The sequence below is a fragment of the Amblyomma mixtum genome, chromosome 3, assembly GCF_055824585.1.
Source record: "Amblyomma mixtum isolate Tamu chromosome 3, ASM5582458v1, whole genome shotgun sequence".
Classification (NCBI taxonomy): Eukaryota; Metazoa; Arthropoda; class Arachnida; order Ixodida; family Ixodidae; genus Amblyomma; species Amblyomma mixtum.
Genome location: NC_143014.1, coordinates 42992774 through 43064390, shown reverse-complemented (window position 1 = coordinate 43064390; position 71617 = coordinate 42992774). Strand labels below are relative to the sequence as shown.

General features: G+C 46.2%; 2 protein-coding genes across 5 annotated transcripts; one reads left to right on the top strand and one right to left on the bottom strand.

Moving 5' to 3' along the window:
• Window positions 1-15960: 15960 nt before the first annotated feature.
• Window positions 15961-29546, bottom strand: LOC149349938 (uncharacterized). The gene is made up of 7 exons (XM_089578917.1): window positions 29312-29546; window positions 28000-28454; window positions 24486-24985; window positions 20167-20288; window positions 20023-20081; window positions 19858-19944; window positions 15961-19205 (listed from the first exon to the last, which is right to left on the bottom strand). Exons 2-7 carry the CDS (start codon window positions 28439-28441, stop codon window positions 19090-19092), a joined length of 1326 nt encoding a protein of 441 aa, XP_089435043.1. The 5' UTR covers window positions 28442-28454; window positions 29312-29546; the 3' UTR covers window positions 15961-19089.
• A 65-nt stretch (window positions 29547-29611) lies between these two features.
• On the top strand, window positions 29612-71314 carry Sil1 (Sil1 nucleotide exchange factor). Of its 4 annotated transcripts, none has more exons than XM_089578914.1 (8): window positions 29612-29696; window positions 31312-31552; window positions 33519-33694; window positions 38227-38400; window positions 45440-45561; window positions 51713-51977; window positions 64479-64516; window positions 70893-71314. In XM_089578914.1, the coding sequence occupies exons 2-8, from the start codon at window positions 31354-31356 to the stop codon at window positions 71212-71214; spliced, it is 1296 nt and encodes a 431-aa protein (XP_089435040.1). In that variant the 5' UTR covers window positions 29612-29696; window positions 31312-31353; the 3' UTR covers window positions 71215-71314. The 4 variants fall into 4 exon arrangements, with proteins under 4 accessions (XP_089435040.1, XP_089435041.1, XP_089435042.1 ...); XM_089578915.1 differs by having other exon boundaries at window positions 29632-29705; XM_089578916.1 differs by having other exon boundaries at window positions 29676-29814; window positions 70911-71314.
• The last annotated feature ends 303 nt before the right edge of the window (window positions 71315-71617 follow it).

Below are 71617 nucleotides of genomic sequence, written 5' to 3'. Positions count from 1 at the left end.
GACCCTATGTTTTTATTATGTAGAGACAGTGATCGACTGAAGGCACATTGGTGTTCGCTGCAGGGACCACGAAATATAGAAACGTGCACAAGTCAGAAATGTTAATGTTAACGTTTCTGACATGGTTATTGTGTTTTCTTGAGCGTTATGTCGTCAGTTCAAGTGATTTATTCAAATATATGTGAAAGGTGTAGCTGGCGCCACTGTCAGGCACCAACCTTTGTTGTCATGCCAAAATAAATAAAATAAACATGTAGACTCTTTCAAAAAACTTCCGCCAAAGACGGTGTCAGCGCTCCCTCTACCATTCTCACTCAAAGCGAAATGTCGCTTCATTCCCCAAACCTGACAGGTCGGTTGACGGAGGCTTTCAAGCTTTTCATCAGCTTCCCATGTTTTAATATGCTTGTTGCTTATGTCTTTCTTGCTTAGAACGGCATTACAATATGTTATTTTTTTATTTGTCTTTCTTGCTTAGAACAGTTTCATGAATTTACTTTACTGTTTTTTTTCGTGCTTCCTTGCACTCTTTCTCGTACCTTTCCTTCTTCTCCCACACCCTTTCTTTTCAGCTCCATCGCTGCTGCTTTTCTCTTCCCGAGGGATTTTACGACCTCCACCCTCTACTCATTTTTTTTTCGCCCGCCCTTCACTCTTCCCCTCGAGCCCCGCTACAGTGCTCTCTCTCTTCTAATAGACTCGGAGTGATCAGTGCAGGAATTACGGCGACATGTAGCCAGCTGTCGTAAGTTTTCAGGCTCTTCGTCAGCTTCTCATATTTTCCTTTTACTTATCCTTTTCAGCTCCCTCTCCATTCGTACCCTTTCGGCCTCTTTCACGGTGCGTTCTTTCCTTTTTCTTTTCACTCTCTGAGCGTTGTTTTTTTTTATAATTATTTTTCATCTCTTTTTCTTATTCACTCCCCTTACATTGTTTCGTTTTGCTTCTCGCTCTTGGCCACCGTTCGCCTTTTGTCGTCTTCTCTGCTTCTGGTGCTTTGCTGCTTGGAAATAAACGCCCAGCATACAGCCAGGGATCTTCCGTGTCTCCCTGTCTTGTATCTTGTTGTTCCGCACTGTTTATCCATCGCTATATCTCTACAGATAGTCGAAACTACCACCATCTCGCTGCAGCAATATCGAAAACTTTCCCACGGCCGCCCCGATCGGGCGCGTGTGCCCCACCCAGGCGGCCTGTTGCTCACCGCGAGCACTTACCTCGAGAACACTTTACCACGAGTTTTCCAGTGACCGCGAGTGCTGCCCCCTAGGTTCCTGCATGGTGCCCTAATCCATGGAGGAAAAAAAAAACTGAGGAGGGAGCGGCCGGCGACAACCTTGAAGCCTAGTCTTAACAAGTAAAGATATAGTAAAAAAAAAGAGTGTGTGTGTCCCCGTGATCACACCACGTGATAGCGTGCGGTAAAATCTAGCCTCGCTGCGTGCGCGCATGCGCAGATTAGCGCGACAGACTGACTGTAGATCAACTTCCTTGCTGTAGACGCCCGCGCCGCGGGTCGCACATACGCGCGCACTAAAACATACCAGAATCAAAACATAAAGGACAGACTCGGAGAGTGAAAAACTGAGGGAGAAAACGGCTTCGTAAACACTCGGCTTGCGAACGCTGGCCGCGTGACGTCACGCTCCTTCCTTAGTTTTTTTTCCTCCATGCCCTAAACCACCGTCCTCGGAATCGAAACCAATTGCCGAAAAAGACTGCTCGATTCTTGGCGCATCCAAACCCCTTCAAACAATGTCAAACGCACAGGGTGGGGGACAGCGCTACGCAGAAGAAAAAACGCCAGCCGCGATCCCCGCACAGCCCGGAAACCAGCCTCAAGTCGATGCCCCCCGACCCCTCCTGCGTCCTTCACAACGACACACTCCTTTCCAATGACACCTGTCACCCCTCAAGAAGGAGCCGGCTTCGAATGTCAAGATTTTTAAATTCAATAGCTTTGCTTGGAGATGTCTAACCCCCAAACAAAATATGTTTAGGTTAGAGCCGGTCGTGACCCACGACCGGCTTTGGTCGTGGTTTAGGTACTGGACCTTACAAACTTCCCAGCAGCGGTCCTCCCCTGCCGCACCGGTCGACGGCCGGGATGCGGGATCCCAGAACGGCCCCATCTTTTTAGCGACGTTCCGGGAAAAAGCGAGGACAGTTCCATGGAAACGAGGTGAAAGAAACCTGCACTTCTGTTGCGGGAGGAGCCCGGAGGCTAGGGTATACGGTGGCTAGCGAGGGTAGAGCCACTGGAAATGCTAGGGATAAGCATGACACCGCCAACCGCCGGAACCTGCGCCGGAGCCGAGGGAGAAAGCTTTATTTTCTGCTAGGCAGAACAAAGGCGGGAGCCCGTGCGGTCGCGCCTTGCAGGGCGCGCCACGAGAGTTGACTCGCTCCTATCGAGCTTATGGAAACACACAGGGTTGACCTTGCTCCGATCGATCGATCTCCTGACTCGACCCGCCGCTGTCAGGTTCATGTAAACGAGACTTGGATATGGTACATGTACACAGCAGTGGCATAGCCAGCAATTTTGTTCGGGGGGGGGGGGGGGGGGGGGGGGGGGGGGCTGATGTTGCAGCGCGGCCTCCTCATAGAATTCGTGGAGGGATCAAACGCAAGAACAATAACTGCATTGCCATTGATAATGCCATTGTTTGTTACCGCTACTAACTGTCTAGACAAGTGAAATATGTATTTTTTAAATAAAAGAATGTATTCGTATGTCTTACAAATCGTGGCACACATAACTGATACCAATGCTTCCATGCTTTTGCGTATTTAATAAGTAACGAAAATGTCACATGAAGTCTAGAAGAGTCCGAAACCAGCAAAGCAGTGCTTGCCGCTAATATGAAAAACGTAAAGGCGTGAAGTTAGCATGTAGAGGACAAATATTTTAATGAATCTTTGTCGTTCAAGAACCTTTACATTTTTGTACATATGCAACGGCCAGGGAAAAATCTCAACGACGCAGTCCTTCGTTCCAGTGTACTGCGCAGCAGCAGCTCTAACCGGTCATGTATTGCCGAGTAATTACACCGAATTTTTAGTCGCAACAGCGAGCACATGTATAAATGAGGAGTTCTGCAAAATATACATGAGAAGTGCGAAGATAAAATGAAGTATTAGAAATGCGAAGATACAATTTGACAAAGGACAAAAAGCGTCAATGGAAACAAAGTCGCTGTATGTATACACAAAACCTCGCAACAAGATATTTAAATACACGTATGTCTCCATTAAATCTGCGTATCTAAGCAAAAGTCACTCTATATAATGCGGCAAACAAGGCAAATAAAAATCTTGCGCATTCAGAGATAGTGAACTTTACACACGGAAAGAGAGACGATCCAGCCCAGAACAAAACTATGATAGCAGAAGCCGCGATATGTATTCGTACCATGCTACGGTCGCGACAGCACTATATGGTTAGAGTAATAGAAGAACAATGCTGAAATAAATACGAAAGTATGTAATTTATAACTACCTACACGACGACAATTATTCTGCACCCATAATTACATAAGGGTATTCTTTTGGTTCGAAAAAAAAAAAGCAAAAGCAGTTAGCTAAAAAGGAAAGAGAAGGACAAACGAAAGCCACGAATGATGCTGCAAGTTGAAATAACCGATATCCGAGTGTGTATGTTGGAAAACGCCGCGTGGGCAGGGCTTTCAATAAGCAAGGTCAATCTAGATCGGTTATTGATGTCCTCAAAATTTTCGTATTCGTATGGTAATTTTGATCATGATGCTAACTGATGCTTGCGTTACGTGACTCCAGGTGCATGGGTGTTGCCCCGAAATCCAACCAGAGTTAGCAATGCTCGTGCCAAAATGTCTTTTCTAGTCTGAAAAAGACATTTTAGGTGACAAAATCCAGAATGACTTCCGGCGCCGGTGGTTGTTTTGGGCAGCGGTGCGTGACAGCTCGAAAAAATTTCGGGGGGGGGGGGGGGGGGGGGGCTGAAGACCCATAAGCACCCCCCCTCCCCCCCCACGGCTACGCCCCTGGTACACAGTGATGCGCCGGCTCCGCGAGGTATGCTGGCAAATACGATGCGCCATTGTCGTATTCACGTAAACGCGGCTCGAGTCTCTAACTATGCATCCAATCATAAGCGGAATACTACGTTAAAAACAATCTTTGAAGCCCACTCATTTAGACAGACTATCTCTATATAATTTATAGACACGTTTTGCCAAGTTTTACAACTGCGTGGTAATTCTGGCAGAAGCTATCTCTGCGTATTCTGAGTGATGTATTAGGAATAGCCGCAAACTGGTGCTGCGCTGTCACTTTCCTACGTTTCAAACACAGAGTCTTTGTAAAAATGACAACGTTTGAACAGGGGTGGTGCCTTGTTCTCTATGGCCTCTGAAAAAAAAAAAAAAAGGCCAAAACTACAACACCAGCTTAACCGCATCGGCTACTTCTAATTCGTAGACGACATTTTCCGGGTGAAAAGATACACATTCAAAGCTGAGGCTGTCAATACACCTCCAAGGAGGATGACGAAGCAACGCGCGGTGGCGGGTAAAAATGCTTGATTGGTCGTACGTCGAAGTCTGCGCTAACCACAGCTCGGAATTCGTTTTTAGTGCGAAAGCGCTACTTCACTATAGCAAACCTGAAAAACTGGAAGTATGCGTGAAGCCTCAACCTTTGACCTTGATCTCGAATGCGGTTGCATTTGAGACGGTGTTGCCTGAAATGCTTTCGCACGTCCTGCTCGGTTTAACTACCTTCATACCCAACAATTCTGGAAAATGCACTTTTTAGCGGGAAATCGTCTATGAACGCAATTTTTTTATAAAATGTAAGATTTCACTATAACAATCAAAATACCCGCAGATCACCCGACGGCAGTCTTACATTTTTTTCTATTAACGTTTTTGCTATCGTCAAAAGCGTTCCCCACTGGTTTTCTATGGCAGTCTTAACTGCTCGATGCGGTCTATGGAAACACTTTAAAGGAAAGATTTTGCTACATATTAGAAGAATTGACCATTACCTTCAATATTTCTGAAACAGTACTTTACAATTTCCCAATTTTAAGAATTTTTATCCGAAAATATTGGACATGAAAACCCTATCATTTTTTTCTAGCTACTGAAGCCTCGCTACTTCTAAAATTTCATGTTCGCCCTTGAGATTTCATGTTGGTGCTCTTGACAAAAGAGAGCATATGCATTAGAAAGAGCGAAGATTAAGACCGACCTTTCAAACGCGGTCCCACACACCGCACATATATTCCGCGCCCCGCACTTCGAAAACAATATTCGGAGCTTGTTTTCCAGGATTTGAAGCCGCATGCTTTGATCGCATGCAGATTGATCATTATTTCTCGCTTTCTGGAGCACATATAGAAACAAATTTCCAGTTAGGTGAATTGTAAGCCCAGGTGGTGTCGCTAAAGTGGTGTCGCGTATTTCCACCAGGGGAGAAATATAGCGCTAGCGTCGCGAATCAAACTCCAGCTTGGGTACAGAGCTTGGGTTATATATGCTTGTGCCAGCGCCAGCGTCCTCATTCGTTGTATCCGCCAGATCGATCTCACATGGAATGCGTGACCCTACAGGGAAGCAAATGAAATGAAAAACAAATGCTTGCGCCGAGACGCCGATAACAGGCTAGGATTCTAAGTGGACATGTCACATGTGCACACCACGTTATCGCTGCTGCCGTGTGGGTGCTTACAAGCGAAAAGAGTGCAGAAAGCTTTCTTTAGTTACAACCTTCCTTGTGTATGCATGAGATCAAAACATTTAACAGCACCCATGCATTCCTGTAGTGGAGTATCTATATAGGCATTGCACGGATTAGAATTTCTTCTAAACACCGTTCACCTACCACCCCATCTGAGCGATGCGTTCGAGGTGAGAGGGATGTGGTTGTTCAATTTGGGGCGGGGGGTACAGATGCACTGGTTAAAGATGAAATGTAAATAAAAAATAGAAATGATAATGAGAACAATCACCTATAGTGGTATGTGCGCTCAGGTTGCGGTAACTTGAGCTACATGCGAGCAACGTTAGTCCCCCATAGAAACAATGGCCTGCAACTGAACCACACAAGCAGTGCAACGAGAACAATGCTACCGTTGCTTGGAGCACGGCGTATACGTAGGACGCTTTTAACTCGATCGTGTCACGCATACGTGCAGGCGCAACATATAGCGACACTTGGACTTTACATACACGGTCATACCTTGTAGCTACGTTTAGCTGGAACACTATACGCATAAATGGCTATCAAGTAAAGAACTGCGCGTAATAATATAGATGGATGTGCAAATTGCCTTGAACCTCTCTTTCCTACCCCAGTCAGAAAACAACCACTGGAACCAACTGGACAATCACACTGGTTCCAATTGGATTTCCCAATTAGTTCCAATTGTGTTTTTCGATTTCACAAAGCCTACTGCGCATGCGCGTGTTTACCGGAAATAGCCAGCTGCCATCTTGGTTGTAGTTCTTCGTGACGTCGTCTGCACAACAGCCAACTTCGCTTTGCGCCTTGATTGGCATTATACCCGGCTACAGTAGCTTTCCGCCGTTTCGTTTTTTTGTGTTGAGCTCTATAAAGGAAACAGAGGCCCTATGACGGAGTTTCGAGGGGTGCAATGCTAATCGCGGTAGCAGCAGCGCAGAGAGCGTGGCCAGTTGCCGCCTGGAGTGGAGTGACCGCGGGGGCGACGCTGCGCTTGTTGCTGAAACCTTGTTTTGGAAAATGCTGCAGGTGACGATGGAAACGCGCTTGACCGCCACTTTAGTTAATTTGTCAGCTGAACATTTCAACGCATAGCGATGCTCGCGGTTTTTAGTCTTCAGACAGTGTTTACATTTCTTGCCGCCTCATTTTGCTGTTTCACTATTCGCTGTATTCATCTAGGCATTCGCTATAGACGTGTAACACAGCGTTTGTTGTCTTTATTTTTTTCATCATAGCCCTTGTTCAAAACTGGCCATGCGATAGTTTTTTTTTAATTCACGTAAACACATAAATGTATTGACGTCGTGCTCGGCGGGTCACCAGCAGGAAAGGTGAGCGGTTCGAGCGAGCTATTCCGTTTTTCTAAATAGAGTTGTGACATACATGGTCTGTTCTGAAAGTAGTAGGACTGATATTTTTAAACAAAATTTATTCAAGAGAATACTACAAACGATTACCTACACGCTGCTGCCTATGAGTGTTAAATTTTTTGTACGCCTCCAGGAACGCCTGGACCGGAATGCTGTTTAGCTCCCTCGTCACGGCCTGTTGAACCACCTCTACCGATCCGTGATGTTTCCCCTCGAGCGTCGATTTTATTCTCGGGAATAGAAAAAAGTCTGGCGGGGCCGAGGCTGTAGTCGAGGCTGTAGGGGGGCTGAGGCAGCGTTGCCGCCTTGTGCTGGGCAAAAAATCGGGGTCCTCATTCACATGATGAAGAAGATCCTACCGGTTGGCCTTTTCCTCCTCTGACAACACTCCCGGCTAGAGATGTAAAATTTCAGGAAAATTTGAATGGCGTGAAAAAAAAACGTTTTTTTTCAGGGTTTTTTTCATGAAAAATTGGAAATTTTGCAAAACATGACAAAAACAGATCTATTTGCAATAGCACAACAATCAATAATAATGCTTCGAAGTTCAGTCGAATATGCAGTTATAGACGTCATATTGTGAAACGAACTTCTGGTTCTATTGCACCGAGAAGATAAATAATGATTTGCACTTCATGCGAATATGGAGGTATAAATATCATATTTGTGGAACGAACTTCTTGTTCTATTGCACCGAGAAAGGGAGCATGAAAACTGATCTATAAGTCACTCCATATGGGACTCAGAATCACTGTCGCTGGATGTGGCACTACGCGCAGCAGCATGGATTGAAGCTGCGTCCACAGCTAGGTTCGACTGCACATACACAAGCTTTCGAACGCGTTCCCCTGAAATCCTGTTGTGAATCCTTGTATGGACATTCCCGAAACGTGACCAGTTTGTTCGCAGCTGGCGGATGATGGTGGTATCTGCAACAGAAGTCGGCAAGCCAGACGAGTTAGCGACTGGTTGGGGTAAAGGCCTTGCCACCAGGTAGATAGGGTCACGTGCTTCGCTGAAGACCCCTGTCCTGTACCAAATTCCTGCGAATGTTCTGTACTCTGCTATGTTGGAAATCAAGAAGCTAGGCTTGTATTTGGCTAAAATCGCTTACATGCACAACAGCCTATGTTATTTATGCCGTGTGTGTAGCGCTGTAGAATTTGCAGCCGTTTTGTTCTACTTCAGCCGTGAGTTCAAGTATTAGTGTGTTTTTAAGTCAAGCCTGGATCTTATATGTGACCTGGCCTTCAACCCGCGTACTCGTAGCACGAACGTTTTAAAAAGCACTACCTGGCACCGGCGATGACGACTGCCCTCCAATCGTTCAAAGATGCACGCTGTAATTGTTTTCAACGCAAAAACAAAAACCTAAACTAAAAGCAAGCAATCGTAAAACCTTGAAATTGCATTGTGAAATTTTCAATGTTTTTTTCCATTTTCCCTCGTCTGAAAAAAACGAAAAAAACCGTTTTTTTTTTTCCAAAATTGCAGTGTTTTTTTCAGGCCTTCACATCTCTACTCCCGGCACCAACTTCGCGCACGCTTTCCTCATGGATAAGTTTTCTGTCACGATCTCAAAAACTTGGGTTTGAGGAATGCTGAAGTCATCAGCAATTCTCTGATACTCATTTTACGATCACTGTTAAGTAAATGTTTCACACGCTACACATTTTCGTTGGTCTTGCTGGTCGAAGGGCGTCTGGAGCGCTTGTCTTCCTCCACTCTTTCTTTACCTTCCCGGAACAGCTTGTGCCACTCAAAAAACACCTGATCTACCCATGGAAGCGTCACCGTAGGCCTCCTTAATCATGTTGTGAGTCTCTTTGCCCGTTTTACTAAGATTTACTCAAAATTTGATCGCGTATCGTTGATCGAGCAAACGCTCGACTATTCTGCGTGACGAGACGTTTCGACAGGGGTTCACAGTACAAGCGACCTCCTCTCTTCAGCGGCCGAGATCCTACTGTCGATTTTCCCCAGCATTCCCAATATCCCCCTTCAACAATCCTCCACGCGCAGACCAGCTCTCTTCCGCCCGTTCGCCCAGGAAAAAACAAGTCCTACTACTTTCAGAACAGACCCTGTATGCTTGTGTTCAGTGCAAAATGAGAAAAGGAGAAGCCAGTCGGGGAGGTTTTGAGTACGCCAAATTAGGGTTTAGGGGTTTTTAATTTCGTGGCCAATAGTTTTAGTTTGATTATTGCTGCACTAATTTTTTGATTTCGGCCAATATAATCTTCTGCCAGGGCGTCTCCCGTACGACTCGATCTCGCTATTTTCGCAGCACGAGTCTGAACACGTTGACTGATGGGTAAACACTAGATCGGCTTTTTTTCCGAAAACAACGAGCAAAATGTGGGTGTATCCTGGTATAAATGGCATGTGGCTGAAACTGGAATACCACGTATGCTCAACAACCAGTGTGCAACAAAACGTTGGAAATTATTCCACATTTCCACGGTTTTATAGCCTCACTTTCTCATTCCGTGAAATAGAGAAAGCAGTATCGCTAGTAAGGCCGCACGAGATATCAGCAGTGAATGCGCGCATCAAACATACATTGTGAATTCCTGTATATAATAATAAAACTGAGCACACTTGTTCCCTTACAACCTTACACCGGGCAGAAATCACAGCAAAGACGGCTTGACGACGCAGCACGCAGGTGAATCCGATAGCCTTATTTTTAACAATTTAAGGGACTGCCTCAGAGCTGAGCGGCGCGTAAAAGGCATTTCATACAGCTTCAGAACTTGAAAATTTGCCATTTGTCAATAGGGATAATACTGCTAAATGTACTGAGCAGGACTTCTTTGGCTCCCTCTCGTGAACAGCTTCTACGCAATGTCTTGGGGACTTTTTCTCGTCTGTAAAACGGGAAATCCTAGACCCTCTGCTTCGCACAGTTGTCGGAGCTCATGGCACCCCTCAGGTGAACACACTTGTCCCAGAAATCCAGCGTTCATGCAGAGAGACATCGTGTGGCGACGCAAACAGGACTGCTTCTTGCGCGTGCGTCACGCACCACACCGATGCGGCCGCCGGCCGGAGTACAACTCCCAGAGTGCATCGCGGCGGCGGTGGCGCAGCGCAACTGCTTGTGAAATCGGTCTATTGGATCCAACCGGGCTAGCCAATAGGACCCATCAGGCCAGGTAGTTATTTCACCTAGAAAGTATTCACAAAATATGCTATGTTCATTGAGAAAGGTTGCTAAATGTTTGTGAATAATATGCTCTAGGATCTTGAATAAATATTTCTACTAGAGCTGTGCACGGGCGCGGGCCGGCCCGAAAGCCCGTACCCGGCCCGGCCCGCGGGCCGGGCCTTGCGGAAGTCTATTCACCCGGGCCCGGGCCGGGCTCGGGCCACGGTATATTTGTCTCGGACGGGCTTCGCGATCGCAATTGCTTCTGCGTGGCTCCACCCGCCCTACTGTTGCAAGGTTCGAAACTAATCTCCACATGAGTGGTCTCACGAGCCCAAATGACACTGCACAAAGGAAGGTGAGATGTGTCAACCGAAGGCACTCGCAAAAGTACCCTCCGCCACGCGTTGACGGGGGCCGGGTGGGAGGGGTGGGGGTATTATCACATGTACAGGACAACAGGATTCTCGCTCGTGTGGCAACAACGACGTGTTGTGACCATTACCTTCTTGCTCGCCATGGTTACCTGCGTAGGCGCATAGTTTAGTTGCCGTCACGTGAATGCACGGAGGTCGCGCGACTCGATTCGTCACGGAGGACTGCGAAATCGGGCATCAAACATGTCGCTGGCGACTCATTGGGGTCGCCCCCTCTGTGACGATTCGAGTGCCTCCGCGAGTCACCAGAGTGAATTAGCCTTTAGTCAAAAGTTTAGAGCTCTGCGGGTTTCCGGGTATTAAGGTTCCTGTAGTATTCTAGACCATGAGAGCCGAGCATTTTAAAAACATTGAAATAAACTGATTTTCCTTAAATTATCTCTCTGTTTCATCGTCACTTCAATTTCAGTTTTGCAAGTCGGGCCAGGCCCGGGCCGGGCCTTAACTCGGGCCGGGCCCGGGCGGGCTTAGGTTTCTTCAGTGTCGGGCCGGGCCTCCGTCAGTAGCGTAGGGCTCGGGCCGGGCTGAAATTTGCGGCCCGTGCACAGCTCTAATTTCTACAACTTAACATATAATGTGCAAAAGGAAAACTGATTTATAAGGACTGCAGGGAGACACTGTGCCTAGTACCAATCAACATTTTTCTACGGGATTGAAATTAACATGCTTTTATGGAAATTAAAGCCACATACACACATGCATACAAATCTACATACACATACACAATATGTACAACCAGAGAACACACTTCTGCTCCAACTTATATAACCAATTTATGAGGTTCTTATGCTGGGGCCAGTGGTGCTTGCCCATTGAGCGCAGTTATTGAATTTAATTTCAGCTACAGTGGTGGTGTAGATGATGAGTACAATTTAGGAGGTTAAGCTGCTGATAGGTGTTATTATAAGAATCCCATTAGTTTTACCTTGTCTGTAAAATATGCAAAAATTCATTGGATAAATTGGGTGCAGTTGGGCAGACCAATTGGATGCAGTGGGTAAGACCAATTGGGCTCACCAATTGGAAACCCAACTGGTCCAATCGGATAGTTCATTTGGGCCATCCAACTGGAACACCATTCCAATTGGAACCAGTTGGAAATCCAATTGGTTCCAATGTTTCTGTTTTTTTTTTTACTGGGATCCCCGTCCACCTGTATCCGTCGTGCTGGGCGTCAGCTACCACACAAAGAAAACCACCATGACGGCCCCACCGGCTTTCTGGATTCAGAGAATTCTTGCCTGCAGGTGGCGAAAACATTTACTAGGAAAGGACAGGAGGTATGTTTGGATCAACCCGTAAGCTAGGGACCGATCCTTACAAGCACTATGTGGAGGTCCCTAGTTTGGGGCACCAGTGGCGGTGGCCGCCGCCCGGGCGCGCCAGACTACGGCTTGTTGGGCCTGTCGTGGCAGCCGAGCAGGATCGCCTCCCAGTCCTCCCGTGTTGGGTTGAGGATGGGGGGATTAGTCGGGTTGGAAGGGCAGGCCCACACCATGTGATAGGTGTCAGAAGACATCGCTCTACAGTAAAATGTTTTAGTGCTGCCGGGCACAGCAATGTATTGGTGAGAAGGCGGAGAAGGAGCCGCTCATCCGCCTTCTTGAGGCCTTTACGTGGGCGAGGGTAAATGCGATGAATTGATAGTAGGTTGTAACATCTTTGAAGGTATAGACCGGATTAAAATCAGGTCCCTGATCGGGTGGGGAGGAGAAAATAGCCCGGTGAGAGAACGCGCGGGCGGCTGCTGCCTCGTTTCCTGCCAACCCCTGATGAGCAGCGGCCCATATAAGGTAACGGTGTGCGGGGTCCGTATCCCGTATGCAGTTTTGGTAGATTAAAAAGGCTAGGAAGGGAGTGCAGCCTTGTTCGACGTTCCGACAGGCCCCTTAATTGAGAGTCGATGATTATGTATTTTGAATCGGAAGGTGAGGCCTTCGATGATCTTCGTGTGACATGTTGGCTGGAAGAGGTCACACATGGCGGGCGCGCCTCACAGTTCTGGGATGTGAAACCTGTCTTCCATGGGAGTGGTGTGGTGGATATGGAGTCGAGCAAGAAGGCGGCGACCCGACTGGCCGATTCACAAGACGGTCTATTCGCCCGGGCATCTCGTATTCATACGCCACAAAAAACTGTCCTGCGATCCGATGACACCAAGCGGATGCGACGTACCAAAAGAGCAGACGACGCGCTGTCTGTACCACGGTTGCCAGATTATTTTGAAGTGTTTGGCAACGCTGGTCAAACTGGCTTTTGAACTGCAGAGGAAGCCCTGCGCAGCTAGGGTGTCTAGCGCAGCGGGTGCGGCCATTTGTCCAATTCCTACCCCAGTTGCCAGAGCTACCGCACGCATCTTCGCGGGCCGCTGCTAATTCACGCGAGGGGAGAGACACCCGAGCTTCCTTGCTACGCCCGCGGGCCGACAGCGCGCCTCTCATGTGGTGACGCGTGAATGTGTGATGCGCGGGCCGCGGGCGAACGGACCGTCGTGTGAATCGGTCTTTTGCGACAAGCGCGTGTACTGGTTTGTAAGGTGCGCCTCCCGGAAAGTATTCACCACCCCAAGGGCCATAGGCCGGCTGTTTGAAGGAGTAATGGGGAGGTCAAGGGCACGCTTAATAAATTTGCGAAGGATGACCTCAAGGGCATCCTCTTGCTTCCGTAGGCGGAGATAAGGAGTCGAATACAGAATTCGACTGGTTACGAAGGCGTTTGCCAGCCGCAAGGCATCCTTACTTCGTAACCCCCCGCGTTTGTTGGAAATCCGGCGGACCATGCGGCCCACCTGGTACCCCACCTTACAGAATTTGGCCGTCTGAGTTTGTAGATGTAGAGTCCGAGTACCCGTACCTCGTCAGTTTTGCGTATGGGACCACCCTCAAGAGAGAGATTTCAGTTGTGCACTTTTGTGAGGGGCGGAGGTGCACAGTCTGATTTTTGAGTGGAACATTGAAGACCGCAGCGGCGAGCGTAGCGGTCTACTATCGTCGCCGCTGTTTGAAGGCTGGTTTCAATGTCCCCTGTGCTGCCCTGCGTGGCCCACAGGGTGATGTCATCGGAGTACAGGGCGTGCTGCACGCCGGCGACACCACCCAGCCGGGCCGGCAGGTGCATCATAGCGATTAACCGTACGTAGTGCAGTAGCCACGGAGGGTGCCTCGATGCGGCGGGGGCGTCGAGGCACCCTATCGCTGCGGGAGATGCAGCGCACCTATGCAAGCATGCTTGCTGCGTGCATGCAGGACGTACTGGGACGTATGGCGCTGCACCTGCAGCTGAAGGAGGGTTTTCTTTCAGGGTACCTGTCTGCCACGTGTCACCCGAAACCAGACAAGACGCAACCAAAACAATTATACACCTCGTCCAAGCATATACCAGAGGGGAAGACGCGTACGCACTGCATGCGTCAAATGCGTCGGTTTAACCTCGGCTCGTATTCTCGGAAAGGAAAGGGTGCGAACAATACTCAAGCTGATCACGACCATGGGAGACCCCCCGGAAAGACCATCATCCCAAAGAAAAGGCCCAAGTCTACAAAATGCCCAGCTATGAGTGCCAGGCGTTGCACGTTTGGGAAACAAAGTATTTCACGGAAAGGATGAAGCAGCACAAAGTTGATGTCAACTTGAGTGAAACACAATGGCCTAACTGACGCATGTCACTACAGGAGAGACTTTGACGGAACTATTGTGTTGGAGACCAAGCCAAATCCGAGCACAAGTCTGGTGCTTCAGTCATGGTACGTTCAGCAGACGCCGGGAAATATTAATCGCTCCCTCGGAACCCCTTCCTCTTCCTAGATCGTTTTATGTTCAGCGGCCTGGCGGTCATGTGTGTTTAAAAACCAAGCTGCAACTCGCCCGCAGTCACACCATGAAGAAACCGAGCAACGTTTCGGAACGTTGTTTACAGTAACTTGGTCGGCGTTCATTTCTCACTTAAATTTCCATCCCAAACCAGACAGGCCTCTGTCAATCATTCTCCGTGGATTGATCGCTGTCAACACTTCACGCAAAGCTCCACACACAAAGTAATGAAACTAGAAGCCAAGTAGAAGCCTTTACCTCATGTTATTTTAGCAGAGGCGCTTCTTGGAGATGGTGACATGCATCTCATGCGCAAGAAAATGTAAGGAACTGTGTCGCGGTTCAGCCATGCCTTTTTGACAGAAAGCCCAAGACATCGCATTAGGGACAAGCTCTGCACGCAGCTGCTCCAACGAATTTGCTTCGAGCAGAGTACGCTTGCTTTGATCGGCTCAAAATCATCACTTAAAACCAATGGGACCAATTGGTCGAAAAGCAATTGTTTGCCACCCATTGCACTTCGACCAATTGAGCCCAACTTGTTAATTTCAACTTTGGGTGTAACTTGAACTGAACGGCCAGCTAACTATGAATACTGACCTTTTTTGGTTGAAACCGAATTTCAAAAACTGAATTAGACATACTTTGTTTTTTTCACCTACCCCATACACACAACTATGAGTGGCACACATTACCAATTCTCTGGACAAATGAAAGTGGCAAATCTCCAAGGTTATTCAGTACAGTGCTCTTGCTTAAAGGGCCACTGCCCAGGGTCCGGACATTTTTGAAAAACAAGCCCACTGCATAGATGAGGCATCGAAGATAACCTCTGCAAAATACTAGAGCCATGCGCGCCCCGAAAAGCTGCGAAAATCCAAATCAAAGCCCGTTCGTTCTTTCCTTCCTTCAAAAACGGGCCCGGCCCACTACTCTGCACCCCGCTGACGTCAAGGGGGGCTACTTTCGCTAAAGGCACTCCATTGGTGCATCGTTCTGACTGACGGGAGAAGGTTGGGCGTAGCCTTGGCGTCGCGTCGTCTGCACAAGGCTTTCCGCAGCGCCTTCTGTTCTGGCTCATGCCTACAAACCCGCATGAAGGAACAAAAAAAAAAAAACTGCTGAGGGAGCGTGCGGCGACAGCCTTGAACCCTAGCCATAAAAAGTAAAAAAATAGTAAAACTGAGGGAGTTGGGTGATTTTGCCTTGCCGAGCCTACTCGACGAGGAGCGGGAGAGAAGAATTTCGAGGAGGGAATGGAAGGAGAGGAGGCTCGCTCAAAGAGAGGTAGAGAGTGTCTGCTGCGCTGGGGTGGGCACGGGGCCTTTAAGGAAATTCCAACATTTACAGGTCACAAATTTTTTCTTCACATCATGCATCAAAGGCTTGCGCTGCAACAGCACAATTTACACAGCTTCGAAGTCTGTGTACCAAACATTATGAGCACTCGAAGTTCAATGCAATGAGGTATGTAAAGCAGTTTATTGCTTTAAACAGTGGCTGTAACAAAAGCCAATAAAATGACTCTTCATAGTAAACACTGCTTAAACACTGCAAAGTAGACCCCACAGCAAGCTAGACAGATGGCACAATGTGCTCACAGCTTACAGAGCAGGGCATTTCACAAATTACAAGCAGATGCACCTATAGGCACAGTGATAATCCATTCAGGGAATTTGAGGAGCTAATGTAGCAAAAACTACATTTTTACAGGCTTTCAGGACGTTGCAAGAACCAAAATTCTCAATTTTTTCCAAACAGCCAGTGACTTGAAGCTGCTGCAAGGAAAGGGGCCTGAAATACAGATGTTTGAGTCTGAGGGAGTTTTCGGTTACAGCATGGACCACCACCGTACAGGCACACCTCGTACAGTCTGTATCACCCTTGTGCACAGGACTCTAGCAGTGAGGTCCATGCAATAAAAAATAAAAAATTGAGGGGGCACTTTGTCTAAAGTGCGTAGAGGCGAAAGCGTTGTTCGCACCACTTTGCCTATGTGACACTGGTGACGTCACCACTGGATGACGGCACACATAATTGATGACGAAGTAATGACAAATTACTAATTAATGACTAATTACTGTTAATAACGCTCCAGCTTCGCCTTTAGGAGTGGAATGCGACAGTGTGTTGTAGTGCTGCCAGGGAGTCCACGGAACGCCACCACCCGTTCGGTGCAATGCCTTGCCCTTTGAACGTAACGCTTTTTGAGGAAAGGAAATGGCGCAGTAATTCTCTGTCATCTCGGTGGACACCCGGACCGCACCGTACAGGAAGGGAAGAACGCCACCACCCGTTCGGCATGATGCCTTGCCCTTTGAGCGCAACGCTTTTTGAAGAAAGGAAATGGCGCAGTAATTCTGTCATCTCGGTGGACACCCAAACCGCACCATACAGGAAGGGAAGAACGCCACCACCCGTTCGGCGCGATGCCTTGCCCTTTGAACGCAACGCTTTTTGAGGAAATGGCGCAGCAATTCTCTGTCATCTCGGTGGACACCCGAACCGCACCGTACAGGAAGGGAAGAACGGCACCACCCGTTCGGCGCGATGCCTTGCCCTTTGAACGCAACGCTTTTTGAGGAAAGGAAATGGCGCAGTAATTCTCTGTCATCTCGGTGGACACCCGAACCACACCGTACAGGAAGGGAAGAACGCCACCACCCGTTCGGCGCGATGCTTTGCCCTTTGAACGCAACACTTTTTGAGGAAAAGGAAATGGCGCAGTAATTCTCTGTCATCTCGGTGGACACCCGGACCGCACCGTACAGGAAGGGAAGAACGCCACCACCCGTTCGGCATGATGCCTTGCCCTTTGAGCGCAACGCTTTTTGAAGAAAGGAAATGGCGCAGCAATTCTGTCATCTCGGTGGACACCCAAACCGCACCATACAGGAAGGGAAGAACGCCACCACCCGTTCGGCGCGATGCCTTGCCCTTTGAACGCAACGCTTTTTGAGGAAATGGCGCAGCAATTCTCTGTCATCTCGGTGGACACCCGAACCGCACCGTACAGGAAGGGAAGAACGGCACCACCCGTTCGGCGCGATGCCTTGCCCTTTGAACGCAACGCTTTTTGAGGAAAGGAAATGGCGCAGTAATTCTCTGTCATCTCGGTGGACACCCGAACCGCACCGTACAGGAAGGGAAGAACGCCACCACCCGTTCGGCGCGATGCCTTGCCCTTTGAACGCTACGCTTTTTGAGGAAAGGAAATGGCGCAGCAATTCTCTGTCATCTCGGCGGACACCCGAACCGCACCGTACAGGAAGGGAAGAACGCCACCACCCGTTCGGCGCGATGCTTTGCCCTTTGAACGCAACGCTTTTTGAGGAAAGGAAATGGCGCAGTAATTCTCTGTCATCTCGGTGGACACCCGGACCACACCGTACAGGAAGGGAAGAACGCCACCACCCGTTCGGCGTGATGCCTTGCCCTGGGAACGCAACGCTTTTTGAGGAAAGGAAATGGCGCAGTAATTCTCTGTCACCTCGTTGGACACCTTAACCGTATTGTACAGGAAGGGAGGAAGTAGGAGTGAAAGAAGAAAGAGGGGTCGTAATGAAGAAACTGAAAATTGTATTTGTGACGGGTGTCCACATATCTCGTTGGACACCCGTCAAAACGCGGACACATCTGCAGACACCGCTGCTAATGACAGTATGAAGCATTAAAGGCTTTCACCTTAAAAAGCAGCCCATGGTTTCCGAGCAAAGTAATCTTAATCATCTTGCTTGTAAGTCTATGAGGCTCTACTTATGCACAAGTGTTGATTATAAACCGTAGGAGTTGCTACAAGGTGTAGAAGTTGATGCGGCAAAGTGCGCCACTCAAGCGCTCTACACAGGGCTGACGCGGACTGTACGCGCTTCTGGCACATTAGCAAAACAAATTTTATGGTAAACTAAAGCAGGCAGAACCTGCTAGCCGAAATGATCCACCTCTGAGTGACTGGTGGTCAATTTCAAACAGAACTACACAAGTCATGCAAACCTAACAAAGACTACACAACCGCTGAATATTAGACTGCCTGTGGCCCTACAAACCCGCCAAGCACTTTTATGTTACACAGGTATTTACAGAAAGTTGGTTGGTTTATTGGGGGTTTAATGTCCCAAAGCGACTGAGGCTATGAGAGACAGAAGGAGTGAAGCCACCAAGTTTGGAGGAAAAAAGAAAGCCATAACAAGAAAAACATCAGCACTATGCTTTGCAAAAATTATAAAAGCATCCCCCAATCTCAAGGTGATGGCAATAATAATATGCCGCAATAACAAAAAAAATTGATGTAGCATGTGTTGCTCCAAACAACAGAAGCATAAAACAGCAACAAAAGCAATCCTGAGCTTGGCATAAAAATTTGCCAATATAATGCAAGCCAAAAGGTCACCACTGTTTAAGAGAAAGCCCCACCAGTATATACATAGACCACTATAGTATAGACCACTTAGGACTCTGTACACTTTAAATATCATTCCTACACAGCACCTCACATCTTCAGGCAAATAAGTTAAAATCGGTCCAGGCACTATCCACCGCAATGCTGAGGATGAGGCGCCGACAAGGGGAAAACACCATAAGGTCCACAGATGTCAGTAGCGATGGTGACCCTGGATTTTGGTCTTCGCTGCCTGCAAGAGGCTGTCGAAGTCTAGGCTGTTGACATGCGGTTCTCGCTGGATGTAGTAATACTTCTCATACTGTGAATCTGAGGAGGAAAAAAAAAGATGTTACGCTGTTAAGCACAGTAGCCTGAAACATAGCAGCACATATTTTCCCCCTTCCTCTGACGTTAGAATACCTTTTACTGGTAGCAAGCTTTGCATTTTGCAGTACTTCAAACAAAAAAAACCGCAAGAGCGTTAAAAATGCATATCTTGACCAGAAAATTCAATGATGATGTTTACACTAGAAAACAAGCCCACAAAAGTATGATTCCAGAGGCGACCTGCACTGCCGTGACAATTGCCATACTTCACTGGCCTCTGTTCATTCATGCTGGCTGGCTTTTGCAGCAAGTTTCTCTTGTTGATGACCAATGACAACTAAATGCACACCACTTTCCAGCATAAAAGTGCTACTCTTGCACCCCCAGTAAAAGCACTGATAGACACAAGAACATTACTAGATTCTAACAGCGTACCTTTATACATACCCAATGAAGAGCCATTCCACAAAACAATGCTATACATCTGGCAGGTCTACTACCTCCTTAAGTTGGTTTCAGTCACTGTAGTGCTTCTACACCACTTTTAAGTGTGAAAGACATGGTAAAGCTTGTTTCTGGAGTGCCACGCAATAGTCTTATGCAATTGCAGCAATTGTATAGATGCATGGCATAACGAATTTCCACAACTGACCTAGATCTGCCCAGTTGGTTCGACAGAACTGCCGACGCCCACCAAAACAAAGGTCAAAACGAGGAAGCTTGGGGTCATCGTTGCCATCTGAAGAGAGAGAAAAAAACTTGTAGTCTGGGATAAGCTTTCACACTTCACTCCCCATCTAAGTTGCTTCAAACTTACGTTCCACAGCCTCATATGCATCAGCGCCTCGTAGGAAGGTCACAAACCCGTAGTTATCCCTACACAAAAAACGCATGCTTAGTGACTGCCCATTCCAGACAATGGACTAAATTATGAATGAGCAGCCAAGCGAAGGAAACTAACCCATGATCCCTGAAATGCACGCTGACTTCCTCGATACGGCCAAAGCGAGCAAACCTCTCACGAAGGTCAAGGCGAGTAGTACCTTCAGGGATGTTGCCTACATAAATGACACGCCTTTCCTCCTGCAAAAACAGAGGAAAAATTGCATCATTTAGCAAGAGTCCAGAATCTACACTCTCACTTCCAAGGGACTCTAAGAGCTCACTGATTAACTCAAGGAATGGAAGTAGTTGTGGCACTCAGTTGCAATGAAAAGTGCATTGAAGCAGTTGCATGGCCAGTCTCTATGAGATAGAAAGTCTAAATCTTGTCTCACTTGCATAAACCATGTTTTGAACAAAACACACAACATGTCAAAAAATGACATAGCAAGTACTAATAAAATCACCACCCTCCCGATAGGATACACCTGGAAATAATTTTGCCCATTAGTGAAAGAATCAAATTTTTGGTCCCTGCTTATGAGCACAGTTGCCATGCAACAGCGGCAACTTCCAAGTTGCACTGGCACGACAAATGATTGTTCCAGAACTGGTGTGCCTTCAAGACTATTCTGTAGCCCTGTATACAGTGAAAAAGGCTATGGAGCAACAAACAGTTGCTGAACAGAGCGCATTACGGTAGTTATTTGTGCTCCGCTACTTTGCAGCTGGTCCAACAATACTTGGCATTGCATACGAGTGCCAATACTGCTTCTTCAGCCAACTAGTGAGCAATTCGAGGGATTGAAGTTATATACGGGCCTAGTATAATGTACCTACAAGGCATCCTCACATGCACGGGCTCAAGCATTGACATGAGAGTTCTGGACAACCACGGTGTGGTTTGTGCCCTGTGTCAAATTGAAACTAACTGCACAGACAGCAACCCCATACTCTGAAGGAAGAAAGAACGTGGCAAGTCAATGGAGAATGCGTATGCATCATTGCATTAGTATACCAAACACGACAATAAAAAGTAATAAACCCATGGTTGAGTCTGCCAAAGAGGGAACAAGCTGTAACATCAAGCCCAGTTTTTGCACAATATATGAGCACCTGACAACAGTGTACAGTTCAGCAGCCAGCATGATATGTTCATTTGGTGGAGACAAAAGAAGGATACACTAACCACCAGCTGTGGCACTAAGAGACCAAAACAACACTCTTTTGAAATAGAAATGATCAGAAAGTAGTTAACTGAATGAATATTTCTCAAACTACTGCACCTAGCAGCTGCCGGTCAAAGCTCTCAAAATACGGGATAAGACATCAGCATGGACTGCATAAAATTGAACGCGTTTGGCGTGCTTTTGCTTCATAGTACAGTTCATTTCATTCGGCTTCCTCGCGTCCACACTGCAAGATTTTTGCTTGAATCTCGTGGTTGTATATTTTGGGTGACTACTTGCCTGATTCAGTCAGAATTAATAGGAAATCCCTGTAGTCAGTAGTGACGGCAAACCAAAAAAGCAATATTTTGCAGAGACTGTAGCAGTAGCGCCACCTCAAGCCCTCCAGAGGAATGAGCAGGCAGGGATTCCTGAACTATGCACTGCCACCTCGTAGGCAGGTGTGCACAGAGCGCGGTCCGACACCCACTCACAAAACGCCCAAAATATGGCCATCCACTCAAAAATAACTGGAATGATTACTGTATACTTCGATAATTTATCCTACGAATGAAAATCTAGCGCTTTCTCAGTATTTACAGATTTTTATTCAGTATCCCTTTAAGGCTCATTAAGGCCACAACTTCCCCGGGGAAAAAAAAAAAAAATCTGGACCATCGAAACATTACGGCAGTCCTTTCGTGCCAATCCAAGATTTCCAGGGGCAAAAAAAAAAAAAAAAAGTCGAAACTCTTAGGTTATATGATACTTCATCTGCCAGACCATATGCCTGCTACTAAACATTCTCAAGTTTTTGTAGACATTAATGCAATAGATCACACAAGACGAATATTCGCTCTAAATTTGCTAGTTCCCTTAGTGAGGGTTAACCAAACAACCATGCATTTCACCACGGAGCACACTGTCTATACTAGATTCTAATGTGCACCTTTTTTTGGCAAAACTCGTCTAAGAATGGTATGCACGTTAGAATTAAGTAAGAAAATTAAACTATGTCAGCAACACCCTACTGTCATCGGCATCACAAAAATGTTGGCTTGGTACTTCTAGTGCATGCATCGATACAGTAAAAGCTCATTTCAGCCCAATTAATTTAGAAAATCTGGATAATTGGAACAGCTGGTTCGGTTCCAGCCAGAGCCCATGTAAGCCTATGGCATTAGGTGCTTGCTATTTCGAACCTACGAGTCTCGCATTGGGTGATTCGAACAGCTTCATGAAGGCAGCTGTGTCCAGGTATGACTGGCCCCGCAAGTGGTTGTCAACATAACCCTACATAGCCCCAGAGCACAGAGTTCACCGCGCATTCTCGACGTGCACGCAATGGAAGGCTTGGAGAAAAATAGACGACTCCCACCTCCAAGAACAGTTTAACCGATTAATTTCGTCTTCCCGAGCTTTGCACCAGCCCTCGGAGATGGCAGCTATCGGCTGCGCATCAGCCAGCCAGACCGCAGCTGTGCACTATTTAGGACGCTTATTCGTGCCTCTGCAAGTTTCTCTCGCTTCCGTCTGTATAGTTCTTCCAGTTCACTGAAAACTGTGCACACGTCACGTGACGTAGTGTGCTTTACAATCTAAGACATTGCATTCTTTCTTACTGGACCGTGAAAAATAGGTGCATGTTAAACTCTAGTAAATATGGTACATGCAAGTATACACATTTATCTTCAAAAATGGCCATATTAAAAATGGCCATATTGAGCGAGGGATTGTTTACATGTCAAAACACAATGGGCGACAGGCACACCAGAGTGGAGGACTTCGGAATAATTTTGACCTCCTGGGTTTCCTAATGCTCACTCCAATATCAGCACACAAATGCTTTGGTAGCCGTCATGACTGAGACTGAACTTGCAACCTTGGTCTCAACAAGTGAACCCCGTAGCTACCGAGCCACCGTGGAGTGTCTTGCAATTGAGTTTCAGCAACAAGATCCAAATGTTGAGTGTGACGGCATAGTTCCAGCTAGTGCAAGACTGTGGAGCCAGACCTTGTTCAATACATTTTATTCCATACAAGCAGCAAATGCTCAAGCTTCAATCTTCTGATGAAAACCAAATAAAGAGCTTGCAATGCATTGCCATGCATCTAACTGCGAAAAGTAAACTGGTTTTATGGATTCATTTGAAGCTGGCTAATCACTGGGCTAAATTTCCAGTGTTAATGCACAGAAACAATGCAGTGCAACACATAGCAAACTGATCCACAAAGTTAGCAAGTTAATTCAACTGACCTACTGTCATAATGCCGCCGACAACTGGATTGCACCTGGCACAGCAGGGTACAATGTCATCTCATCAGATTATGCACTTTTTACTTCTTGCCATTGTCTGAATGCTTCTAGTGATTTATTCTGGAAATTATCTGGATAATTTGCCACAAGAAAACATTTTTTTCTGCTTTAAATGATACTGGTTCTCCCTTTAATGAGTTTTTTGCTCTTTGAAATGTTTGTAATCTTGTTGGACAAAAATCGTCTGAAAAACAGGTCCACAGATTCATGTGTAATTGTTTGTTTTTGATGAATTACACTGTTAGACAGCGCTTCTGTTGCTTTTGTTAAATGTGTACGTTTTCTCTGCATGTGGTGCAGTTTTTCTTGACGCTAGGAGCACAGTCAGGCAATCTGTTACTGTCTTTTGAAATAGCCATGTAATGTCAGACGCAAAACACACAAATAGCCATCAGCAGGTGCAAATGCAGGTGCAAGGAGATGGACCTTATGCCATGACAATAGGTCAACACTGTTTACTGGAGGGGCTCCTATATTTGCCACCTCATCCTTCACGAGTTGCATCAGACTATACTCCTACCCCTTTTAAAGTGCTAATTTGGGAGCTGCATTCCTTGCAGCAGTTGATATTTACACTGCTCTCAAATGAAAATTCCCTGTACGTTTAATGACTAACGTATGGTACGCATTTATTAAGTGGATTGGTTTGTCATGCAAGTAAATACGGTAATAACCAAGCATCCATGTACCACCTGGCACAAGCCACTTAACTCCAGCAAAGAGCTCCTGTACTGCAACTCATACTTTCACACCTGAGACCCCCAACTGTGATGTTTTCTTCCTCGGAGGGAGCTACACTTGTATCACCCACACCAAAAAAACCAGAAAAATGCCTTTGCTATATACCAGTTGTCATGTGCTGCAGGGCCCATGTATGCTCAAGTAAACAAGCAGCACACACTGAAAACCCACCTTCTGATCAGGAATTCGGCGACGTGGTGGGGAAGGCATAAATCTCTGTGGTTCCCTGTGCCGGTGCTGTGGCCGCCATGAGCTGCGGCAGTCACGGGGCCGCCGGGACGACCTCGAGCGCCGCCGCACTGAGCCATCAGAGGAGCCACATGAAGAGCTTCTTGAAGACGAACTGGAGCGAGATCGCCGCCGCCGAGGTGACCGCGAAGAACGCCTTGACAAGCTGCGCTTCTGCGAGCGGTAGTTCCTGGTTACAGACGGAGACCTGGACACACGTCGCACCACACCACGCTCATGTTTGCTTGAGCGGTTCTCAGTCTTAGGGTTGCTCTTGGCTGCTGTGCAGTAATCATGGTCGGGAGTGGCAGCCGGGCATGGCGCAGTGTTTGTAGCTGCATCATTCTTTGTAGCTGGTCGACTCCGTTCAGGAGGCTGAATCAAGATTGGGCTCCGCTTCTTTGCAGAGGCAGCCTTCATTCGGTCTAGCAGAGAACTGGAAACTGAGAGAAAAGATATTGGGAGTTGAAATGCATGACCACCTTTACACTACAATCCTGCCACTACACAAGCCACTCAAAAAATGCACTGACATCAACATCTCCACTTTTGTTTCCTCCTCTTACAGTCACTGTGAAGTAGCAGGCTAGGGTCATGTTTCCTCTGGCTAATTTCTCCACCTTCCCTTTCATTAAAGTTCTTTCTACTATAAAAATGGAATTGATTGGGACTAAACTTTCCCAAGAAAAAGAAATGAAGTCGATTACGATTTAAAACCTTAAAAACAAGCGAATGTTGTGGTCTGAATAGACATCACGCTACTCCCACGAGTGAAACTAAAGAGATAGCACAAACAGCTGTTGACAAGCCATCAAAACATAAGTAAAGCCTGTTTCACATGCAAGTGAGAACGGTAGCAAATTCTGCCACCACGGCAGAATTAAATATTTGAGTCGTCGCAGTGGTGAGCAGTGAGGTTCCAACAAGTTGGAAATTTTTGCTGTGATGCACCGCTCAATCGCTTGCATGTGAACAAGCCTTAAAGGGGCCCAGAAACAAAATCTAAGTTAACTGTTTTGCCTGTTGATCGCATACAGTGAGTTACAATGGTCCTATTAGCATCGGTAACACTGCGTATATTCCGTTTTTTAATATTTTAATGTCCTCCCAAAAACAAATTCATGGCTCTGATGGTGTCTCCACACAGTAGCGGGTTTTAGCAGCGGATATGACATCACCTGGCGCGAGCTTGATGATTAGACAAACAGTAAATATAGTGCAAATTGTGTGAATAAATAGAGACAAATTTTGTCACCTGTCGGTGTTCTATATTAGATCGACAAAAACTTGTTCATCTTAGATAAAAGCCCTGCAAAGCAAGTAAAATAAAAATACACCACCAGGGGCTCTGGCATGGAAACGACGCTGCCAGTCTCAGCAAGAACGAGTTAGAGAGAGCAGGCAACCATGGAGTACAAACTTCCGCGACGTGCTCTGGCAGGCTGTTTTGATTGGTTGCGCCAGGAGCCGTCATTGGGAGAGTGAAATAGGAGTGGGAAGCCCCGCCAAAATCGAGTTGAGGGTAGCGTTTTGTTTGCTTGTATTTTGGAATTTCTTCACTGAATAACTCCGGTTCCTGTGCATCGATTCCTGTAATTCTTTTTGAGTCAGCATCTATGTGACATAAAGAATCCACCTGAAGTATAGCCGGTATCCCCCCAAGCAGTGTTTCGCAGCCCCTTTAAAGGGACACTGAGGAGAAACTGAAGTTGGCATGTATCGACAGAATACCAGCTCCTGATTACAAAAACGCCACTCATACTAACAATAAAGCTCTTGTAACATAGAAAAGAGCAAGAACCAAAATACAGGTATCGCCGCCGCAGGCCAAACTCGCAAGTGCAAGCGTGATGATGTCATAGGACAAGACAGTGTTGCTAGAACCAATAGTTCCAGCAACACTGGGACACGAGAAGCCACGAATCACTGAGGCGCAGCCAATGCATGCGCAAATCTCTTTGACATCGCCAGATGGCGCCACGTACCCGCAGCTACTAGGGTGCCTCGATGCGCGCCCGAGAGCGGGCGCGCATCGAGGCACCCTAGCAGCTACGCGCGCGCCTGCAGCATCGGGACCAATCAGCGCCTGCTCACCGGCGGTAGGCGTGCTCCCGGTATTCCGCTAACGATAACAAGGTACTCGGTATGCTACGCCGGAACGACGAAAAGGGGCATGCATCTCCATGTCCCTGGCTGGCTCCCCCTCTCGAGTCGAGGGAAAGAATTTCAAGCCGAGAAGAAAAGCAGCTGGGGGGAGCTGAAAAGACGAATTAAACCGCGAAGAAAAGTTCGGGGAACACTAAGCTGTGAAGAAGAGTCCCCGAGAGCCCCGCGTTCCTACGTGCCTGTGGCTCGATCCACCTGATGTCCAGGTGGCTTTTTTCTACCTCTAGCAAGTGGCGCTTGAAGTCTTTTCATTCTTTTTTTGGTTTGCTTTTGGACAGGCGGACGCCCGTTCCAAAGGGACTAGCCCCACTTTTTATTTTTTTGTCGCAACCTGTTCTGATCAGTTCCTCTGTTGTCGCGAAGCACCTGCTTCGCCTGCTTGGGGAAACAGCGCACTGTCGGTGTAGAGCACACAGGAGACAACAGACTCGACCGACGCCATGTTGGAAAGTGGCGACGCATCACTACCTCGAAGCAGGCCTCCGCAGAGCTGTGTCCGTACGGGCTTCGTCTGGTAACATCACCAGTGATTGAAACACTCCCTACCATTTAAATATACCTGTCCAAACCATGTTTTTAGTTGCAATGCTTATTGTTTTGATTAATAGTCATACACTCCTCAAATATTCGAGGGACTATTCGCTGTGTTTCTGCAGTCCTGATTGGACGAGAGAGCTCTACCTTCCGTAGTGCTGCAAACATCTTGTGAGACGAAGTAGAGCACGGACAGATATGGGCGCCTCGCCGAGGTTCGCTAGCATCTCCTGCAGTGCGCATGCGCAGACTGGTTCTGGCGTACGCCAAGAGCGCCGACGCTGAGCGCGTACGCCCAGGAAGGGCCCTTGGAGTTGGGGCTTAACGCTGGCAAAACGCCGGTGCAAACGTAAACGAAGCGACGGCCGCAATAGACGATAGATATTTTTTTTCAACGTGCGGCCGGCGGTAGCTTTCTTTTCGGCGGCTGCTGGGCCACCAGAAATCAAGGAGTCTGCGTTACGTCATGTTTCACGTCACTTAGTCCTGTGTCGTCATAAGAGAGTCCCAAGTTTGAATTAGAGCGGCGGGAAAAACCCAACTTCGAATCCGAATTTCTTAGAAATAAATGCATCTTTCACTGCCGGCAAAGTGGCAACAAAGCCATGAAATGCCGAACTATCGGATTTTGCTATAAAATAAATATTAATAGAGCTCTCCTCACTGTCCATTTAAGGCAACATTTCAGCTAAAATAATAAATATTCAAAGAACATGCAATATTGAGGAGCAATATAGAGAAGAATGCCAAAACATACCAACAGGTGCCCCCTCAGACTTCTTTGGGCTTTTCTCCGGTGTAGGTTGTGGGCTCGACTTTGTGGGTGTGCTGGGCTCTGTGCTCTGAACAGACTTGTCATCATCAACTGACACAACATCCACTTCATCTTCCTCCTCTGACTCTATTTTTGGAACTTCCTTGATCCAGCCAGGCACCTCACTCACCCACTTTACATTCTCTTCAACCTCCTCCTCTAGGGAACTTACTTCTGTAAGATTTTTGCCCCAAACCGGGCTTTGCTGCACCCAGCACGCCACGTCAGACTCGAAATCAGTCGCTGGGTCGAGAAGTTCAAATGGGAGGTCCGACTCAAAAAAATCCTTATCGTCATCTTCTAGAAGAGGTCCTGACAGAAGGTCAAAGTAAACTTGCTCCATATTAGTACAGTTGACAAAGTTGTTCATCTCCATTGAATACATTTGTCGCCGGCGTCTGCAAGAAAGGGGTACGGGCAGCTGGATAAGACACATGCCAAGCACAAAAACAGCGAGTAAAGGTTTCCCTAAGATTAACGCGATAGCTGACACTTTCGTTGGTTATGATAACGAATATGCCAGCTCTTCAGGCCGTTGTCAGCTCCTGAGCGCAGTGCTGCGACAACGCTGCACGAGGGGGAGGCGATCCGGACGCAACGCACGCGCGACGAGACGGAAAGACTGAAAGCACGCGGAGAAACAGTCGACATAATGCTTGTGGTCAGTTGCCGCGCCCGTAAAGCCAATACTAATGGAGAACAGCATCTCCTGTAAATGGGGGCATCCACGTGTATCCCAGTATGCCGGCATCGACTGCTGCGCACGCGGCGTCCGAGAATGGCATGCGCAGTTAAAGAGCGCTAAGCGTGCCTCGATGTCACCCTACTAGACACACCCAACTACATCGTTTATTCTTTCCAGACAAGCAAGTAATATACCTGATCCACTGCCTCACCCAGCATTAGGCTGTCTTATCATTTAGACAGCTTTTAGGGTCCGCGCACTGGATGATCCGGAGACCAACAATATGGCATCGGACGGACCGGCTCCACGTGTGAACAATCCGTGTTCCGGACACCCCCACTTGAGATCAGCCCATCCGTATTTACCGCAGGCGCAAAGCAAAGTCGCTTTGTGCTTCAGCACAGAACAATTAGCAGAATGATCCGTATTTCAAGAGTTACAAAACGCCGAATAAGCCTAAAGTGTTACACGTGTTCCGGCGGCAGTTAAAGGGAGCGCACAGCTACTGCTAAGTAACGCGTGCCAATGAAACCCATGACTTGGAAAATCACAGAACAGTCAGCCACTTACATTTACGGCGAAGTAGGCGTCAGCTACTGGGATTATACATTGGATACCTCGGGGTAGTAGAAGCACGTGCTTTCGCCCCGTTGACGGGAAGACAGAACTTAACACCCGTCCTATCCGTGCACTGCGCTTCTGACGCACTCCAAGAGGTGGCGGCGCAGTGCGTCAACCGGGCCAACGCGGCGCTTCCACTGGCCCCCGTCAGCCACCGTGTCTGACTCCTCCGCTCTCGCGCGCGCGCGCGTTTTCCCGCTCGCGTCCACGCATGCGTCCTCGCATGTTTCCCTCTCTCCCCTCTCACATCCGCCATCCGCCCACATGCTCGCCTGCTCCCTGCTCACTGCACGCCGGGGCGCTGCGGTCGCTTGCGCTTCCATGCGTTCCCTCTGTGAGTCGCGTGAGTCATTGTTGTGTGCTGCGCCAGTTCCCTTGTCACTTTTTTCTCTTGTAACTGGTATTTATGAGCGGAGTGGTTCTGCCCTGAACTGTTAAGGCTGTACTGACGTGTAAGTTTCGCTGGTGCACTGTCTGCACACACGTTGGCGACCCGTAGGGGCCCTTTGTGCGAGTCGAGCATCATTCTGTTGACACCGCATGCCGCACACGTGTTGCTATGTGATGTGTTTGCCGGCTTCACGTGTGCGCGCAAAATGCCTGCTATGCGAAGTCAATTTTGATGAAAGTACATGACGTGCTACAAGCGTTTAACGCAAGTGGGCTTCCTCGTATTGCTATTTTCATGCCGATTCATGAGAGGGACGCGTGAACGGTACTGTTCGCTCTCAGAACTCGAAGTTTACCTCCTCGATAGTGTAGAAATGCCAGTGTTCTAAAGCTGCCGGTACCGGCTTGCAGCGGAGGTATGCATTGACTCGTGCATTACACGAGGAACCATCTGAGAACTCCAGCTCCAGAGTCATGCCACTTATAGAATTATTAGCTGCCAAAGCGTGTTTGCCGCGAAATGTTGGCCTGTTAAAAAGTTTTTGTCGTTGAAACAGATCACATCATTGCATTGAGGACATTATTTCCCGCCGATTTCATTTTAACGTGGACGGTTGCACAAGATGTGCTAAAGAAACAAATAGTGCACGCTTTAACGCCTTCCGTTTCTAACAATGAAATTTTCAGGCTGAGGAGTAGAGAGCTACTTTGGTCACTGATAACGAAAGGCTGCAATGACAAGCAATAACAATGTGCATGATGTATTGTTGGCATCGCGAACTTTTAAGAGTTCAGTAAAATCTGTGTAGCCCTGTATCTTAACACTGAAGCTGTATGGCCAGTGAACTAATAGTTTACACACCAGTAATGTATAATTGTACTACTACAGCTAGAAAATTTCACCTTGTTAAAATCAAAAAGAAAAGACGGGTAAAGGTACTATGTGAGGACTGGCTCATTTGCAATAGAGTATGCAATGATGCGTTTGCTTTTTTGTACCATTTAAATGCCTGCTTTCATAGTGACACTTGAAATTAGGCTGCATTGTCTCTTTGCACTAATGGCAAAATACTGTGTCGCTAGGTCTTGCAAGAAAATATGCTGTCCGAAGGCCTTTTTATTTTAACCAGTGTTTCAACTAATGCATGAAATACTTTGCACTGTTTTTTTGAGGACTTGAGCCTACTCCTTATTTCAGGTTTTATATCTTAAATTATGGTTGAAGAGAGTAGGATATTTATGGGAATAGGATGAATAGTTGGGCTGATGATGGTTATGTACAGCCTTTGTCAGAAATAAAGAAACTAAGTGGTTTACTTCAAAGCTGTGTAATAGTACCTTTGTAGCATTCACGCAGGTCCTAATTTTATGTGAGGCGACGATGAGAGTTCCGCTAATCTTGAAGACATCTGGAACACTGGCGGAACGTAACGAGCCATATGTCATGGCCCAGAAGTAAACCCTTCTGGGCTCTTATATTTTGACAAAGGTTGTAAATTTGCATGGAGCAACAGCCTATTTATTATCTCATCAGTGTTGCTTCTTTTTTTTTTGCTCAGGGACATCATTGTGCGAAGTGGCATTGGTAGTGGAAAGGGGCTATGCTTCAGAAAAGGCTGTTGTGTGTTGCTGCAGCTCTGCTGGTGTTCGCAGAGAACACATGTTGTCAACAGCAGGGTCTATCTCTAGTTACTGGCCAGGATCAGTCTCAAAAGAAGGATGACGAAAAGAGGAACAAGCCTGAAGAAAGTCCAAGGAAAGAGTTTCAGCCTACTGATGAGTGGAAAAAAGTTCAGCCAGGTGAGGGTTTACAACTGGATGTATGTGTAGCGAAAAAAAAAAAAGAAATTTGTGCAGAATTATTTTTTGTGCTGTGTCCTCTCTGTGCTGGTCAGGCCATTGATTAGATAAAGCCCTTAAGAATCCTTGGATTTCCTGTATGCAGTGCAAGTAAGAAATGGCAGCTGAGCAAGAACACAAATCTAACTTCTCCTGTCTGACTATCCAGTGTTCACTTACAGCTAAATGAAGCCTTGTTCAGAGAAGCTTAGCTTAATGAATAGTTCAGTGAAAGTGATTTTCTAGACTACAAATTGCGACACCAAGTTTATTTTGTCAAAATATTTTTTGCTTTTGTAAGGTTGAAATTTTTATTCAAGGGGTGATAGAGCACTTTTCATCAAAGCTATGGCATCTTTGTTGCTGAAGCTTAACCTCTCCTCAAACCATTTCAAGCATGTTGGTGGGCACAGTGAGTGACAGCAAGGTCTGTGCCTGTATCATGCCTGGTGTAGCACTTGCAAAGCTTCTCCCTGTTGGCTAATCATATCTCGTATCATTCTTTTTTTATCTTTGTTTGTCAGTATTGTTGTGAATGTGCTCTTCTCTCCTTGTGTACAAAGGAAGTGTGGAAGTTTTCTTTGATGTTCGTGATAAAAAAGTAGTGCAAGGGAAAGACAGGATTTGCAGTAACACAAGGGTGAGTTGAACGGTTACCAACTCAAAAAGCTTTTTGTGTTAACTTATTTGTTGTGATGTTTCATTTTCCAAGGTTACTGACTCACTTCCATCGTGGGGAGGTGGTTAGGGCTTGAGTCCCCACTGCACTTTTAAATGCAGGTTACTGCAAAAAGCAAAAATAGAACTCTGCTAGTCTTCTTGTGTAGTGGTTTGTTCTGGGCTTGTTAGTTCTTTTTTGAATCTTCACATCTTGCACGAAAGAGTGTACAGATTGTTGTTTTAAGTGAAGAAGTGACTTCAATAACTGTATTGCACTACATTCTCTTCAGCTAGCCAATGAATACAGGAGTTTTTGCGTGCACCATATTATGCCTGTATACCATGCCATATACCCTGCAGGAATTACCGTATACAGATACTGCTCTTGAAACACAAAAGCTCTCAACATTGAAAAATTCTGGAAGTGTTTGCTATTGCTGCTTGGAGGACATAAATCACTGAATGCTCATGCCGGTTATCTGGCTCAAAGCTGAGTTTTCCAATGACACTGTGAGCAGTGTCAGCGCTTTCTTCTGGGTTTGAGAATGGGATCCCATAATGAGTGCATTTTGTTTTAAAAAAAAAAAAAGGGCCCCAGTTCTTTCCCAATGGTGAAATCGCAGCAAGAGCTAAACTGTCCCCCTGCCCATTGCCTCCATGAGTATACCTGCTCCCTAGCCCACTTACACGCATACTGATGCATGTATGCTTTTTAAACCACATATCTGGCATTTTCTGTGCACAACCATTACCTTGCCACATTCACTACCTGTCATTGATGGTGATGGGCATAGTTTGTTTTTAATCTTCCTGACACTGCCACAACGCGTCCAGTAGTATATGATGCTACAGTGCTGTCAATGCTGCATGTGGAAGGCACCGCACCTCTTTCATGAAGTGTCTTAGTTCAACCCCTGCGCTCTTTGAAGTGGTCATACATAGGGGTGCCATGTTAGACTCGTAAAAGGAATCTCGCAGTGGAGCACCTTGTGGACCACTTGAGGATTTTGAAAGTATCCCAAGTTTTCACTTTACCAGGCTTTCTTTCTTAGCAGGGACATCCCAACTATCCTTCCACCCTTTTCTCTCTTCAACTATCTTTCATGTAAAGGTTTTTGCTGTGTCACTGTATGCACCGAGTTCGTTGAGTATCGCTTTTTAGTGACGAGGGATTGAATTCTGTTGCATGTGGCGATGATCAAGCGTTTATTAAATAAAAAGCACTACACTGCTTTCGTCTATCAACTAATGTCACTTATCTTTTCAGGAGAAACTATACCAGCTGGTCTACATGTGCGTATGAACCTTGCAACTGGCCAGACTGAAGCCAAGCTGATTGATGAGTCAGATTCAAAGGGTACACAGCAGTTCCAGAGCTCTGGCAGCCACGACAACCGCTTGCTTCTGGAGCAAGCTAAGGGGGGACCTTCTATTAAGCTTTCTGTAAGCAGTCGTTTGACCAATGGGAAAATCTCGTTACATATATTGTAAGCTGTTCACGTGTGCATTGTGTACGCCAGTGGTGGCGCCAAATGGGTGCAGTTTCTGATTCTTGGGATGTGGTGGAACTAAACGCATATCAGTGTGTGCGATTTGCTGAAAGTATGACTACCTTGGTTTAATGAAACTTGTGAAACCACAAACTATACCTCGTTTATTCAAAGTTGTTTTATCAACTCTTCTGTTGAAAGTTGTGCGTATGGGACCATCCCCCTCAAAGAGTTGGCTGTAAATTCACTGCCTGAAAGGGATGCTTTAACATTTGTTGACAGGTCCCTGTAAATCATTACAGTATCTGCAAAGGAATGTAAAATTGCATCCATATGATTAATGCAAACAAAGCAAAATTGGCAAACAAATATAAATATACAAAGAAGCTGAAAGCCCATCTCAACTCTGCTTGCATTTTGTAGGCCTTTACCCTCTGACCTCATTCACCTAGTAATGTAGTCATGTGGCACTAGGTAGCATGCAGAGTACCCGACTGTGTTGTGGAGATAATTGGTGCATGATAGTGCATTTCAGCCATCAATCTTGTTATTGAGTTCTTTCATTTTAAAATGCTGTAGTTTAAGTGAACATATGCTGCAAAGGGCAAAGCTAAACATCGCGGTAGGCCTTGTAGCAATTTGATGTCGTGTTAGCCCACATTATTACATCTAGGCCGATAATATTTGCAGAAAGCCCCGTTACAGCTGTTGTCACGATGTGGCAGTGCCAGGCCCAGTAATTTAGGATGACCTCGCATATAGCTGACCATTTTGCTTCAGGTGGGCTTTACTAGAAATTGCTGAGAGGAACGCATCTACTTGATAATTTCCGGTGAATGTTCAACTTGGGGGCAACATGAGTAGCAATATCGCCTGACTAAGGAATAAGTTCAGTGATGTTACACTGAATGTTAATTTATGTAACTTGGAAGCATGTGTAAAACAAAATCAGGCAGGGTGCCTAGACGAGGGAACAGTAGTCACATCAGCATAGTGCAGCCTTGTGCAGCGTGATTTCTTTCCACTGGTTGCCATGTTGGATGTAAATGAAAGTCAGCCCTCTTCTTGAACCAGACAGTCGTTGCTGTCTGCAACATATTTTAATTCCAGTCCTGGTGCCTGCTGTGATGGCTTAACAGCTGAAGCTGAGAATGAGGTGGTAGACTAGGTTTCTGGCATTCACATATTAAGTTAGGAGGAAAAAAGCAGAATAGCCTATGGTCTGGGATCTGAGGGCACACTGAAAAACTGAGTTGGTTGAAGTTAATCTAGAGCCCTCCATTAAGATGCTCCCTTACACGGGGCTCACGAATCGTGAAAAAGAAAGAATTGATCCGAGCCATTGCATGTAACCTGAAATCAAAATATGCGGTCTGCGCTTTAGTGGAGGAACATGGCATACTGCCTGTAATTTTCGGCCTATGCACCATAATTACATGTAAATTTCTTTTTCAGCAACTTGCACGCCCTGTAAACTTTTGCCGCCGGGTGTACCACAATGTAGCCTTGTGTTGTAAAAATAATGTAGTCTTCTTTATAGTGATCAGTCCTCTGATGTCATTAGATGGCAAACCACTTGGGCAAGTTGTTTGTTTAGCAGTTCAGAAGGCATAACATGACACTACATGGGAAAGACGACATAGGCCTGTAATACCGTCACATGGGCACTTGTGGGCTCATTCATTCTGTTAAAAGCAGGGGTCCCTTGCTTTCATGGCGAGGAGCTATTTTTCTGAATGTTAGCACGATCCTGTTTAGCATCGAAAAACAAGTTTTAGCTCATTGGAAAAATAAATGTATTTATGTTTCAATGGTATGTGTTGTTAATAGCAGTGATTGTTGGTACGAGTGGAGTGAGCAGAAACATGGTGCGTAAAACGATACTTTCATTTGACTTGCTTGCTTGCAGGACGCATTTCGGGAAAACTGCTGCACCCAAAAGAGAGGGCTTTTGTGTAGCATTTAAATGAAATGTTAATCTCTGTATATGCCCGCCGTGGTGGCTCAGTGGTTATGGTGCTCGGCTACTGACCCGAAAGATGCGGGTTTGATCCCGGCCGCGGCGGCTGAATTTCGATGAAGGCAAAATTCTAGAGGCCCGTGTGCTGTGCGATGTCAGTGCAGGTTAAAGAACCCCAGGTGGTCAAAATTTCCGGAGCCCTCCACTACGGCGTCCCTCATAGCCTGAGTTGCTTCGGGATGTTAAACCCCAATAAACCAAACTAATCTCTGTATATTGAGAGCGGTTTTTGGTTCCAGTGGATAATTACAACCGGCTCTCTAAAAAAGGCCAAAAATGACTCATAATTAGAGGCTCAGTAGCTTCCGATCTAATTGACAAAATGCGTGCATATTTGGCACGTTTGTGGGGCGTGCATATTTTGTTAAGTATGCAAAATTTCTTTAAGCTGCACTTAATAGTTCTTTACTTTTTGTTGTTCAAAGCTGGCAGTCATCGTCAAAACACAACCTACAGCGGTCTGGTACTGTGTTGCAAGACCTCTGTGTGTTGCGCAAGGCGATGGCATTAAATTTTACACAATACTCGAGAACTACTAAGTGGAGCCCAAAAAAATTTTGCACACATAATGAAATATGCACGTCCTACAAATTTGACAAATATGCATGTGTTTTATCAATTAGATTGGAAGCTATCGAGCTTCTAATAAGCATCATTTTTGTCTTTTTTGGTCTTATTTAGAGCGCTGGATCTAAACAACTTTACACCGAGCCAAAAACCACTTTCAGTATATCGTGATTAACATTTCATTTAAATGCTGCACAAAAAGCCCTCATTTTTAGGGCAGTAGTTTTTACCAAACGTGTCCTGCTTGTCGAACGAAAGTATCGTTTTATACACGGCACTTTTTCTTGCTCCACTCTTTCCAACAGTTACTGCTATTACCAATGCATACCATTGAAATGGAAATACATTTATCTTTTCATGAGCTTGAACTTAATTTTCTATCATAAGGGGGAGATCTAGAGCGTTCATGCAAGCATTGTGAAAAATTGCCGGTGTCTGTGAAAGCATAGGACCCCCCCTTACCGCGCCTTAATTGACCATGTTGAGGTCTCTGTGGGCAGTAAAGAAATCATGCATAACACGGCCCATTCATTCAAAGGATCACTTGCTGTCTAACTTATTGCTTGACACCATTCAGAATTGCGAAACAAGGCTCAGTGATTTCAATGGTATTGTTAATGTAGGTTTGCAGTGTAGAATGGGACATGCCTGCAAAGAGGGATGATCAAAGAACACTAGGATAGATAGGGGGCATTGTTCTGCAGTGGACAATGCTGCTGATGATTATGACAGTTTAGTGAGAGTTGTAGCAGCTCATGTGACATGGGCATTAATCTTTTTCCGAGTACCCTGTGGGAAGGTTAGAGGGGTGTGAGAACATAAAAAAAATTGTAGAACAGTTAACTGAACATCCTCCTATATTCAGCAAGATGAGTTGTTGGGCAAGTTGGTTCTCTGCAACATAAAGAAGGGTTGCGTAAAAGAGACATTCGCATGAAAGAAGACAGGATAAGCGCAGTTCTTGTCCGATCTTACATGTGATTGCCCCTCTTGTGCAACCTATCTTTACGCTCCTATATTCGATTTCTTGACCAAATCAAATTAAATATTATTTGAAACCAATTGAGCATGTTCTCAAGATTTCAGATATTTTTCATGTAGTTGGCACGGAGTTCGAATAAGGCACGCCACACTTTCTTCGACGGCTGTTCCGAAGACAGGGCCCTCTGATGCCACACAGCATGTTGCCGCAGTCTGTCTGCATGGGCTGGAGTGTTCAGTGCCGCAGTGTGGTTCATTCGAGTTGCAGCATTCATAATGCTCATACATGGCCTCCAAGATTGGGCAACATGGCATGGATCAGGCAGGTTCAGCTAACCCTGCTTTGATGCCTGATCTCAGACACCATGGCTCATACATAGCTGTCGCCTTTCTCATCTACTGAGGTGTTGCGCTAAGTTATTTGCTGTTGTAATCAGTAGCAACATGTAATTTTCCTTTACATATAACATGACCGTCCTAGAGGTAATATACTAACTTCATGCTGCTTACTTCCAATGGAAATCAGTTTTGTGTCTTTTAGCAGCTGTAGCTATAACTCCATAAGTTAAAGCGCTGTATCGCAGCACCGCTGCTAGCACTTCTCTGTTTTGTGCAGTTGTTCAGTTCATACGAATATTCACAGAAGTAGCGTATATTGGTATGATATTCAATTCTGATGGGATTCGAATCTATTGCTATTTGATTTGTATTCAGTTCAGTTTGTAACAACACCATTCGTATTAGATTTTTTAGCAAAGCTACACTATTTGTATTCAGTTTGGCTTTGAAAAAATACTATTTGCACACCCATAGAAGTTAGTGTTTCTAGATTCATTCTTGCCGGAAAATAAGTAAGAAATGAGGTGGGGGAGGCCAACAGTGCTTCTGGTTTTGAGCCACAATGGTGACTTTTGCAGGAAAAAAAGGATCTTCCATGGAGCATGGATGAGTTGAAGAAAAAGATGTCTAGCCTGAAGCTTGAGGCTAAATCAGAGTCTGAAATTCTTCACAACCTTTTGGAGAACTACCGCAATGCCACTGAAGTTGGCAAGGAAGCTCTATTGCGAGACATGGAATTCCTTGTTCACCAGGTAGGTGTGTTGAGCTCCTGATGTGTCGGCTTGGATCACGCCCTTCAGGCAGATGTTTGATTGCATGTAGCTTTGCGTAAGATCCAGAGCGAAAATTTGGATGCCTTGGCCTCAACTTTGCCTTTTCTTTTAATAATGCGTTAACATTAGAAGCTCTGTGCAAGCGGAAATGGCGACTGCCGTCACATGTGATGCTGTTCAAACTTGTAACGTTATCACATTCTGCCTGCCGGATTGTGAGCAAACTGCCCACCGTGGCAGGTGGCAGTTAAATTAATGATTGGTCACGAGAGCCTTCTCGGGAAGAGCAACCCGAGTCTCACAAGCCCCATCGATGGCTGTGTTTGAAACAGCTACCTTTCAAGGCTGTGGTGCATCGCTTATCTGCTGCACCACTGCATCAGGAGTGCCCCGCCGCGGTGGCTCAGTGGTTACGGCGCTTGGCTGCTGACCCGAAAGACGCGGGTTCGATCCCGGCACCGGCAGCTGAATTTTGATGAAGGCGAAATTCCAGAGGTCCGTTTACCGTGCAATGTTAGTGCATGTTAAAAGAACCCCAGGTGGTCGAAATTTCCGGAGGCCTTCACTACGCCGTCCCTCATAGCCTGAGTCGCTGTTGGACGTTAAACCCCCATAAACCGAACCAAACCAAGTATCAGGAGTGGTATGAGGACTTATAATGATCTGTGAATGTAAAGTAGAGAATGACCAATTCATTATGCATATATGGGCATTAACCCATTAGCTCTATCGCATCATATCCTTAAAGGTGTAGTGAAGAGGAATCTGAACTCGTCTTTTTGCTGCGGGAACTCGATCTACATGTTCCGAGCATTCTTAGAAACTTCGATTTGTTGCCCTGTGTGGCCGATTTTCCTAATTAAATCGAATTAACGTCCAGCTCCCGCCTTTTGTTTTTTTTTTTTTTAATGCTCCCGGTACGGTGGGTGAAGTCGACCAACGCGTGGAGTGCCTTTCAGCCAGCTCTGTGGAGGCTTGCCGCTCTGCCATCGGCGGAGTAATACGTAGTAATCCGTATAAGCAAATAGTCCATGTGTATTTTTATTTCTGCGGGCTTATTTTACGGCTATATTATCTGCGAATGAAACTATTCATTCATGGAAACACAAAAAACAAAATAAAGCGAAAGCAAAGCCTTCACGGAGCTGGATGAAAGGCACTCCACACGTTGGTCGACTCCGCCCACCGTACCGGGAGAATTCAAAAAATAAAGGCGGGAGCTGGACGTTAATTCGATTTAATTAGGAAAATCGGCCACACAGGGTAATAAATCGAAGTTTCTAAGAATGCTTGGAACGGGTAGATGGAGTTCCCGCGGCAAAAAGACGAGTTCAGATGCCTCTTCAGTGCACCTTTAAGGCGGATCTACAGCAGAATCAGCAGCAACAGAAAATGCTAACGCATGCAAAAAGTCCACCGAGGATCGCCTAAAGGGGTTTTGTGGGAAGTGACTGGACAGAAACGCTTTTTGTTCAGAAATGCTTTTCAGGGAACATGGTGCTACTTGTTCCTGGGGGGCTTAAAGCAGTTAACATAAGCAGTGGTGGGAATGCTGTGCCAGTTGCACTAAGCTGTGTTGCTTCATTAAGCCTGCTATGTGCTGTTACAAATTACAGGTTTTCGTAAAATTGTGTCAAACTACAATTAGAGTAATTGCAGTCAATGCCAGGTGGTGGTCACACTGCCTTATGCATGAAGATGGCTTGTTGGTTTATTTGATCGATATGCTGAAAATGATAGCTGACAAAATGAAGTCTAATACCCCTGTCACACGGGCACTGTAAAGGTACTTTGAACTAAAGCTCCATTACGCTACCAAAGGAGCACTACTTCAAGGGAGTTCGCCCGTGCTACACGGTCGCGGAACGACCTTGGAAAAACGATTTTAGTGCCCTCATCGGTGAAAACTGGATTAAAATTGCAGACTTCAGTGCACATGAGAATATAGCAGTGTCACATATTTTCATAAAAAAACTTGTTTTATATCAATATTATGCTCAATCAACGCGAGGCTCAGGGCGCTCGGGGCCGAGCCATGCCGGGCCGGTCTGCCAGCTCTGATGCCAGCCGCCGGCGACTGAAAAACGCGCTATAGTATTGTTTGTTGACGTTCTAGCAAGCCCAGGGATAGATGCATGTCAAAATTGCATCATTTCTGACGATCGTTGGCTAATACCGAGTTGCACGTAACAAGAAAATTTCATCCCACAGCCGCTTCGGTGCTGCTGCTACTTGGTGTGGTTCGCCTGCCGTCTGCTAATCCGTTTCTGAAGGCGTCGTGGAAATCGAACATATCTTTTATTATGGGACGAGTTCGCAGTCTGGTCAAGCAATGTGAATAGTAGGCCTTTTATTATAGCACAGGCGACTTCCGAAGCGCTGTGAGCTGCGCCTTCGACGCGAAATCAAGTAGGCCTAGCGACGACTACGGCAGCCGGGACCAGCGCGCAGTTCGTCGCCCGGCGTTGCCGCAGCCGGCGTCGTTGCCAAAAGATCCTCTTTTGCACAGGTATATTGTCGTTGCTCGAATCTAGGAAGCATCCTCTCTGGTACATGGCTGTTTTGTACTTTCTTGTGCGAACGTGAAGTACTCCGAGCATGCCGGCCGGCCGGCCAGCCTGGATCCCGTCTGCCGGCGTCATAAAAACGAGCTAAAGTGTGTTCTTGACTTAAATAATAAACCCTGGGATGAGAAATGTGAAAATAATGTCATTTTTGAGGATCGCTGACCAATACTGAGCTGCTGCTAAAGGTAACGACTGCGATACAAGCAAACTTCTTTCCACAACCACCCCGCAGCTGCCGCTTGCATGACGTTGGGGTCCGGCTCGCCTGGCGCTCGCTCGCTTCGCTGCCGAAGGCGTCGCGGAAATTGACCATATTATTACTTTATTGTGAGATGATGCTGTTGACAGTAGAGCGATGTGTGGAGTAGGCCTTTTATTATAGCTTAGGCGACTTCCGAAGCGCCGGCCGCTGCGGTTTCGATCCGAAAGAGGCTATAGGCCTAGCGACGACCACGGCAGCCAGGCAGTAGCAGAGCTCGTCGCCCGGAGCACCCGCGAGCGGTGCCGTTGCCGAAAGCTCGCAACATAAGCAGGCATGCTTTGTCGCTGCTCGAGCAGACTTTCTGATAACAAGGCAATCTTGTCTTTTCTTGGGATATTTGTACACGATCACAAGCAGCGCTGAGGCACCGCTACACGGCGGCGAAGTGTGACAGCGGTTGGGGCGGAGCTTGGGTAGAGCGGCGCTTGTAAATCCGGGACGAGAGTATGGCGTGGTGAAACCGCCACAAAACAAATGACCTTATATTTTAAAAGACCAATAATTTTACGAAGCAAATTTCAGAAAAGAATATCGATCGTTTCTTATCCCAATTTATTTTTGCTGCTAACTTACTGGGAGAGAGAGTACTCCCTTGCAGCCTCAAAGGACAAACTCGAGCTGCCTTGATTCGAAGTTCCTTTGAACTAGGTGTCCTTAGGCGCGTCCGTGTGGCAGCGCGCGTTCTCCCTTGGAGTAATGGAGCTTTAGCTCAAAGTACCTTTACAGTGCCCGTGTGACAGGGGTATTAGTTTACACTTGCTGACTTTCTACTTGCTGTTTGTACGTGGGGTACACACATTAACCTAGGTGGCGCTGCCAGCTTTTTCGGAAACGAACACCACGAATGTACATGAAAAAAATAAGAACTGTTTAAAGACCCATTTGAGTGCAATGCCTTGTTTATGCCAGTCTCGTGTTCTTGATCCATATCCTTTTGTTCAAGAGGTTGTGCCTTTTCCTCTCACTTCACATACCTACTCTTTGACTCCTTTATTTGTCACTCTTCCATTCCACCCCCTTTTGGCATTAGAGGTCTAGCTTAGTTGATCAGCCTTCTGGAAGAGCAAACTACGGCTGTGCAGTATCAGGTGTTCAGTTGCACCTGTTGCTAATTGCGCACATGCTATTTTTTCATGGTAAGGCTATATATGTTCAAGTTGCAATTTTTCTTCCATGGTTGTGAAACATGCTATGCTGAATCTCTCTAGGTATTCACTTTGCTCACCGTTAGCTCTTGGCTTTTGGCTGCTGGCTCCCAAATTTTCAGTTCTTTGTGAGCCTCAATCGCTTTCTGCCATGTCCTGGCTAGTGCCCTGGGTTTTGACTTATCGGGACTTTAATGTGTCCTGTGTCTCCTTGTGACGCGTCACTGTATGTGCCGCCAAGGCATCATGTCTCTCACCCACCCCATATCACCTCACCAGGCTTGAGGAGTTTGAAGTATGAACTTTTCACTTTTCTCCTCTGCGCTTTCCTCTTTGCTTGCTGTTGTTTACGGCCACATTTTGTAATACATGGGTATTGGGAAGAAAAAACATCCACATGCTTGCTGTCTTAAAGGTGCACTGAAGAGGAATCTGAACTCGTCTTTTTGCCGCGGGAACTCAATCTACACGTTCCTAGCATTCTTAGAAACTGCGACTTATTGCCCTGTGTGGCCGATTTCCCTAATTAAATCGAATTAACGCCTGGCTCCCGCCTTTTTTTTAAAATTCTCCCTCGTACGGTGGGCGGAGTCGACCAACGCGGGGAATGCCTTTCAGCCAGCTCCGTGGAGGCTTTGCTTTCGCTTCATTTTGTTTTTTAGGTTTCCGCGAATAAATAGTTTCATTTGCACATAATATAATCGCAAAATAAGCCTGCAGAAATAAAAATACGTGCTGACTATTTGCTTCTACGGACTACTACGTATTACTCCGCCGATGGCAGAGCGGCAAGCCGCCACGGGACTGGCTGAAAGGCACTACCCGCGTTGGTCGACTCCGCCCATCGTACGAGGGAGAATTAAAAAAAAAAGGCGGGAGCCGGGCGTTAATCCGATTTAATTAGGGAAATCGGCCACACAGGGCAATAAGTCGAAGTTTCTAAGAATGCTCGGAACGTGTAGATTGAGTTCCCGCGGCAAAAAGACGAGTTCAGATTTCTCTTCAGTGCACCTTTAAGTGATAAAGAGGCAATGGAGGCAGAATGCATTTTGGCAGATGCATAGAAAGATTGCTTCTTTGAAATATAAGAAGCTGAGAAATCTCATTGCTACTGGCACGTGGAAAGCTTCATTTGTTGGCCAATTTTATTTTGTTGTGGTCAATTTTTGTCTGTGGAGTTTGGTTTTTTGCACATTTTGTGCTGTGTAGTTCTTGTGTTTGCACGCTTGTAAGAAGAATCTATATGTATGCATTCACGTGTGTAGCTTAATTCTCAGCTGTTGCATTCTGCTACAAGACATGAGGAAGCTGCTACAAAATTGACTTTTTGCCTTCTACAAAGCCTGTTCCAAAATGCCTGTGGCTATTCCCACCACTTAGCAACACTGACAGTTGGCATAATAACAAATCTTTTAATTCAAGGAGATTTCTTAGCCTTTGCATTGAACAACGCTGAACCTTAGCCTAAAGGTTAAATATGGGATGGCCTCAGCATCATATCGTGATACTTTAGTAATCTCTGTGATGTTTTTAAATAAGTGCCTTAATCTGGGCTTACTGGGGCAGCTCAGCAGATGTGACATTCTACTGCACAGCGCAGAGCCACAGGTCTGATATGTGGATGCAGTGGCCGCAAGTCAACATGGACAGAATGAGTTTTTCATGCATGTTAAGCGGGTACACTGGTCTTAGACCTATTTTCCTTACTTTTAGTCCAATCCCAATGGAACTGTACCACCTTGCTCAGTTTATTATACTGATTTCAACAATGAAATTACCTTTCTCATAAATTAGTCAGTTCCCAAGATACTTAATTTTAATTAGTCATTCATTAGTACCTCGGTGAAAAAAAACTGCTCAATAAAAAATCATTTTTAATCCATGGCTACATAGTATGGTGAGTAAAGAGTGTAATAATCAAAACCACTTTACCCTCATTAGTAATTTTACTGCACTTGGAATATCAATGTTCAAGGTGTGAATGTAATGTATCGATAAACTTTGCGAAATTATAAATTTTTAAAGTGCGATTCAACAGATCTGCTTCGATTATTGCACACACTGTGCCTTCAGCTTCCCTTAGCAAACAATATGACTGCTCTATCTGTCCTAGATGTTGAGATATCGACATACTAAGACAGCCAGATGTCCAAAATTTCCATGCCATTAATTTGTTTGCTCCTGCATAAATTCAGCCCACATGATGATCTTAATGGGGAATGATGATCTTAATTTAATATTATGGTCAAAATGTTGATTTCCTGAAGGAAAAAATTGGTCAAGTTGGAAAATAATAGCTGGAGATTCCACAAGTGTCATTTTTTGAACATCGATTTTTTGGTCATTTTTTGGTCTCAAAGGCAGTGTCCCCCCTTAAAGGACCAACAATCGACAGTAGATTTTTTTACATAGAGTCCTATGGGAAACAAACCAAATGGTCTCATATTGTTCATCTTATCCGCGAATTTGTCTTGCTTCTTACTTTACCATGGTGAAAATGACCGTTTTCTGGAGAATTCAGCACGTTTTTTTCTGTTAAAGCTATTGCGTTCAGAATCTATTGCAATGCCACTCTGCGGGCGCTGGGCCTTGAGCTGCCTCAATGCGGACCACGTTGTTCTCGTGCTGAAGAAGCTCCCTGGAAAAACACACCCTTGCTCCTTTTTTCTATGGGTGCCTTGTCTCTTATCACTTTTGAGTGATGAGTAACACCATTATGATGAGATAGAATAACTGTACTGCACACAGTCTTACAGCACTGCTACCTGGCAGCAACATGATCTTTGCCTTGATTGCAGAGGCTTCGAAAGCCCACGCCGCGCACTTACGCTCCCATTGTGCTGATGACTGTTCGGACGGAAAGTTTCTCAAAGTTCGCTTCAGGCTGTGCATCGTATTCTCCCTACTGTTCGCCATGGTTCCCAGATGAGGTTTGCCCGGGTTTGCTGAGAATGGGAGCTTAAAGCATTTCGTGCTTGAAAATTGTTTACCCTCAAGAGGAGGGATGCAAGCCAGTAATGACTGCACTGTGTGGCCCTTTTCAGTATGACCGAGCTGTGGATTTTCTCAACATGGGTGGTCTGCTGGCCATTGCACCGGACTTGAACTCCACCTCAGACACTGTTCGTGAGCTAGTGGCATTCACTCTTGGCTCAGCATTGCAGGGGTGAGTTGGCATGTTTGTAGCAGCAGGTCTGGCTTATTCATGAAGGTCTGATTTTTGTGCTAGGTTCATGATATGTTTATGCTATGGTGTATGAAAGTTTCAGCAATTTAAATAGAGGTTTAAGCACTGTGCTATTCTCTACACTCTTAGAAAAAAAGGTAGTGAAAACGTAGTAACGGATGCTGTTACAACCTTTTTTTAACCCCTACTACCTATGTACTATGTTGCTACGACCTTGTTACTACTGGAAAGAAAATTAAGTAGTAACAAGGTAGTAACTTCTGCTGTTACTACTTTTATTGGCAGTTACTACACTTGTACTACCTCATTATAACCCTGGTAGTATCCATTACTACCTTGATCTGGAAATGGATGATCGGAATATGCACATGTACGTATACTAACATTCCCGGTGACATTGCTACTCAATGCCCCATGTTTTTATATAATGAAAAGGGTTTCCTAATTGGCAGCAAATCTAACAAAATTGCCAGTGCTGTTTTTTGTTTTCAATACAATATACGCAGCGCGTATGTGTTCCACTCTTTAGTTTGATTTAATTGCACTTTTTCACCAACCCCAAGCTATTGTGCCTGACTTGTGCTCATTTTTCCTTCTGGTTTACTACAAGATGCACGAAAATGGGTGTTGAGTTTCTGATGTCATGTTCATGCACTCCTTGTGACACATTAGAAAGTCACCACGAAGTCAGGTATTCATGTCTTTCGACAATAAAAACTCAGCAGAGACTCTTTTTCGTTAACACAGAAGATTTCCTTATGTCATTGGCCATCAGCCACTGAAAGGTCCTTCTCAACAACATTGTTGTCCCGTGCGAGAATGTAGATGCTGCTGCTACATTTACATGCAATGAAAAGAACAAGAAACAACTGTGGCTGCACATATCACGGCACATAAGTAGACAAGTTAACGTCTGGTGGCGTGGCGTAGTGGTTAGCGTGGTAGGATAGAAAGTATGTAGAAACATCTTCAACATAGAAAGTCAAAGGTCCGCGGTTCGAATCCTCCTGAAAGCAGGGATTTTTTTTCTTTTTTGTTTTTGCTCTAGTTTTTTTTTGCTCTTATTTTGCACTATTACTATCTTATATGCATACGATTCTAATGTCAAAAGTCATTAGATTATTTCTTAAGGTGTTTTCTCTCGAGAGGTAGTAAATGTTACTACCTCGCAGTTACTACGTACAGTTACTGAGAGGTAGTAAACGTTACTACCTTGCAGTTACTACGTACAGTTACTACCTAGGTAGTCATATATGTGACAGTCGTTACTACCCTAAAATGTAGTAACCTCAACTACCTTTTTTTTAGAGTGTAGGTCAGGGGTTCTCAAACTTTTTTGCTTGGAGGAACCCCAAAAGCCTTCAATAAGTTCCAGGGAACCCCCCCCCCCGCTTTCACTTACCAGCAATGTTGTCGAGTGCATTTTTGCAAAGGGAAAGTTGCAGAGGTTAAATGTTTATTGCACAGATTAATACAAATACTAATGTGATGGGTGGTACTGCTTCCCTTTTGAGACCAAGTCAAAGCGTGGCTCAGTAGCACTCAGAGCCAGTCTCATATCAGCTGCCGGGTCAGGGCCGGTGAGGGTTCTCGCGGAACACAAGAAGACAGCCCGCGGAACCCAGTTTGAGAACCCCTGCTCTAGGTCATTGTTTGAGTTATTGGAATCGGGTACTCGAGTAATGTTATTTCAAGGAATGTCATGATATCTTCGGATAAAAATAAAGAATTCTGGTATTCATAGCATATCTGCCCAGTTTTCTATGAAAAGACCATGTGACCATTTTGTGTAAGGCTTTCCAACCACCTTTTGAATAAGTGCCAGTGTAGTGTAACATGCAAGTCTGCTCCCACTACATACAAATTTCTCACTTGTAGTGGAAGAGACATTGTTATTTCTAAAGCATATTGTTGGCTTTCTTTATTGTTGTACTGCTAGAAGCATTTCTTTACTCATGATCCAGGCATTTTTGCCAAAAACGTTACGACTGTGGCATGCTGTTTCCCCTTAAATCACGGAAAGGATCAGTTTTTTTTTTTTTTTTTTGTGAACTGCTGTATATAAGATGTTTCTAAGAGCCAACCTCAAGCATTTTTTCACGCTTACTACGGAAATAGAGTAGTCATAATGCAATTTTAGCACTGAATGCACGAGGCAGTAAGTCATAGTGACACGCCGTGTGATGGCTCAGTTTCTGGGTTTGCAGAAAATTTTGCATAAAGTGGCTCGCGAGGCTAGCCAGTAGATGAAAACATTTCGGGTACATGACTTCTGATCTATTTTGTGAGCGAAATTCATTTTTCTTTTTGTGAGTGATTTCAGCGAAGAAGCTGATGCTTCATCATCACCTATACATTGATACAGTTCAGTGAGAGCCTGGCAGGAGTTGTTGAACAGAAAAGGGTGTTGTAGGATACATCTCTTCCTCATTACAAGTCTTCGCATCTCAGAAATAGTGCATTGCCAGAAAAGGAATTTCTGCTAACTAGTCTGATTTTTGCCTAGTAATGCGAAGTGACTGAATACTTACTGAAGTGGTTCAGTTGAGCAACACTGCTGAAACACGTCGCTCTGCTGCCAAGTCTCATTGCCTTGTGTGGGTGAACCAGCAGCAGTGATATTTCTATGTCGCATAGTGAAGAATATCGCACTTCAGTCTGTGCTTTACTGATGTATTTATTGGTTTTTATTGTTTTGTTCACTTTTGAGTCATGGTCATGCATATTTGCACGGATTTTAGCATTTAAGAAACCAAACAAGATTTAAAAAGCAAACAGGTGTCATGGCTACCATATTGTCTACAGATTATGTTTTTGTGTGGACTTCATTATTGCAGCATCAAGTTACGAATTGCCAGTACTTGATTGCTTTCATTAGCGGAATGATGCAAAGTAATGAGTGTAGGAAAAATTTACGAGTGCTGCCATTTATGTGGAACACTTCAAGGATGCCGTGACAAAACGAAATTCTTGTTTTATGCAAGTGGTACCACTTGTGGACTAAGCATATGTGACAGACAAAACTTCATATCTGGCGGCCTTGGGCTTCTGTGGTGCTCTTTATTTTGTGCGGATCCTTAGACCTCCATTTCCCTGTTCGCACGTGGCTTGGCCTAGTCGCGCCAACATAGCTGCAGGGGGCCTCCATTTTGGGCAGGAGGAGGAGGAGTAAAGAACTTTTATTGTCCAACAAATGCATTCCCCCACCCCCCTCGGCATTAGGCAGGAGGCTCCGCTTTAGATGCTGGCAGGGAGGTGTTGTGTCCCGGCGGCCTCTTCAGCCAGTCGAACGAGGCGGAGCTGTAGCTCAGGGTCCGAACTATGCAGCAGGGTCTCCCAGGATTCTTTAGAGCAGATATTTAGCGCCCTCTCAGGAGAATTTGGGCAATCTCAGATTATTTGGTTGAGGGACCCTCTCAACCCGCAGTGTGAACACTCGTCTGATCTCGTCTCCGGGAACGTACAGTTCGCCAGGATCGAGTGTGGAAATGTGTATGTTTGGAGTTGTCTCCACTTGGCTGCCTGCATATTATTTAATGATGAGTCTGGTGGGGTTACCAGCCTATGTTCCAATCTGTAATGTTGAGTTATTTCCCCTTATTTTGCCATGAGTTCACCGCTCCCTAGCCCGAAGGGGTCCTCATTAGACCCGTGGTATAAACTTCGAGCTAGCTCATGAGCCGCATCGTTGTCGGGGGCGGCGGCATGCCCTGGTGTTCAGATCAACATAATTTTTCTTGCAATTTGTCGCTGGTGGAGAATCTTCGCCGCTGCGGACGAGATTCTGCTTGCACTACAATTTTGGATGGCAGTTTTGCTGTCGCTTGTGATAAAATTTGCTTCCATGCTGACGCAAGCCAATGCTACCGCAGCTTCCTCCACCACTGCAATGGAACGCGCCCTTAGGGAGGCAGCCGTAACGGCATTTCCACGGCCATCTACTACCGTGACTACCGCTCGTTCGTCATGGCCGCCAATGGCCTCCACATATGCTATCTGCTCCGAGGCCATCTCACTATACTGGAGACTAATGGCCTCCGCTCTTTTCTCTCTTCTGATCTTATTGTGCTCGGGGTGCATATTCTTAGGTAAAGGAGGGATGGTTAGCCACCTCCTGATTCCCTCCTTAATTTCTGCCTTCGGGTGGGGCCCCTGTTCGGATTGATTCCTACATTAGCTAGGATAGTCCTACCCGTTAAAGCATCTTGCGCCTTTAGTGCATTTCAAGCCTAACTAGTCATTTTCACCAAAAATTGCCTAAGAAATTTGGTGATTTTGGTACATTTTTTGGGAATTAATGTGGCGGTTAAAGGGTTAATAAGAAAGTGAGGAGACCCTTTTTAAAGTTTTAGCACTGTTAGGTTGGCTGTACTCAACGACAGCCGGCCAAGCATCAGCTAGGGTGGTCTCCCCTTAATTACAGCCATGGTTTTTACTGCCTCTGTTACTCCAAGGCTACAACCGTCCATGTTGCTGCTTTTGGGGGCGCTGTCAACGGGTGCGAGAAGCATGAACGCGTGCTGACTGCTGGGCTACGAACCCTCCTTGCCTCTGTATCTTCTGTGGTTCTGTTGGCGAGTGTGAGATAAGATCACTAGTGCGAGATACAAACACAGCAAGATAAAAGCACAAACGCTTGCCGGATCGCTACCAGTCACTTGTCATCATCATCATCAGCCTGACCACGGCCACTACAGGGCAAAGGCCTCTACCATGTCTCTCCAATTAACATTGTCCTTTGCCAGGTGCTACTACGTTATCTAGTGAGGCTAGCTTAGCAGTGCTGTTTGAAGAATTAGCGGGTGTTAAATGGGATGTCATAGGGCTTAGTGAGGTTCGGAGGACAGATGAGGCGTATACAGTGCTAAAGGGCGGGCATGTACTATGCTATCGTGGATTAGCAGACAGACGAAAACTAGGTGTCGGATTCGTCATCAATCAGGATATAGCTGGCAACATAGAGGAGTTTTATAGTATTAACGAGAGGGTGGCAGCTATTGAAATTAGGCTTAATAAGAGGTACAAGCTAAAGGTGGTGCAGGCCTGTGCGCCTACATCAAGCCATGATGAGCAGTCACTTGTCTAGTGTGGCAAAGCCCGCCGCCTGCCATCTGAACGGGCACTGATTGGCACCGGGAGGTTCAGTAGATCGTTATGGCAAACTGCATTCGATATATAAAGTAAAAATTACATGCGTTTGTTAAAAATATTTATAAAGAGTTTGATGTAGCCAGTAATTCGTAATATCCACATTATATCCAGGCTTGACAGTATTTGTGACATTAATTTGTGACCACTACTTGTCATATCACTTCTTTTTGCCACGGCCCCGCCGCGGTGGCTCAGTGGTTATGGTGCTCGGCTGCAGACCCGAAAGACGCGGGTTCGATCCCGGCCGCGGCGGTTAAATTTCTTTGGAGGAGAAATTCTAGAGGCCCGTGTACTGTGCGATGTCAGTGCACGTTAAAGAACCCCAGGTGGTTGAAATTTCCGGAGCCCTCCACTACGGCGTCTCTCATAGCCTTAGTTGCTTTGGGACGTTAAACCCCATAAACCTAAAACCTATTGGTGACATTAAGAGATGGTTACAGAAGAAAAGAAACAAACTGAAAAGCACTTCAACACAACAGTAGTGCTGATACAGTAATAGGCATTTCACTGAGAACAACACTTTTTATCCTTATAACGAACCCTCTTTAACAAAACAGTGCTTTGAGTACTGTCAGGGCGGCCCCCTTTTTTCAAGTTTCGAACTGTGCCGCACTGCATGCAGGCACCACCTGACGATGCGGACACTGGTCTCGACATCAGCAATGCATTTTCAGGTGGTGCCCACATTGTCAGTGTGGCGGTCTCAACACCAGGAATACATAGTCAGGTGGTGCCCACATGTAGTGTGGTACGGCTCGAAACTGGAGGAAGGGTGGCTGCGTTTGTCCCTGATAGTACATCAGAGAAAAAGATCCCAAATGCTTTTACGAACAGGCAGGTATATTTTGTGCCAGGTACATTTTGTTCTTTAAGTGATTATGAGGCATTGAATTTTCAACAGACCTGCATTCAGTGTCGGTGCTGATCCTGAAGTGTAGACACTCTGTTTATTCAAAAACCTGTTCATAACGGTGCTCAGGAACCCAAAGGTGCAGAAGACGGTACTTGGTCATGGACTTTTGCCTCAGCTGCTGCGCCTTGTAGCATTGGACCAATCAACACGAGTGCGGCTACGATGCCTGTTTGCACTGTCCTGCCTAGTGCGCCAGCTCCCTGAGGCCCAGGAGGCCCTTCTGCACCATGGTGGCCTGACTGTGCTGGCAGGCCTTTTCACTTCGTCAAGCGGCTCACCTAAGTTGCAGCTCAAGGCAGTTACCCTTCTGCATGACCTCATTGTTGAGCAGGTGAGAACACTGCCTAGGTTGCTTTGTGTTGACAGTGGCCTGGCCTCTGATCAGTGTGCTCTAGACACTTCAGTTGTTGCAGGCAGCCTTGTGCACAGCCCTGCAAAATTTGAGTTTGTCACAGGCCCAGCTTACACCAACATGTCATGAAATGAAAACCCCTGACAAACTCCACATGACAGATGGCTGAGGGCCATTCATGTACTGGCACTACCTCATGCTTTTTCGCTGTAATTCTTACCATGAGGCATTTAATTAATATTTTCAAGAGCACGCAGAGGCACTGTAATGTGAGTGCAGTGGTCTCTTTTCCAATCATACACACAGCAAGGGGCAGTGTGGGAAGCTGTCATTGTACCCTTGCTAGTGCTATCTTTGCGTGCACCTCCATTGGTGCTTTTTTACTACATTCACTGAGGTGGCTTTGTGGCTTTGGTGCTCAGCTATTACACCTAAGATAGCAGGATCGTATCCTGGCTGTGGTGGCTATATTTTGATGGCGGCAGAATGCAAAAACATCTCTGCGCTATGGTACCGTATTTACTCGCATAATAGGCGCACTTTTTTTCCAGAAAATCCGGCTCAAAGTTCGGGGTGCGCCTATTACGCGGGGTAAAATTTCCGGAAATTTTTCGACTCGCAGAATTGAACACACCGCGTAAACGCACTCGTGTACGGGCCGCACCCCGTTTTCGCGAAGAAAATGTTAAAAAAAAAAGTCCGTGTAAGGGCCGCACCGAAACTTTCGGAATGCACGCGCCGAGGCCTCCGCGATCGGCTCCGGCTGCGCGCAACGGGCGCTTGATCGCGGAGGCCACACACGCGCACAGGAGCTTCCAGACGCCACCCACGGAGGGCGCCCAAGGCCAAGCTCATCTAGAGTTCCTGTATATGCTCCCGCAGGGAGCAGAGTTGCGCGAAGGTCCGCCATCATGTTCCAAGCTGTGCGGGAAAGCCACTTCTCGTACATACAGGGGCTGCGTAGCTCGCTGTGTAGGGCGCTTGGGCTTTTTTTTTTTTCTCCTTTAAATAGATTGACTTGATGGCAAGTTTCTAAACGTAACGCTGAAAACTAATCTGTGATTTGCCCAGGGTGTGCATACAGCACGAAAAAAAAATCGCCAAAGGTTAACAGCAAATCGTAATCATGACAAACTGACGAAAAAAGACTGGAAACGGCCTGCGAGATTTTTTTTTTCTTTCTGGAACTAGTAATTTCAGAAGAACAAGCAGTTCCGTTCCAGATGAGACAGCGTCTGTCCCATCCTGTCTTCCTGTGTGCACGTCTTAAGAACAAAAAGAGTACAGCGATGAATTACTTTTTTTCACAACTAGCACCGCCGCGTGTTCAGTACGAGTTATGCGCGGTAAATACGAAAACGCATCTCTCTAGAACCACATTAAAATAATTGTGCAACTTGTTGTAGGCAAGCAGACTAAAGCAACGGGAATGCATTGAACGAGGCGAGTCTGACATAACGAAAACATTAACACTCAATTGCTTGCCCAACACATTTCACAAAATGTACCCCGTTGCCAAATGCAGTGATAGTTCGGATCTTTAAAGGACCTTGAAAGTACTCTTACACGTAGATCTTATTTAACTTTCCTCATTTTTTATCGAAAAGCATTATCGTTTCACCTTAGTTATTAAATTGCAATAGTTGTTGATTACTGTGGTAGGTTTTCGTGCCTGCTTCATCCTTATTGCTCGGAAAAACTAATTTAATGTTCCGCTTTGCATTTTTGTACTCCTTCTTCGTAGATTCGGCTTAGTTCGCAGTATCAAAACATTTCGCGACTCCTGGATTTTTTTAAAGCCGGGGTTATAGGCTGATTTGCTGTCTTCTAGCTGAAATTATTCGCGGCATCAAGATTTGCGACACTTGTTTACATGCCATTTTTGCCTATCCTATCGTCACATCTCTCACTTAATTCTTTTTTAGATAGTTTTTAAGGGCATTTTTACTAAGAACAATACTTTATAGCGTAGGCAGACAAATGGTTTAGGGGGGTTTAACTGCCCAAAGCGACTCAGGCTATGACAGGGAACAATGCATGGCCTCTAGAATTTCGGCTCCATCGAAATTCGACAGCCGCGGCCGGGATCGAACCCGTGTCATTCGGGTCAGCAGCCGAGAGCTATATCCACTAAGCCACCGCAGTGGCTGCATAGGCAAATTAAATGTTTATGCAGGTGAGACTGGCATCGAAATATAGCAAAACTTTGCATGGAATTTGCTTCTTGAACATTCATTGTCCCTTATATTTCACCTCGAACCATCACTACAGAAGGCTCGAAGCAGCAGTAGAGTAAGCAAAGCCTGCCCTAGTGAAGGGCCAAAGAGTTGCAGATGCAGACTGTAAATTCTGCACAATTTTAATGCAGTGATATGCTACAAATACTGCTTCGAGGGACAGGTATAGGCTCAAACTAGTATCCCTAAAAGGACACTAAGTGAAAGATGTAAACAAACAAGATTTTCGTTGCCTGTTTCTTATTTGATAATGTGTGTAAGTTAGAAAAAAAACTAGTGATTTGTTCAAGGTAAACAAATGTCGACAGATGAAAAATGTTTTTACCAATACAATTCTGATTTCATTGCCGAAACAGGCAAATGTTGGTTGTGATGGCACTGGTAGATCGTGAAACATGTTAGAAATTTTTATTTATTAGTCAGTACTGTAAGCCTTTCAAAGCCGCAAACAGGAGAGGTTCATTCTCAAGAGCCACTTGAGGCGTCGACGCACTTCGGCCGCCGACCTTCCACATGGCACTGCGTAAAACGCTTTACCGTTTCCCGTGCGATTGCTGCAGTTTGGCGCACTGCACCCAGTCATAGCTCACGAGTGCATCCGTCACTGCCACTTCAGAACACCAAACCTGACGCCACAGGTGTGCACGGAAAACAAATGAATGTAGCCGACAGCGCGGGCTGACATGAGGCGTCGAGCTGACAGCTCGCTCGGCGCTGCACCTGTGAAGACAGCTTCTCCGCGGAGTGTAGAACACACGACGTCACGAAAATCATGTGACCCTCTCTCGGCGAATGGCGTTCAGAGCGGCGAGGGAAAACAGACGCGCAACTCTGCTACCTTTGGTAGCATATACAGTAACTCTAAGCTCATCATCATCGTTTTCCTCCGCCGCGAGCTTTCGCTATCTATATCGCCATCAGCATCTCCAGCTCGTTTTTTTTTTTGTTGTTGTTGTTGCTGTCAAGTGCCGGGATTTGCGGTAGCGCGATAGTTATCGTGGTTTATGGCTTTGCCGCGGAGCGTTGATGTTTTAGCTCGACGGGCAAGCACCTTAACAGCTACACGGCTGGGAGTTTGCTCTCAAACGCGGCAAGCGTGCGGCAGGTCGGAAAATACGACTTGGCCGAGAAGTGCGGCAGTTGCGACTGAGGCGTCCCTAAATTTTCGTACGTGACTCCAAGCGCCGAGGTTTTCGCGGGCCTAAGTCGGGAACGTTTCCGGCTGGAAATGAAGCTTTCCAAACAGACGTTTAAAGTGAGCATCCCTGAAAACTGTGTGCGGCTGTTCTACGCGATGTCGTTGTACGTGCTGTGGGTCCGCAGCAGCTGCGACGGCAGCAGCACTAAGTGTGGACCAGTAGTCAGTTCAGCAAAAACTTTGTTAAAATGAAGATTGGGAAGCGAGGGGTGGCGAGGTGTCGTCTTGCAATCGTGTAAATACAGTATTGATCACAGTGCCAAGTTCGGGGTGCGCCTATTATGCGCGGAAATAAAAAAATCTGATTTTTCGCGCCCTAACTAGGGGTGCGCCTATTATGCGAGTGCGCCTATTACGCGAGTAAATACGGTATGTTGGCTCACATTAAACTTCAGGTGGTCGAAATTAATCCTGAGCCTGCCACTATAATGTCTCTCATTGCCCACATGCAGCTTTGGGATGTGAAACCCTGCGTGCCATTCTCAACTGCCTCTTCATTATGCACTTCATTATGCTGCTTCTTGTGCCACTGAGGAATTTCCATTTCTGCACTTTCTTGCTTTGTGATCTGCATAGTCTGTACTTGCATGATCTATGCTTTCTGTGTTGATTGGCTGTGCTTCATAAGGGCCAAAAACATCTTCCACACTTCGGTTGCCTTTGGTCTTGCAATTGCCATTGTGGCTACCTCTATGGTTCATTTATGCCAGACTTCTCCAGTATAGACGAATAAATTGTTGTTCAGCACTTGTGCTTCTGTGCATTGCAACTTGGAAGTGACCTGTGGTTAAGGCAAGCAGTAGTAGTTGTATCAGTAAAATTTTTGCTTTTTTGATGGATTGCATTACAGCTTAGTAAGTGTGCTTGAAAATTTATAACTAGTTCTGTGTGGTAGGCTACCCAGTTCGTATGCAGTGAGCCACGTGTACAAATCGTATGACTGCTAAAATCATGCGCTGATGCTGGTGGGCGCTGATGTTTAGCAAGAGTTGCTTGGCTAAGGTGTGGCATTTCTGCAAGGTGTTATGCTATGTTTTTTTTTTAATGGAAGGAAATGCATAGCCTCTGGATTTATTGAGCATTCATTCAGGCTTTCTTGCTCCATGTTGAACATATACTGGTAGTTGGGGCTATGTGTTTTAAAGGGTTTGCCTCTCTTAGCTCGTTCCTCAATTTTGAATTGGCGTCGTCATCTGCAGTGCATACCTTGGCAGCACGCAAAGATGCTGTGCACCAATAACTTCATGGCATATTTATCTAAGAACTTGGCAGAGCGTGAAGACGCTGAGCCCCTTGAAGCGAGTGCTAGCGGCAGGGGCTTGCTTTTCACCTGGCTGCGCCAATGTATGCCGATGAGCACTTGTGCATCGATGAGAGGATTATAGTAGTTCAAACCAGAATGCTATGAAACATCCTTTACACTGAAATGTCATGGAGGAAGCAAGACCTTCAGACTTCCAAGGGATTCAGCGAACTCGAGATCGGGAGTGAAAACCTCTGGCCCACCAAAATAGCCCTGCCATGGAGGCAGCCTTCCAAAACAAAGATTTAATCCTAGACATTCAGCGTATAATAACTTTGAACCATCACCACTACATTAATATACAGTCGACGACCGAAAATTCGGACGCCTGATTTTTCGGACATGCTTGATTATTCGGACTTTTTCGCGGCACCGCGACATGGCCCATAGAGCCAATGTGTAAGAGCGCTTGAATTTCGGACGCACTGCAACAGACCACTCGATTTTTCGGACCTCGTTCGCACTCGCCGCCAGTACCCAAGCCGCCATATAGTAATGTGTACAGTGGAACCTCATTAATTCAGAGTGCAGGAGATATCGAAAACTTGATCAAACAAAACGAAATTCAAGCTTAAAGGGAGCCTCTTGCGACGCTGAAATTCTGCGCGATCGAGTCGGCACATTGCGCTCGCGTGTTTCCGAATTCGTACTGACCTTGAATGTTTTCCGCTGCACGAACTTGAACCGTAGTTTGAGTTCACGGAACTCATCTGTGCCGAGTCTTTAGTCCTGAACACGGAACGCGAATACGATCGCGGAGCGCTTGATCGCGGAGGCTACGCACACGCCGTGGCCTCCGCGATCGAAGCGCGCTTCGGGCGCGCCGCCGGATCTTATCGCGGCCGTGATCTGCTCCGGCGCTGCGTCGTTCGCGGAGGCCACGTGCGCGCACCGGAGCTTCCAAGTGCCGTCTATGGATGGCGCCGTGATCATTATCATCAACATTTTTCTCGGTCGCGATTTTCCGCTGTTCACATCGGCATCAGTATCGCCAGCTCCAGCCTTTCATGGCGTGTTAGCATGCGTGTTAGCGCGTTCGCCGTGATAGTGGCTTTCGCGTGCTGCCGCCGAGCTTCAGTTTTAGCGCGTTGGCAAGCGCCTTAAGCTACACGGCTGGGAGTTAGCTCTCGAACGCGGTCGGTAAGCGTGCGGCGAGCGGGAAATTCGACGTGGCCGAAAAGTGCGTCCGATGATGGTGCAACCAAAAGAGAAACACAAGCTGCAAAAAGCGCGCTTTCCGAGTCAAGCCGTGTGAGTTTCCTGAACTGGAAGAAGAGCTGCTCCTCTATGTGATGGAATTTCGGAACAACGGCTACGCGTTGACAGCGGACATGCTGCGCGGCTTCTTTTGGCATGAGCGCGCACCAGAGCGCAGCACCAGCTCAGGAGTCTAAATACTTCACGAGTGACGATTGAACGTAGAATAAATGTCGCTCATTCCCTGGTTGGTGTGTTTTTACTTAAAAAAAATTTTTTTTCGCATATCGCATGTATGGGCCGCACCTCGAAAATTGGCCCTCGAATCTGGAAAAAAGAAAGTGCGGCCCTTATACGCGTTTATAAGGTGTTTTGCGCGGCGAAATATAGTCGTGAGGAGCTTTAGAATGTGTGCAATACAATTGGCCGCTTTCTCCGGCATAGTGGTAATAAGTTCGTGATTTTTTCGGTGAAATTTGATTTTCCGGACTGCCCGATTTTTCGGACGTTTTCGCGGTCCCTAGAGAGTCCGAAAAATCGGTATTCGGCTGTATATAAAGCCATCAAAACTGAACATGTTTTTGAAATAGTATACTTTGCTCTCACACCTAAACATTTTCGTTACGTTCCATTGACCGCCTTGCGAGTTTTTTTTTTCTCAATTGAAGTTCATGCGCATAAAAATTGCCGAGGCACTTTAGGAAGTTGTGTGCGAGTAATGCAAAAGCATTGCAATTCTGTTCCGGTTCTCTTCCAGTTCTCTTCTACTCCTTTGAAGTTGGTGCATTTGTAAGGACTAGTACAGTAAAAGCTCGTCAATTCGACACTGACGGGACCGCGAAAAATTGTCGAATTATCCGAATGTCGAAATATCGAATGAACAATACAATAGAAAACAATGTTTGCCGCAACAGGACGTACCATTATTTGGCAAAGAAATCTGTTATCGTCGTCTGCTTTTTCGAGCGAATTTGAGCGACTACGATAGCTCTAACAGCTGCCAGGTGCTCCGCGGCACACGCACTGTCAGGGATTTGTTCACAGAAGACCTCCCGCACAGACAAGGCTTCTGCGGCTTCTTTCACCATGCATTTCGGCATTTGGGTCAACTGCTCACAGTCGTTACCTTCCGACGAATCGTCGTTGTCGGCGCCTGTCACTTCAATTATTTCACCCTCGGTCAGCTGACAGGACGCAAAGGCGAGGTGCGCAGGCACTGTGCGCTACCCACTCGAAAGCAGCGCGGGGAGGAGGTGAAGCGAGCGCGGCTTCGGCCGCTTATCTGCATTTTCAGCCCGGCGGACGCGGTTGTTGCTGCTACGCGCTGCCTACTGGCTCGGCTGAGCCAGTAGGCAGGCTTGTGCAATTTCCTTTCATCCTTCTCTCAGTCGCAACAACAACAGCAACAACAAGCAGCGCAGTAAACACGCTGACAAAGCGCGCAATTACCAAAAAAGGCGCCGCCTGATGGTTAAATAACTGCGATCGTAGCAGCAAGAACACGTGGAAACGACGACACATGCCAAAACGAGACTTTCTGTTGATAGGGTTAAGCGGACGACACCAACACGACTGCTGCGACACAACAAAGCACAAAGAAAAAACAAAAGCATTTGTTGGGCGAGTTGGTGTTTTTGATGATCCATAACTACAGCGCAAACGACAGGACAGAGATGAAGAAGGGACACCACACAGCGCTGACTCACAACTAAAGTTTATTGGATGCCAGAAGGTATAAATACCTCCCTGGCGGCCAGAAAGAATGCAGTCCACACTTACATGCGTGACTGACATAATAGTGTACCAGTCACGTGCCACCAAGCAAATCACATGCGCGAGAAAACAATATAAGCAGTGACAGAATACAATATAATTAGTGAGCAAGCACTTGTCAATATTCGCAATCAAGGTATCTTCTTTCTTTTTCTGACAACGCGACAGATGAAGCACTGATGCATTCTTCCGAGAGCCTACCTATTAAGTGAGCTTCAATGATCTCCCTTGCTAACGAGTCACGGTTCTTTTCTAACACTGCACTTTCCTGATAGTTTGGTGCACAGACGTAGGTGTCATCGTCATCTTCATCTTCATTGCCTTTGCAGTGCCTGCAATGTTTCGCCACGTGGCCAGAGATAGCGACACGGGAGACATTATACCCATGCTCTTTGAGTCTTTCGTTTAAACATCGGCCGTTTTGGCCGATGTATCGCTTACCACAAGACAGTGGCAGCGAATATACCACCCCTTCCTGGCAAGGCACGAACTGTTTTGCGTGCTTTATCGGGCACTTGCGCGATTCTTTAATCTCTGAATTTACATTCTTAATCAGGCTGGACAGTCGTTTGGGCGCCGAAAAGACGACATCAACGCCTGCATGTTTTCCGATTCTTTTCAGATTGTGCGACACTTTGTGAAGATATGGCAGCAGTTGAAGCATAGCTTCAGCAACCAAGTAGACCGCCTGGCAAAGGCAGGCTACCCGTCTGAATTATTAGTTTCCGTGGCAGGAAAACTACTGGAAAAGTTAAAATCAAAAGGAAATAGTGAATGTACGAAAGAGACGAAGAAAAGGAAGATTGTTGTGCTGCCATATCTTCTCAAAGTGTCGCACAATCTGAAAAGAATCGGAAAACATGCAGGCGTTGATGTCGTCTTTTCGGCGCCCAAACGACTGTCCAGCCTGATTAAGAATGTAAATTCAGAGATTAAAGAATCGCGCAAGTGCCCGATAAAGCACGCAAAACAGTTCGTGCCTTGCCAGGAAGGGGTGGTATATTCGCTGCCACTGTCTTGTGGTAAGCGATATATCGGCCACACCGGCCGATGTTTAAACGAAAGACTCAAAGAGCATGAGTATAATGTCTCCCGTGTCGCTATCTCTGGCCACGTGGCGAAACATTGCAGGCACTGCAAAGGCAATGAAGATGACGATGACACCTACGTCTGTGCGCCAAACTATCAGGAAAGTGCAGTGTTAGAAAAGAACCGTGACTCGTTAGCAAGAGAGATCATTGAAGCTCACTTAATAGGTAGGCTCTCGGAAGAATGCATCAGTGCTTCATCTGTCGCGTTGTCAGAAAAAGAAAGAAGATACCTTGATTGCGAATATTGACAAGTGCTTGCTCACTGATTATATTGTATTCTGTCACTGCTTATATTGTTTTCTCGCGCATGTGATTTGCTTGGTGGCACGTGACTGGTACACTATTATGTCAGTCACGCATGTAAGTGTGGACTGCATTCTTTCTGGCCGCCAGGGAGGTATTTATACCTTCTGGCATCCAATAAACTTTAGTTGTGAGTCAGCGCTGTGTGGTGTCCCTTCTTCATCTCTGTCCTGTCGTTTGCGCTGTAGTTATGGATCACAAAGAAAAGACGCCAGCCGCTTCGGCCGCCGGTAACCTTGCTTCCCTTGCCCTCTCTCACGCTGCTGATGATGACCATACGGATGGCCTATCAGCTGTAAAGTAGCGCCGCTCGTGGCAGTGTTTTTTTCTTTTTGCTCTCGGCGCACCGGCTTGGCGGGCTGCGGAGTGAAGTCGGATCAACCGACGCATGGCAAAATTTGTTCGAATTAACGAGAGTTTCGCCCCATAGACTCCCATGTATAATTGTAGGGACCTCGCGTGCGCGTTGAATTGTCCGATTTTCCGAATTAACGGGATCGAATTAACGAGCTTTCACTGTACTAACTATTACTGGTTAACATTTCGTATTTTCCCACCTTTGAGGATGTCACACTGTTTCAACCAATTATGAGTTTTCTAACGCCACCACTTTTTGAGCGACACCGAGTTTGCGTGTCGATGAGTCATTTAATGCTCCCGCATTATTAATGCCATAGCATTATTTTGTGAACAGTGTAGGTCTGGCGCCTGTAGTGTTCCTTTGTAGCATAGCTCAATGCTTTCTGGTTGTGCATAGGCATCATCGTTGCCATGGTAACATTGCATGCGGCATGCTGTGTGGTTGTGATCAGACATACATTGTGAACTATTTGATATGAACAGCCTCATACAGCTACTGTGGTAAGGAGTAAGGCAGTGCGTAGTGGTGCTTGCTTGTAGTGGGGCATTGTCAACGATGTTCAGTGTGGTACTGTATCTATTTCCGAGTATATTACACATGTTCATTTGTGAACATTCTGCACAGTCCTTGCCTCCATGTGACACGCACAGCATGGCATTCTGTCAGTGTACCACAGTGGGCAATTTTTCAGAAAGTGGCACAAAACTGCATGAAAAAAAAAAAAAGTTTTTAGTCTAAGTAGTACTCATCATTGTAGTACTTAGTTTTTCCATTTGCTTATGCAGCAAGAAAAAGAAAAAGGTGGGGTGGTTTGACTGGCAGAATAAACTTTATTTAGCAGCCAATGCATTTGCTTGTCATCCCCCCCCCCCAACCCCCTTTTTTTTCTTTGCGTCACCTTTTTACACTGTTTTTTGCACGAGACATGAAACAAGCCCAAAGGTAGCTTCTCCCAAGTTGTATATGTTCCCAGTGAATGGCTCTGGCATAACGATTGCAGCTGGTTGCTGGCAAAACCTATGGTTTGTTCTATGCATTCATACTACTTTCCTTGCTTTGTAGTGCTTTGCAAGTTTTTTGTATTTTGAGCCACTGTGCTGCATTTCCTGACGTGACTCTCGCAAGATGTGAATAAGCTTGATTTGAGTGATGTAAGCACTGGATTTTGAATCTGTGTCCTTCAGGTTGCGAAGTAGGTGTCAGTGTTAGTTTTTTGGCTTAATACACATGACAAAGCTGCATATGTTGCCTCCTGCACCTAGCATTGGAAAGGCTGTTGCATGTGATTTCCAGCATGTGATTCCTGGGGTTGTATAGTCATGGGCAAGCTAACCTTGAATGATTGATGTGGGGGCAACCAAAAGCTATTGGTGGCTTTGGACAGCAAAAAAAAGTGCGAACATAGAGACAAACACAAGCAGCCTGTCTCTTTTTGAGTGGAATGGCCCTGCAGTGATTAGGTTCTTTAAGGCACATTTCAAAAGTAAGTGACAAGAGGAAAAACAAATATTTTTGTGACAGTATAAGAACGGATCATGGAAATGATGCTGCAGGGCATAACAAAAGCATGCCCCTCAGCTTACCTAGCACCGAGTATAATGCTCTTTCGTTCCAATGTTTTATTTCATTGTCAATTCATTTTCTCATAGTTTCATTTGCGCCTGTTCTGTGTCTGCTGTAATTGAGTGCCAGATTAGTACATGACTAAAATAGAGGTCTCACAGATGGCCAACTTATTTTTTCTGTTGGCTAGCTTTGCTGTGACGATGCGGGGAAAGTACAGCAGTGTTCCTTTTTAGCGGCTATGTGCAACAAGTGTTTGTTTTCCGCATCTCAGTTGCAGTTGGCAGCTTCAAAAAGTAATCTTGCACTGTTGCCATAGCTTTCAAGTTTTCTTTTTTTTTTTTTTTAGTAGATGCCTCACACTGATGCTCAAAACTTAGGGGAAAAGGGTATAAAGGTTTTGTGCATTGAGAAACTGGTTGAAATATAATGCTAGTGTAGGAAAGCTTGTAAAAGCAGCATTGAAAATAAAAAAGTATGCAACAAAAGGAAGCAGACAAATAAAATACAGTAAAAGCTCTTTAATTCGACCCCATTAATTCGAACTGCCAGCTTGATCCCGGCGTGGTCTGCCAGCTTGGTCTATGGCGTCGAATGCTCGCTAATTTGAACGCTATGGGTATCGCACTGGTTAATATGAACTGGCGCCCTAAGGAAGGCTGTGCCCAGATGGCGTCGCCCAGATGGCCCATGGCGTCGAAATAGCCCTACTCAAAACCCGAATTAAATGCTGCAGAGACGCTCGCGCACCTCTTTTTGTGTGCGACCTGGAAACCTGTGGTACCACGGGTAGGGGATCAAAAGTGCATAGTTTTTTCCCCGAATGGTGAGGTTGTATACAAAGCTGTGTCTTACCCCTCTGATACCAGGCGGGGAGAAGTGGTCGCTACAGGTCTCTGTGTAGGCTTGTTGTACATACTGTGTACAGCCATGCTCATTTTCTGCCATGCTCCTTAGCATCCTGTTACCTTTGGCATCAAGCAGTGCTGAGGCGTTAGTCAAAAGTTGCTGCTTCAATTCGTTGCTTCAGTTTTTTGCTATAGCCTTCTTTTCTTGTGGTATGAGCATCCGCCTCGTATGCAGGGGGTGGAGGGCTCGAGCCCCAGTGTCGCCAGGTGCCAACTGGTTTCCAGTGGGTACATTCTTTCCGCTGGCCTGGTGCTCGGCTTCTCTGGTGTGAAGGGCTGAAAAACTGGGTCTTGTGCCCCGCCTTGTGTAGACCGAATACCTCGTGCCATGGCACTCTTTGACCAATGCCATCCTTGTGCCATTAAAATTCATCATTATTTTCTTGTGGTTTCATACCTCTGCAAACTTGGTAATGAAACCAGCATCACTGTTTGAAACCACAACTTAGACGAGTACTGATTTAACTGCAGTTTTTGGGCATTTGTATTGCTTTTATGTTTTGGAAGTGGTCTGTATTTATTGACTCTCCTTTTGACCTTTTGCAGCGCTTGAGGCATGAAGCTGGCCAGCCAACAGACTCAGAGTGAGTCTTCTTTCATTTTTGAATGAGTCTGTGTAACCTCAATACGGTGCACAAAATAATAATTGGTAGGTTTGCTGTATACAGGCTGCTTCACCTGTATAATTATGAGCCAAGGTTTACTAATGCAGAAGTTCATTTTTTGAAAATGAAACTGAAGTAGTATTTTTGGCAGTGATCTCATCCACCTCAGAGTAGTATTTTTTATTTATTTATTGAGCATCAGCTTCACATTGGTTAAATCACTTTTGAACTGCTGGAAATACATGAAAATGTTCAATTATAGACTCATTGATTGTCAAGAGAAACATGAAACAGTGTAATTTCCATAAAGACAGCTTTATCCTGAGCATTTATTTCTTTGCATTGAACCAGCCAAACAAAATGCCAGTGGCACCTAAGATCAGCCACTTGTATGTCCTTGTAGCAACTGTGGCTGTGTCAAGTTGGACCACCATGGCTGCAGCTAGTAAATGTACACTGCCTGGCATTAAATGTTCAAAGTTGAGAATGCTCATGGAAAAAAAGGTCATTTCTTTTCATGCACATTGTTTTGATAATTTTTTCATGCTCTTCATGCTATTGTGCAATCAGAAAATTGACATGTATGCTAACTAATAACCTAACCCAATACTTGGTTAATTCAAGAGTAAAGTTAGTGCTCCTAGCTGTACCACTGAGCTGCCAGCATTATAAGTTTTAAGGGCGGTGAGGGGATTGAAGGTGACTTTTCTGTTTTTCGGCTTGGAGCGATGAAATTTGGCAGACTGGCTTAAAACAGCATCAAACAATCAGATGTAAAGTTTCACAATGACAGCTTTAGTAGGTTCCCTTTTATCATTGTTTATATGTTGCCCCCATGTTGCTTGCTTGTGGAAAGCCTAGCATGACAAAAAAAAACAGGCTACAGGTCTGTAAATGCTTTTAGTATTTAATGAGAAGTGTGGTGTAAGTCAAAACTGTCTTAATTTTTTGTTTAATTTCACTGCTCTTTTTTTAAAGGACACAATATGCGCCTTCTCTCTATGTTTAGAATGTATCATGCTGTAATTACCGTGTAATAAAAACATGTGAGCCTAAATGGTAAATCCGAGACTGTCTTGATGCAGACCACATTTTAGTGATCACAACAAAACAAACGGGGTAAAAATCCATGCACCCATTGCTGTGCTACGCTTTCCACGAGCAACGTATTAAAGGGGTGGAGACACCAAATTTGTGGTTCGCGCGTTCTTAGTTTCAAACGTTTCTTATGGCTCCAGGAAGCATGATACACACTCAAAGATTCATATATTCACAGTGAATAATTTATTATAGCATTTTTAGGTGAACGATTTTCGGTTTCGGTTTCGGAACGCCGAGTTGTACAGTGACGTCACAGAGGGGGAAGATCAACTGCTTCGCTTGGTCACGTGGGCCCACAAAAGTTGTGACGCACCTACTGCTGCATCGTCTGCTTTCCTACACACGTGCTGACCAGCGCATATGAAAACAACTGCACGTCTAGTCCCAGCAGCTCGGATTCTGACAGATCTGATTCCAACGAGTGAGGACATCAACTTTTTTTTTTGTTCGCACGCTAATATCGCCTTCGCGGGTTCGCGTGAGGATGCGAAACACTTTGCAAAATGCCAGTAAGCATCGCTGCGCCGCTCTACCCAAGCTGCGCCCACAACCGGTGTCACACTTCGCTGCCGTGCAGCAGTACCTGAGCGCTGCTTGGGATGGAGTACAAATATCACAAGAAAAGACAAGATCGCCTTGTTATCAGAACTGCCAGCTATACTCGAGCAGCGACAAAGCATGTCTGCTTATGTTGGGAGCTTTCGGCAACGGCACCGCTCGCGGGCGCTCCGGGCGACGAGCTCTGCTGCTGCCTGGTTGCCGTGGTCGCTAGGCCTATAGCCTGTTTAGCGAGCGGCCGGCGCTTCGGAAGTCGCCTGCGCTATAATAAAAGGCCTACTTTTCACAAATAGCTGTAGTGTTAACAGAATCACCTCACAATAAAATAATAGTATGGTCAATCTCCTCGACGCCTTCGGCAGCGGAGCTAGCGGGCGCCAGGCGAGCCGGACCCCTACGTCGCGCCAGCGGCAGCTGCTAGGCGCGGTTGTGAGAAATTTGCTCATATCACAGTTGTTACCTCTACTAGCAGCTCAGTATTGGTCAGCGATCCTCAAAAATGACACTTTTTTCACATTTCTTGTCCCATGGTTTATTATTTACGTCAAGAACACTCTTTAGCTCGCTTTTATGACGTCGGCAGACGGTATCCAGGCTGACCTACCGGCCGGCAGACTCGGCGTACTTCACGTCCGCACAAGAAAATACAAAACAGCCATGCTACCGGAAAGGATGCTTTCTAGATTCGAGATACGACAGCATGACTATGCTAAAAGTGGATCTTTCGGCAGCGACACTGCCTGCGGCAACGCCGGCCGACGACCTGCGCGCTGGTCCCAGACTGCCCTAGTCGTCGCTAGGCCTAGCTGCTTTCGCATATCGACTCCGCAGCTGAGGGCGCTTCGGGACTGGCCAGCGCTCAGAAACGTGCTCCGCTCGGCACCGCTTTACTGTGAATTCGTCCCATAATAAAAGATATGCTCGATTTCCACGACGTCTTCAGCAACAGAGCTAGCAGACGGCAGGCGAACCGCACCAGGTAGTAGCAGCACAAAACCGGCTATGGGATGAAATTTGCTTGCATCGCAGTCATCACTTCTACCAGGAACTCGGTATTTGCCAACGATCGTCACAAACGATGCATTTTTGATATTCATATATCCCAGGGTTTGCTATGAACGTGAACAAACAATACTATCGCGTTCTTCAGATGCCGGCGTTCGGCACGAAGACTGGCGCAGGCCGCCCGGCTCCAAGGAGTGCGCCCTATGTCATCATGACGCTGCCGCTCTCCGCGCTCGCATTGGCTGCCGCTTCCCGTCGTTGTTGCCGCGAGCGGCCCGCCGTTGACATCTAGCAGGCCGGACGCAGGCAACGAGCTGCAATCGGACGTTGCGACGCTGTTCGCAACGGCGCGCCGCAAACCGAGCGAGTGGCGGTTAGCAGCAAACGCGGCTCGCTGGTGCGTCGACTGCGCTCACGCGGCTGTGCCCCGCTCATCGTACGTCACTGTGTTTTGGTATGACGTCACTAAAACTTTATTTTTCTACACCCCTTGTGACGTCATGGTTGATGGCGCTAGCGAATGGGTCTAGGTCGTGAGAGTGAGCATTTAGGTAATCTTTGGAACCGAATTAAAATATTTTTTAAACGTTTGTTGCGTCCAACACCTGGCTGTGACTGCCCTTGCATACATAGGAATCCCATAGCAGGCTTTTTATAGCTTCAAAATTTGGTGTCTCCACCCCTTTAAGCTCAAACAAACTTTCGAGAAAACAAGCCTGAAAGTTCTAAGCCAGCACGCACTGTCTATGTGTAGATCCTGGCAAATATATTTATTTGGATGTGATATTGGAGATATGAGATATTGGATGAGATATTTCAGTACAACATGGAAACACTGTTGGAGATGCCAAAAAGTGTACTTTTCAAAAATGACTTTTTTCGCGATTTTTGTGATCTGATCCCCACGTCCCCCCTTAAGTTGACTCTTGCAAAGTGTGTCGCTTCTTTTCAAGAACTTTTGTCCAGGTTTTAAGGAAAACTCTTTATTTTGAGCTGCGTGCATGTGCAAAGAGCCATAGGAAAAGAACTACTGGATTTATATGGGTTTAAGGGTTCTAAGCGTAGAGAGCTGGGCGAGTTGGTTTTGGGTGTAATTATGAGACATCATTCCAGCGCACAAAAAAGACACGGATGAAGAGAGCAGACACCACGGATGCCGGACTTTAACTGAGGTTCATTTCACAAAAACAGGCTTTTTATGTGCAAAGGGGTACCGTGACTCCTAGGGCTGAAAGTTATTTCCGCGACCAGATAACAATTATTCAAGGCGGCAGAAACCAAAACACTATATACCAAAAACATAGGCATAGGGTATCTTGCCACTCACATTCAACACATCGGCGTGCCACACATCGCCTACCTGGCTGACCCACCAAGCACTTTTGCCTTGAGATAATCTAGGTATTTCTTTTTTTCCGGAGCGCAACAGAAGGGCTGCTGATGCAGTTCCCTTTTTCAGCAGATATACAGAAGGCTTCCAAATTTTCCCGGATCTTTTGAGTGCTAAACTTCCGCAACGCGCGTGTTTCTTTCAAAAACACCGTGCATGTTGGCTTGTGCGAGCAACGGCAAATGTGGTCAGCTAAATGACCTCCGCCACTTAATGAATCAGCTGTCCTACGATGCTCAAGCACGCATTCATTGATGCAGCCCCCCCACCCCCCGTCTGTCCGATGTAACGTTTGCCACAGGCAAGGGGATGCTGTACACCATGCCAACCTCACATTTAACGAGGGGTTTGGTGTGCTTAGTATTGCAGGCAGGCCTCTTCTTGACATCATTTACCAGGCGCACATGCGTCACAGCTTTTCCGGGGCTGAAAATACGACGCGTACACCGCATTTGTCACCGATCTTTTTGAGGTGGTGTGACACCTGGCCACCAATAGGGCACAACAACTGGTCGTTGTTGTGAACGTGCATTTTCTTCTGGCTTGCACCGCCCACCAGACTTCACCTCCCGAATCTGACTTTCCACCACTGAGCGTACATGGCAAAATTACTTTTGAAAAGTAATTAAATTACATTACAAATTACTGGTCTCAAAAAGTAATGACATCACATTACAATTACTAGCCTTAAGTAATGAAATTACTTCTAAATTACTTTTTAGTTTTGATGCTAAAAAAGTTGCGCATTGGTCATAGTCCCTGCAAAATTTTCAGATTGTTTTCTTTGTAGCGCTGCTGAGCTTGAAAGTGGGCATCAAAAATTTTGCCCCTCTTTGAAGAAAGGTAGCCCTAGTCCATTGAGCAGCCACTTTGCTGACGTAGATTAGGTCTTTTTCGTGTCACTCTTCAATCAGAAGTGCACCATTCAATGCGTAATATGGTCCCACCCTCCTGATTTTGAAGAATTTGTTGTCTGCATAAACAGTGGGAATGCATTGACTGCTTGTTCACACTCATCGTGCCAGAAGTGCACCGGGGTGTGGAGAAGCTGACAATTCTGCTGTTCAATTGATTCGTTCTGGAGGCAAGTAGGTGGAAATGAATTGCATGTCACAGTGACGCTGTTGCCTATGTTAGGTTTTAGGTTTTATGGGGTTTAACGTCCCAAAGCGACTAAGGCTATGAGAGAGGGCGTAGTGGAGGGCTCCGGAAATTTCGACCACCTGGGGTTCTTTAACGTGCACTGACATCGCACAGTACACGGGCCTCGAATTTCTCCTCCAAAGAAATTCAGCCGCCGCGGTTCGATCCCGGCCGCGGCGGCTGAATTTCTTTGGAGGAGAAATTCGAGGCCCGTGTACTGTGCGATGTCAGTGCACGTTAAAGAACCCCAGGTGGTCGAAATTTCCGGAGCCCTCCACTACGCCCTCTCTCATAGCCTGAGTCGCTTTGGGACGTTAAACCCCATAAAACCTAAAACCTAACATGTTACCCTTGAGTTAAAAAGAAATAGTGCTTCAAATCCGGCCATAGAAGCTAGTTTTCCCGGAAACTCACAACCAACTTTCTTATGTCAGTTGAGATTTCTTGACAGTGCGGCAACGTGACAGTATACCATATAAACGCATATAAGGGCTGCACCCGAACTTTCCAGGACCCATGCGGGAATAGCCTTCTAAATGAACGCACCATGGCCACCACGGTCAGCTCTGGCTGCAATCCAGCAACGGTGTGCTTGATCGTGGAGGCCATGCACGCGCACAGGAACTTCCAGGTGCTGCCCACAGATGGCGCCTGACGCCGCGGCTCATCATCATCATCGTCAGCTTTTTCTTCCGCCGCGAGCTCACACTATTCATATCAGCATCACCAGTTTCAGCTTTTTGTGGCTGTAAAAGGGGTCAAAGGCATGAGAGTTATGGTAGTGTGTCAGTTCACCACGCTGCCGCCAAGCTTTGTAATTTTAGCATGATGGGCATGCACCTTAATAGCCACACAGCTGGGAGTTTGCTCTCGAACACGGCAAGCGTGCGGCGGCAGGTATGAGCTGAGAGAGAAATAAGAGGGGGTTTTATTCGTGGATATCTCTGGTTTTGCACGAACTAGATTGAAAATTTTTGTGGGCGGATGACTCAAAATTGATCAGTATTTCGCTTTTCTTACCGTTGGTGCAAACCATTTCAGGACCCTTAAAAAGATCCTTTCTGTAACTGTGTGCAGTTTTAATGTCATCTTCACAAAACACTTTCACTGTGTTGCTGTGTATGCCAGGAGGCAACAGCAGCTATAGCCATGTGATAGGCCGTCTTTCTCTCGCAGGTTGACGCAGAGCATCCAGCTGCACGGGTTCTGCACCCTGGTGCCGAAACTTCTGCACAGCCCTGATGTGGATGTCCAGGAGAAGGTGGTGCAGGCCATGGCTGCCCTTGCCGGCACGTGCTTAGGAGAGTTTCAGCAGCATGTGCCAATGCTGCAAACACTGCTGAGTAACTACCAGAGGCAGGCAGATCATGAGCACCTGTCCAGAGAGGTGGACCAAGCAGCTGACTACTATGAGGGACTCCTCCATTCTGTGAAACAGCTGTTGGACTCACTGCAGCAGAAGCACAAGGATGAACTCTGACCCACTGTCATAATGTGGCATTGTGGTGCTGTCTTCAACTGTGATAATACCTAACTTCAAAGTGTGGTTCTAAGTCAACTAAAGTGTTTTTTACCAAAGATCTTGTATGTATCGATGGTTCAGTGAGTGCGGGTTCCATTAGATCAACAACACCAATCTTTTGATTTCTGCTCATCGTATATTCTGCTCAAGTTTATGCTTTTGCACTTTTTACTGTGCACCACCTATAAGCACATTTGTTAGCCAACTTTATTTTCCTCTTTGTTGCAGGCGAAGCAGCTAAAGGAAGTTGTACTCTGTATTTACTTGCATATTCAGGGGGCTTTTTGTTTTCGAGGGCATTGTGAATTTTTTTTTTTGGGGGGGGGGGGGGGGGGGGTGTTGTAGTGTTTATTATGTGAGG

Excerpts from the sequence above, each read along its gene's own strand:
- LOC149349938 (XM_089578917.1), bottom strand. The coding sequence starts at position 28,441 with ATGTATTCAATGGAGATGAACAACTTTGTCAACTGTACTAATATGGAG. Across the intron at positions 24,986-27,999 it reads GTCTGAGGGGGCACCTGTTG|TTTCCAGTTCTCTGCTAGAC; the intron begins GTATGTTTTGGC and ends CTTTTCTCTCAG. Across the intron at positions 19,206-19,857 it reads AACCAACTGGGCAGATCTAG|ATTCACAGTATGAGAAGTAT; the intron begins GTCAGTTGTGGA and ends TTTCCTCCTCAG.
- Sil1 (XM_089578914.1), top strand. The coding sequence starts at position 31,354 with ATGCTTCAGAAAAGGCTGTTGTGTGTTGCTGCAGCTCTGCTGGTGTTC. Across the intron at positions 33,695-38,226 it reads GACCTTCTATTAAGCTTTCT|GAAAAAAAGGATCTTCCATG; the intron begins GTAAGCAGTCGT and ends TGACTTTTGCAG. Across the intron at positions 64,517-70,892 it reads GGCCAGCCAACAGACTCAGA|GCCGTCTTTCTCTCGCAGGT; the intron begins GTGAGTCTTCTT and ends GCCATGTGATAG.